Genomic DNA, 71,155 nt, shown 5'->3' with positions numbered 1-71,155 from the left:
GCCATTGCCAATTCTCTTACATAGGAGGAGTGTAGGAGCCATTAGTCACAGGTGTGTATTTTATTGTGGTAATGTGTGTCTTATTGTGATAGTTTAAATACGGGGCACCGGTACGAGCAAGGGTGATTGATGACGCATGGGTGTCGGGGAGATCAAACGGTTTTTACCGCTCGACCAAATACATCGTAAAACAGCTCAGGAAGTTAAATAACAACATGTAACTGCCGTCAGTCATAATAAATGTGCAATAATACCAAGATATAACAACGGCTGGACTCATTTTTATAACCGAAGCAGCGCGTGAAAAACAGGATCTTATCCCGCACCCAGCAGAGTGGCCGACACGTTGATCGGCCACTACAAGGAGTCTCTGCTGGTCCTCGAAATTCTGTCCCCCAGGCCTCTTTTCTGAGAACAACGTCCCCTTCCAAGGTAATCTGAAAAAGGTCCCAAACACAAACAATCAAACATTAGATTGTATGAAATCCTTTAAAGATAGTTGTTATCATAATCAATGAATACAGATGCAGAGGTCTTGTTTACTTCTATAGACTATTATTTAGGTTTTGGAAATGTATACATATAGTACATTGTAAAAAAAAAAAAAAAAAGGTACAAATACTCTACCTTGTTTCCAACAGGAGATGCAGGTGGTTCTCCGGTCTCACATCCAGTTTCTGAAAGTACATAGAGCATAAGGTAAACACGGTTGCAGTTCCTTGCCTAGTTTCAACCACTTTTATCAGGAACTATACTTCTACAATTCCCCTTTTTTTTAGTATGAGATAAAATAAGATAGTCCTTTATTAGTTCCTCAGTGGGGGAATTACGGAATTACAGCATCCCTTATTCACAGAAATTTAAGTAGAGATAACAGAATATGGGCTTACTTAGTTAATTTTTATGACTGAACCTTATGATCAAGCGTTAGATAGATAGATATAAACTTTATTTACCTGCGGAGGGAAAATAGTTTGTACCAATTGGGGTTGATGTGTGGTTCAACTTCTTCAGCAGCTGTTGCTTCAACTCAATATTCAGAGCCCGGAGTGTGTTGTTTTCAGCCTCAACTGCTGCTCTTTTGTTTTTCTCATCCTCTAACCTGTAAGAGAAGGAAATATGGCATGACTAACTGCATTATTAGGAATATTAGAAATATTTTGCAATGCATTTCAGTTCACCTCCCAATATTATTGCTTTGGCATCACTTTTGGGGCCGGCGAAGTCTCCTTCAGCACCAACCCGTGTTACGGTTTAACACGCGATCGTGTTAAACCGTGCTTTTTGTCACGCCAATGGTCTCCTAATGCAAACAAACCGTCCATCTTACCCTCCCAATTCACACACCCGATGTGCAAAATTGAGATGTAATTGATTAGCAGAACACAAACACTTGTCATCAGCTTTGAGGCAGGCCAGGAGTTCGGCATTCTCCAGCTGCAGGAGAGCACTGGAAAGTTTCGCCGTAGTGGCTGCCAGCTCCTTCTGCAGCAGGAGAATCCATTTCTCCATTTCTCTTGAGCTCTGCCTCTGCGCACTTGGCGTGCGAGGATCTGCAGGGTCTCAGAGCTGGAGGATCTGCAGGGTCTCAGAGCTGGAGGATCTGCAGGGTCTCAGAGCTGACCCTGCGGATTTTAAAGTTGATGTCCATTCTGGACACGGCTGGATCCATCACTGTGTACTGCAATTAAAAAACAAAACAAGTGTACATATCAATCATAGATTATGAATGCAGACTTTAGATGAGTTAATACACACATCTAGACAAAACACATCAAGCAACTGATATATTCAGATGAACAGCAACAATACAAGTCCACCACACTTAGCGACTGAAGGGACTGCCTTATGGCCTGCACATCTGGGTCATCCAGAGTTGGAAAGGCCATTGGACTTGTCATCTTGCTATTACACAGTAGACAAGAAAACACACAGCATTCATTATGATACCTTATCAACACTGATCACATGCCACGTCCGGTTATGAACTGCCAAAACTCAAGTGCAGGAGGAGACGGAAGGAGTCCAGCCAAAATATCACTCCCCCGCACATACATAAACTGATCACACCAGACGCACCTTTTCATAAAAAGGCCTTGACAAAAACGCGCCGGGCAAAACATCCCGGTGCGCCTGTGGAACGGGCGCCTGCGCTCACAACCGGGCGATAAATCTTAATTTACAAATTGAAGTCAAGCAGACGTCGCGCTCTTGCCCTTGCTGGGTTGTGGCATGAGGAGGGTGAAGTCCCAAAACACCAAATTTTGATGTATGGAATAGGCGTCAAATTTGCGGTAAAAAAAAAAAGTCTCTCCAGCTCTCTAGCGCCCCCTCAAAGTTGGACCGGCGACGCCCCTCGACCAGATTGTTCGATTGACTTGAAAAAATTCACACATGTCCGGCTCCACCTGCAAAGAAGCCTCTCAGACCCATAAAGTCCGGCGACCGTAATTTTCCGCCATTTTGAATTTTCTGAAAAACAGGTTTTTGCAATTTTACCCTGAACGCTTCGTCTGATTCATACCAAACTCTCTGGAAGTCGTAAATGGGGTTGTATCTTCAAGACTGCGTTGTAAGATTTTGAATATCTCATTGCGTTGAGGAAATTCAGACCAATTTACCTCTTAGGGGCGCGTCCGATTTTTAAATACTCATAACATTAAAACTATATGGGCTAATGACTCCAAACTTTTTTTCCCTTAACTTGCAATAAATAAGTCGTGCGATTTTGGATTTTTTTGGGCATTTTTATCATTTTTTGTCTGTTTTTGCCTTTCTGCAAAATGTATCTCCAACAATTTGTATCCGATCGACTTCATTTCTGTTCAGGGATGATCTAAAGACCTGAGAGAGTATGAACGGTGCTTTGTTCGCGTTTTCACTCAACGGCCGCGACGTGGACTCAAAGACACACCCATTTTGGCAGATCGCTATGTGATAGAAACCTGTTGTAACTCCAATGCACATCATGCAATCAGCCCAAAACTCCTCATGGATGATGCCGGTCCAGGCCTGAGCACATGGACATGAAGAAATGTTGTCATAGCGCCACCTGCAGGCAACATTAAATATTATATGACAAGTCCCCCAAAAAGCAGTCCTATGTGGGGGAAAAAAAAAAAAGAAAGTGGTCGGAAGAAAAAAAATACAGGGTCCTTCGGACTGACTACGTCAGTCGCTCGGACCCTAATAATAATACCCCTTAGAATTACAATCGGGTCTTTGCGGGACTGACTCTGTCAGTCGCTCGGACCCTAATAAATGAAGAAAATGAAAACAATAGGGGGTCAACAATCGCTCTTTGCACTATGTAGGTCCATTCATTTCTGGTCACTTAATCCCTTGAATGTTATCCATTTCTCCCAGCACTGCTCATGGGTCCTTTGGAAAAATTGAGCAAATAGGTTGATTTGCTCAATACGAGTAGATTGTTGCCATGAACACTATAGTATTTTCTCATTATAATTGTAACATTTTTGTGAGCTAAATGACATGGTATGCCCCTGATTACAATATTGAAGTCATGATACTAATGAAAGAAAACATGTTTAAAACATCAGCAAGGCCACCCTAGTGGAACAGCATCATTAATGAGTTCTTGCTGGTGGACCTGCTTTTTTATTTTTATAATTAATACTTTTTTAAATTTGTTTTGGTGGCTCTATGTGGGTGGGGCCAGGCCTCGTGGTCCTCTGTTGACCAGCCACCACTGCAAATATGCGTCCGACTTTATGCTGCGCCGGATGCCGGACAGGGCACGTTTCCTGATGTTTGGGTACTTTTCCTCTGCAAGTAAATTCTAAAACTGTCCATGAGCTCTGGCCTTCAGCTGAATGTCAGCCTGCAGTGTCAACATCTCATCCTCCACTCCAGATGAGTTCAGGTGGAACAGTGATGCAATTTTTGATGCAAGTGACTCAACTTCAATGTCTTCCTGAACTGGGTAGCACATGGATGTAGCGACTGGTTCCAGTAAAGTGAAGTCTTGAAAGCGTCTGTCAAAGTCTGAAAGACACTTGTCCGGCTGCTCTGCGTAGCGCGCATTGTCCAGTTGCGCGCACGCCATCCGTTGCGTCTCCAGCTCTGACACGAGGTTTTGGAAGTTCCCCAAATCATGCCGTTGTAGCTTTGAGGACAGATGTTGTAATTTTTGTTTAAATGCATTAACTAAGCTGATGATATTGACCACGGTTTTATCTTTGCCTTGCAGCTCTAAATTAAGGTCATTCAACTTGTTGGTCAGATTGGTTAGAAATGCCAAGTCTAGCAGCCACTGGTCATCATTGAGTTGGCTGTATTCTACATGTTTAACAGCATGGAAGAACTCCTTTATGTACGGACAGAGCTCTCAAAATCTCTGCAGGAACTTCCCCATAGTAAACCATCTCACATCTTGGGTAGCAAGGACTCTCAGAGGTTGCAGTCAGCCTTCTGCAGATGCGCCAGAACAGCGTCTTTGAAGCGCTCTCACTCAAATAAAACAGCCAAGCTTCATTGAAATATTCATTCATGAGTACCTGAATCATATTTCTGGGCGGTATTGCGTAAATATGAATATTTACAAAATGTAAACATTGTAAACCGCGTTGCGCATTCTAGAAATACTAAATCCAATTGATTTTATAGAGCTTAGAGTTAGATAATATGCATACAAATTATTATTATGCTTAAAATACTCACATGCCTAATAATCATGCACAGTGTACATTCATAATAATACTTTTAAATTTAAATAAACTGTAAACATTTAGAGTAAATAAAAATATAGACTTATAATCTGTGATATATGCTCCACTCATATTCATGAATGCAGAACCAAAAGTTGCTTTTCATATCCGTGACAGCTAGCTTTTAAAGCACATTTAAATTTGCCAGTTGTGACACAACGGACCTTTCTGCATCTGGAGCCCATTTTTCTTTCTCTTAAAATGGTAAATGGACTCGTACAGCGCTTTTCTAGTCTTCCGACCACTCAAAGCGCTTTAACACTAGATGACATCATTCACCCCTTCACGGGAGGAGCCACCATGCAAGGTGCCACATCAGGATTATCAACCATTCATACACATTTATACTCCGTAGGCGCAGCTACGAGAGCAAAGTATCTTGCTCAAGGTCATCTCGACAAGGGCTAGCAGTGCCGGGGATCAAACCGCCGATCCTTTGATTGAAAGACGATCCTGCTCAACACTGAGCTACAATCTCACTGGCTGTGACGGACTCCACACACTGGACTCAGGCCCATGGTTGAATATCACTGGTCTAACGGTCTACCAATGCCAGCATCTGTCTTGCAGCATCATGCATAATACCATAAGTGGAAAACGCAATCAATTTTGCAGCTGCAAAAATTTGAAAAGTAAACCCATGTGTGTAAAAATACAATTTAAACAGTGTTAGCGTGTATCAATATTGGAAGCCTGGTGTAGCCTCCAGAAGAATGCAGTTCAACAACTTCTCTCTTTTGCGTAATTTATCTTCTCAATCACAGGTAAAGTAACAAGTGTTGCAGTTGTGAAAGCAATGAGTTGAACAACCCACTTTCAGGTAGGCAGAAGAACAACTGCCCCACAAATGCCTTTGTATGTTGAGATGCTAGTTCATTTTCTTCAAATCTTCAGCAAAGGGAAGAAGCTGGGGAGCGTTATGTTTTGCCTCAAATTTCTGGGGGCTTGGACTGAGACGCACTCATTCCATTTAGTGTCACAGATTTGTTTGAAGACCTGCACATTGCGAACATCATTCTCATCCAGTGAGATCATTGCTTACTTTCCATTTTCTTGAGCTTGTGGCCAAACTTCAGTGCCAAAGACGGTCTTATGTGCGTGTTCAAGCCAGCCACATTCTGAACTTCTTCAATCACGTGAGGGAAATTAAACGATACAAAAATCTGTCGTCAAAGTGCCATTTTTCTGACCTTGGAGATCTTGTCTCCTTGTCTCACGCATCTTTTGTCTGACACACTGAAGAGTTGTTCCCCAAACTCCCCTCTGAATTCTTTCCGGAAAACATTTGCAACCTCATCTTTATGCACGTCAAGCACCGTCTTTCAGGACTAAATGTGTGGAACTGGCTGAGCATATCAACAAAGAGCCGACACTCTAGTTTTTCCTGGCTTTAAAACTTGGACTTTTTCGGTCTGTGACATCTCTGTGTTACAGGTCCCAGATGACTGAGCCTGATATCAGATTTGATGCCTGAGAAAACAGAAATTAATGACAGGCAACCGATTTGCGTCTTCGTTCTTCAGCGTCTTCTCAAGTTATTTTATTTACATTACAAGTGTAACAACTTATCTTGTAAACCTCCACACGACTATCACATCTCATTCAGCCTAACAAACACAGGTTCTCATCTCAATACACACATGTTCAAATCATACGAGACAAATTACGCTGTCGCTGGAATTTATTAAATTCCCTTTTCTTTGCATTGTCAATAAGTAGAGCCACCTCCGTGGCTTCCGTGAGAAAGACGTTATTTAAAATGGCCGCGCTGCACTGCGTCACAAGATAATCTGTACAGGAGCTAGCTGAAACACGGGAGCTTACGGCGGCTAATGGCCAGCATTAAACCTTTTAAACAGCGTAGCTAACAAACAACACACACAGTAAACTTCCATCTATATCTTAAACGTGAATATACAATTCATTACCGAACTGAGAAAACAGGAATTAATGACAGGCAACCGGTTTGCGTCTTTGTTCTTCAGCGTCTTCTCAAGTTATGAGGCTGCTCGCGCACGTTTATTTTCATCCGTAAAAATAAACGTGCTGTGACCACAATGCTGCACTGCCACCTACTGGGCACATTGGGTATAACACACCATATCAATAAAATAAAATACAATCAAAATAAACAAAATGTGACCATACATTTGTGTGCGTCACATCTGCATGTGCCTCTATAGTGATTTTTCTCTTGAGGTAAGCCTCACAGTTTACACAGGCGACCGCCAACCCCAGTCTGTAGTTGAAGTGCTTGTAGGAGAATTTTTTTGCGAGGTTCAGTGTCTGCATGTGGGTGTTTGTTTCACAACCAGTGCTATATACTCATTAAGAACCTCAAAAGGTGTGTGTTGAAAACCTCCAAGGATGGCTTAGAAAATCTACATCTGTGCAGATGATATGCAGTATGAAATTGGTGCACAATTTATGGAAAAAAAACAAAGAAAACCACAGAATAGGACACAACATTGGGCTCTGCGCCTAAGCCTCCACGTTAGCCGCCTCCTGTCTGCAGACACTTCTGATCTGTAAAAATAAACTGAAACATATTTAATGGAATAGCTTTTTTATGCCAATATCTCCTAATGCAAACAAACCATCCATCTTACCCTCCCAATTCACACACCCAATGTGCAAAACTATTTACAAAATATAAACATGAACTAAGAAACAGCACAATTTACAACTTATTTAGAACATAATAAGAAAACATTGAGTCCTAAGCCTCCATGGTTTCCACCACCTCCTCCGTCTGGGTGGAGACGCTCTGGTGATCTGTAAAAATAAACAAACATTTAATGGAATATTCTTTTTAGATGCCAATAGTCTCATAATGCAAACAAACCATCCATCTTACCCTCCTAATTCACACACCCAATGTGCAAAATTGAGATGTAATTGATTAGCAGAACACAAACACTTTCCATCTGCTTTTCAGCAGGCCAGTGGTTCGTCATTCTCCTGCTTCAGGCGAGCGCTCGGCGGCTTAGCCCATGAGTCTGCCAGCTCCCTCTGCAGCAGGGGAATGCGTGCACGGCACAAGAGGGTGTCGCTGCTGACCTGATCATTTTATTATGCAGCTCCTGCCTCGACACGGCAGGATCCGTCGCTGTGTACTGCAATTACAAAAGAAACAAACGTACATATCAATCATAGAACATGAATGCAGACTTTAGATGATTTAACCTAGAGACAAAACAAGCAACTGATATATTCAGATGAACACCAACGACACAGATCCACCACACGTAATACTCACGGTCAACAACTGAAGGGCCTGCCTGGTCGCCTCGATGTAGGGGTCTATCAACTATCAACACAGATCACCTCACGTCTGGATGTGAACAGCAAAAGCTCAAGTGCAGGAGGAGACGACAGGAGTCCAGATGAGTCAAAAAGCCAAAATGTCCGTTACTTAATAAAGATGACAAAAGAACAACACTAGAAAACTTACAGCTGGTGGTGACCGAACATGCATGGGGTGAGACACGAGTTAGCGAAAGACAATCTGCAACAGGGACGACGCAGACACAGGTGGAAACAATCAGGGCCAGGATTCACAATCACACAGGTGAAAAGCACATGAGGCCTTTGCAGTATGACAAGTCCCCCAAAAAGCAGTCCGATGTTCAAAAGAAGGATCAGAGGAATAATAATAAAAGCACCAGCAGAGACTTCTGAACATTGCTGTTTTATTGCCGTGCTTTGGCTGTTAAAGCACTTTGTAAACTGTTTTTAAAAAGGTACTACATGAATAATGTTCATGCACTCTTGCAGTGAGCTCAACAACCCATTTTTGCATTTGTTTCAACATAACCAGGCGATATCATCTTGCACGAGTGTCAGGAGTTTCGACTAATGCCACGTCGCTCAATGATTTGTCAATAGGCCTTGACATGTTTCTCATGGTTTTCATCATTTCACAATGACTTCAGGATGCTTGCTTGTATGCACTGTGTCATCTGAATCTTATTTTTCTTCTGCGCCAGCTCCTCTTGATATTTGATGGCCACCTTTTTGACCTTTCCTCCTGCTAGACATTTATTTATTATTAACGAGATAACTGGTTAGAGCGATATCTACTACTGGACATCGCTGTAACCAGTTACCTCAGTGAGAGGCTACTGGTGCATCTAGAGAGTGGCTGTCATGAACCGAGCTGCACGGCCATGACAAAAAGTGCGGTTTAACAGAAAAAACATTTATTTTTCAATCAGTAAAAGCAAAGTTCCCAAAACGAGCTCCCAGGTGTCTCGTGGCGGAGAGAGCTGTTAGCGTGAAAATTATTGGAAGCCTGGTGTAGCCTCCAGAAGAATTCAGTTTGACAACTTCTCTCTTTTCCGGTATTTATTTTCTCAATCACAGGTAAAGTAACAAGCGTTGCAGTTGCAAAAGCAATGAGTTGAACAACCAACTTTCAGGTAGGCAGAAGAACAACTGCCCCACAAGCGCAGGTGGGGCCTTTTCATACACAGTTTATGGTCACAGGTTCGTCTCCCCTTGTCCTAACACCTGATTCGCTCTTTCCTGTTAAGAGGAGGAGAATCCCGTGTTCTCATCTTTTCTCACAGAAAGAGACGTGCAACATCCAGTCTGCTTCTCTCTAATGTCAACATACTGATAAACAGGTGTGGGTGTTGAGGAGTGCAGCCGTGTGACTACGGTTCCCTTGAGAAGCAGACATTTCTAGACATAACTACATCTGCATAGCTGTGGTGTACTGACCTTACTAACAGTCTAAACTTCACTACTAGACATGAATATGAAAAGCCTCTACAGGAATTTTAGATTTATATTATCAGAGTGAGAACACTGAACCTCAGGGCCTCTTACCTCGTTGCCCCTAACGAACGCAGGCGTTGATTGTGAATAGATTCCTGATCACATTGGTCTCAGGAGGAAGAGGCTGGACGTCATGATAAAGTTGAACACATATTTATTCTACAAGATACAGCAAAGCAAACTAATACGTGTACACGGGTCAATTTCTTAACTACCGGGTGTAGAAGAGAACAGAGACTACTTCTCGAAGAGGAGTTACAGTATTAGTACGTCTATAAGAGCATTGTGATTGGTCGAGACGAGACGTCGGGGCGGCGCGTGGCTTACGCTTGCGAGCCCATTGATTGGATAGGACTAAGATGGGGGCGTCTCCTGCTTTAGACTTTGAGAGCCTCTTGGTGGAGCCGAGGGTTGGACCTTCCCTCTTGGCCCTCGACTGCTTCCGGAAATGTGTGTGTGTGTGTGTGTGTGCAGGTGGGTCAGTGAGGACAAATTATCGCTTGTGTTGTGTGTCTTGAGTGTTTCAAACTAAGCTAGCTTCAAGGCTATAAGGCAGGAGGAAAAGTAAGGATGCGCCGAGAGTAGACAAGCATGCAGTATGCAGACTTGAACCTTCTATTCCTCCTTTCGGAAGCTAACTAAGTTTTTTGTTGAACTGTTGTTTTGGCCTCTGAATGACCAAAACAACAACAACAAAGAGGGCATCCATTTTATACTTTGTATGGTATCCATTTTGGTTCGTCTAAGGCCTCAATATATTCTTATAATTTTAACAGTGTCCCTACTCTCCTGACGACCTGCAGGACAACGATCCAGTGGCAGATACTGTCGTCACATACGAATCTAAGGACGCTGGTTGCTGCATCAATGTTGTGTTACGCTATGCGCCTCCCGAGTCAAAAAACAACAACACGTTAACGCATGTTGAAATCATTGTCAGCGTTGTTGAATTTCTGTGTTTACACTCACTCAGTCTAAATCGTTAGATTTGTGTCAGGTAACAGGAGTAGAAGCTCGGGCCCTGATAATAATAAACATTTGAATAACAATAGGTCCTCCGCTCTGACTTCGTCAAGGCTCGGGCCCTAATTACATCTCTCGAGTTCTCAATAGTCCGGGGAGGCTTTCCATATTTCATTGTCTGACAGTCCATCTCTCAGCGCCTGCATCTCATACCACCATCCGATCAGAATGGAAGACAATGCTGCTGTCGCTGTCCCGCTCTGTAAAGAGTTGGGAGGAGCTGCTCTCTGCCTGCAGCAGTCCTGCAGAGGCAGACTGACTTCTCAGTGTTCATCACCCAGCTGTACGTGTGCACTCAGACCTCTGTCAATTAATTCAAGTACAGCTCTCCCAAAGCTGTTGCGCCTCATTTACATCTATCATCTCAGTTGCCCGCTCAGACATGCAATCATTTTTTATTTTTCTATGGTCCGTCTCCTCCAGCCCCGTTCTATTTTAGCGGCCGAGATGTTGCGCAGCAGTCACATTGTCAAATTTACTCCCACGGCAGGCAGGCAAGCGAGACAGTGGGTGTAATGAGAAAGATCATTGGGATGATGTACGCTGGACTTTTTCCCCGGCACCAGATTTTGACCTCCAAAGCAATTGAGATCTCTCGATGGGAGCTGGCTTGTGAGGAAAGGTTTACCGAGTGTGAACGTGCACCGTCTATATTACTTTCACTGCAACATCCGTTTATAACAATTTAAGCATGTTGGACAATTTCATGGTTACGTGTCGTGGAACTCGAAGCTCTTGCTTAAAGTTTGGAAAAGTTCCTATTACAACTGGAATTTAAATGTCCCACATCCAGAATTAATCTTTGTATTATTGAACTTTATTACATTTACACCTGGTATTAATGTGTTTCCAGTGGCCACAGTGTCAAACAGCTACTGGTCCGTCTTAAGTCGCGCTGGTTATTCAGACGCTGTTGTGGGACTACGGATAATATTACGAACCCAGACACGATGGAGTTTGATGTTACAACGTATGGAATTACACAAGTATTAACAAAGTATGAAGCACAACTAGTGGTTATTTCCATGGTGGATGGCGGAAACGGCTAAGGCACGCCTAAGACGCGAGTGAAGGCAGCATTACAGCTGTGCACCGCCAGAGAGGTAGAGCAGAATGGTGTGTTCACACCGAATGTAGCATGATAAATCGCGACGCCACAAAAGGGGCGTGGCTTATCTCAGCCGATTGTCTCTGTTAAAAGAGCGGTCTTTTACGTTATAGACTATAAATAAAAAATAACCACTAGATCTACTTTATACTTGTTGTGGAAGTCACAAAAACATCGGAACATGAAACTCCATGGTGTCTGGGTTCATAATATTTTCCGTAGTCCCACAACAGCCTGAATGAAGCCGCCATCAGCTCCTTCCGGGTGACTGGCAGCAGTTTGGTTCAGCACCGGCAGGACGGCGGTGACGAGCGGACCATCTCAACGCTGATTGGCTGACGCAACTATGACTCGCACGTTTTTGCTGCCGGAGTTGGGAAATTTCAACTTGCGCGTCGACCCGAGTTCGCCCCGCGACCGACGGGCTGTTTGTGCTGCTTCTACGCGTCTGATTTCAGTGACTCGACACTCGGCTGGGGGAGAAGATCCTGTTCTCGCTTTTTCAAAGAGATTCTCGGCCAGTTTATCTTTGGGTGAGGTTTCCGTTTAACCACAGTTCACAACTGACACTACAACTTGCTATTAGTTTCCTGGTCTCTCTCTGGAGTGTCTTGTTTGTGGTAAAAACCGTGCGATCTACACAGACATAACTAATGGCTCCCACAGTACTAGTGTAGTGAATTCCCTGCTGCGCCATCGTGAGCCCAACGGGGGAAACATTGTGAACCGGTTATCAAAGTAAGAGCTTATAGTTCTCTTACTTGGGTATAATATGGTGGGCCAGGCGAAGGACAACATTGCAACTTGCTCCTATATCTGCTAGCTCAGGGGGTTGCACAACTCTTCTGGTGTAAATGTAAAAGCTATGGGCTACAAGTTCAGAGCCAAAAAACTGCCTAAAATACTGAAAGGGGGAGAGGATATTATTACAAATTCTATGAGGCCCTGCCATTCTTTACTGGTCAAGATCTCTCGTCTTATGCTGCGGTCGCTTTTGGAAAAGTGGTGCAACGGTCAGGAGTAGTATGTGTTTCCTGAGTTTGGGTGAAGTTGAGGTTTTGGGATATTCGACATCATCACTTTCATGCCTGATGCAGTTGGAAACCATGATGTTGTGGACAGAAATGTGGCAAAGCAAACAAGACTCCATCATTCATTCAACACCTCACCTTCTTCCTGTCAGAAGATCCAGCGATTCCCATTAGTCGGGTGAAGAGAACAGGAACTTTCCTTCCTCTCCTTTTCAATCTGGACATAATCTTTGCAAAGCTTCTGCTCAAGTGGTGTAAGGGCCAAGTGTACATCTTAATGCATTTCTGATGTCTCTTGATAAGTATGAAGACAAGAGCATTCTTGATACCTCTCCTTCCCTCCGACGGTTGAAGAGAATAACTTGCGCCAAGGGTAACGTTCGCAAGGTCTTTCGATTTTGAGGGCGAAACCTCTTCTGTCAAGTCGCAAATTCCTCAGCATCTTGAGCTGCTTCTTTATCTTTCATCTTTAATCCTTTTGTCTTAATGAACATGGCCAAAGAATGCAAGCTGTGTCCAACTTTGCGAGTAAGAGATGGACATGGATATTTTCCAATTTCATCACTGAATCCAGCTTGTTATCTTGCAGAAAGTGACAACATGGCTGTGTGTTTCTGGTTTTATGAGTTAGCTCTCAGCCTCTGTCAAATGTTTTGATGTTGGCTGATTACATTCTCATTCTTCTGAAACTGTCTGTTTACAACCAAGTATGCAAGAGTCTTGCTTCACAGCAAGTGCAGTTGTATCATGATTCATATAATTTAAAAACACCCATCGTGAAATCCAATTGGAGCAGGTTCAGCAAAAGCACAAAGCGCTTGGACTCTTGTTTTAGACTTCTATACAACCAGAGGAGTCTATGCCTCATGTGTTAAAGCTGCATTCTCTCTCCTGACCACCAGGGGGCGACTCCTCTGGTTGTATAGAAGTCTATGCTTCACGTGTTAAAGCTGCATTCTCTCTCCTGACCACCAGGGGGCGACTCCTCTGGTTGTATAGACGTCTATGCTGCATGTGTTAAAGATGCATTCCCTCTCCTGACCACCAGAGGGCGACTCCTCTGGTTGTATAGAAGTCTATGCTTCATGTGTTAAAGCTGCATTCTCTCTCCTGACCACCAGAGGGCGACTCCTCTGGTTGTATAGAAGTCTATAAATGACAAATTCTCTTGATGTATTCCCTCAGTAAACATTGTAAATAAGAGTTTGTCTGGCATGATGCTCACTTAGTAAATGATGGTCCATTTAGAGTCAAACAGACTATAAAGCAGTTTGTTATTGGGCGGGCTTACTATGATCGATAGATCGTAGCCGCTAACAGCCGTATCCGGCCATTACACATGATGGATGGATAGATAGATATATGGATGGATGGATGGATGGCAAACTTTATTAATCCTCAGTGGGGAAACTCCTTTGTCACCACAGACAACAACATACTCATACAAACAACAACAGACAAGAATGCCATATGAAACAAGACACATAACCGACATAGAAAGATGCTAAATTTAAATCTGAAAAAAAAATCTAAACCTACAGAAATGGCTTCATGTGAAACACCGAAACCGCAACAAGGTCTGTTTCTCTCTGGTTTTTAAATTATTATTTTTTTACGTAGAACCGGTCTGGTCACGAGTCACTTTGAAGTGACCTGGTCTGTTCGAGGTCTGCTGTACCAGGCGCTAACGTTAGCTACACGTATCCTGCTGTTGGGAGTCACGCTTAAACATCTACCTCTAAGTTTTACCGATCCAAGCTGGAGCTCCAGCTGTGAGTCACGTCACGTGGGAAAAGTAACGGGACAAAAGGTTTAAGTACACATCGGATTGTATTCTGGAGGACAGCTCCTCTCTCATAGTCAACACTCCAGGGGAACCATTCAGCGAGTTCCCAAAGTGTTTTGCGCCACAGCGGGCCCATTGATAAACCATGAGGTCTGAGAGCGTTTTCCTGCTGAGCTGTTAATCTGCTCCTCTGCCTCCTCGCAATGATTGGAAAAAGCCATTTCACTCAAAGGCCTCCTCGGTGCTTCGCCAGAACAAAAGCAGACAAATAAATACTCGTTTGTGGGGCAAAATGTCAGGAAGAGGGCCAAGTAAAATGTTCCATTTCTCAGGGGAAAGCAGGAAAAGTGTCGGCGGGATGTGATCGCGAATGCAATACGTCTCATGAATAAAGGCTACAGCTTTCAGAGTGGTTTATTCAGCTGAGCTGGTGTAATAATACAGAAAGAACCAAAAGAACTCAGTCGGAGTATTAACTTGTCAATAGGGATGTTTGCATCTTAGGGTTACTGAGGCTTTACTCTACGCCTATTGTACCAGGGTTCTGTATGCAGCTTCTGTCCTGCGTAAACTTGTTCTTCCTTCTCTACTGGCTACGGATGCTTTAGTACAGTGATTTTAAACTGGTGTGGGTCACATGAGTGGGTTGAGGACCCGTTTTCAGCGGGTCTCGGTTCTAAGCCTGGGTAACAACATATTGTAAGAAAAAATACCTGTGCTTTTACTTTGAAGGGGATTTGCGTGCCTCACATCCATGCATTGACTTTGCATGTAATCTACTTAAAAAGTTTGCAACGCTTTCAGTGTGAATGCAGCATAACGCCAGACTTTGAGATTCTCGTCAGGAGCAAAACGGATCCCCAGTTCTCCCAGTATGAATTCCTCCATCTCAGTGTTACTCCTCAGTTTGAGTTGCTGCTTGATGTTCTTCAGTATTTACCTACTGATGAGATAATCAGAAGAACAGTTAATTTAGTAAACTTCAATCTATTTTAATTGCAATTTTTGTTAAATTTATTTTGAGTTTGTGTTCAAAGCTGCTCCTCAAGACACTGAATAGTTTTCATAGTGTGGTTATCATAGATTTAGTGATTCTCTTTGAAACTACTTCTCCGTTTGTGCATGAAAGCTGTTGAGTCTGTGTAAAAAACGTCTGAAGTTACTGAATTGTTATGCATGTTTTATTACCTCGTGTCCTAAGATGGACTTTGGGTTTTTAATAGACTGTAAAGGAGTTCGTGCATACTGTGATATTCTGTACTCTCAGGTTCAAACTGCACCATCTTTTTATTAAATCAGTTTGAGAAGTTTCTTCCTGGATTCGGGTCGTGGCTTGTCATTCACGGGTGATGGAGGGTCCCGCAGCCAGACCGGTTGAGAGCCAAGTTTGTCTTTGTCGTACAGTAAAGAGACTAGCTTTAAACATCAAAGGGTTGATCGATCTAAGCATCGTTTCTTCTTTCCTTACTAAGGAGGTCCCCACACTGTCGTGTTTTCAAGACAACATTTGGAGGAGCGTTATGAGTGTATTTCATCTTGCAGCTGAATCTCTTTGACTGGATGTGAGAGGGAGCACGAGTAACAGGTTGTGTGTGTACTTTAAAGTAAAAGATAAGTGAATGGTAACAGTCAACAAGGAATAAATAGATATGCTGTCAAACAGCTCCATTAATTGAATTTAAATATCAGGTTAGGAGATAAACGGCCTGAGACGATGCTCCCCCCCCACTTGGTCTCCTGCTGCCGCACACTCCAAACCTCATGTGGTGGTTACTACATTCAAGGTTTCCAGGTAAAAATAGTTTAACATGATCCAACTTGGAGACGTGAATAAGAACTTCCTCACCCAAATACTTTTATAAATCACCTTCAATCAGCCTGTTCAGTCCCTCTTTGTTAACCTCAGCTGGATTCACTCCAGCATGCAAAGAGTTAAATACACCTGAAGCACATTAAGATGCAAAGTCGAGGTTGTTAAAAATCACGAGTACCAAACAAGAACGAGCCCCTCTGAGGACCGGAGCGTTTAGAGACAGGGAGGAAAGAAGCCCGAAGCAAATGGATTAACAACAACTCACTTCTTTTACGGCCTTCAGCTGGGACTCGACCCTCCACCTATCTGCTGCTTCATGTATCACCTATCTGCTCCATACATCTCTCCAGGAGTAAAAGGGTATCATGCACTCTTCCTGTTCGACGCGAGTCTCACAAAGCCCCATCAGAACGAAAGATCAGAAACTGCTGCCGCTGTTCATATCTGTCTTCTGATTTATGATGGATGTAAAGGCCGGGAAGGGAAAGCACATTAAGAAGGAACCTTATATTGGCCAGTATGAACGGGAGGAGGGATTATAGCAGGCAGAACATGTTGCACTGTTCATTGCAAGATATCATTTTGAATCCGCCTTAAAAACTGAACCTTGCATATCCCCTTTCAAAGCTGAAGCCCTCCAAAGGGTCAAGAGATACTTCTGAGGGGTCATGACATGATTAATGCGAGAGGTCAGAAGACAAAAACAATGTTTTCACACACAATGTGTATTTATATTTCAGGATTTCACCTGTTGGGGCCTCGCACAATTCGTGAGTTAAAACTATGTGAGAAGTCCAGAAAGTAAATGACAAGGGGCCCCAGACACTGAGCGCTGTGTGGGGGCCGGTCTCTACCAGCATTCATAGCTACACCGACGAAAAATATGACATCGTAGACCACTGTTCATCCCCATGAAGGTCAATGTTGACGCATTTGTCACGTGACCTGCGTACTTCACCTGGAGCGGCCATCGTTCCGTCAACGTAACGAAGGAGTTTTGTTGCTTCACCCGTCTTTGTTGGACACGGATGTTTATGTTTCAAAGTCTGTACGCTACATCTGAGCAGAAATTGACACGTTAGTAGCTTACCATTAGTTTTTTATGGACAATTTGAATATGCTAACTGTCACAGAAAAAGAGTTATTCCCTCTGTGGTGGAGGAGACGTGGAAAGTCATGGAAATACTCTCCACAACTAGAGTACTTTGTTACTTTCCACCTCTGGGTTTCTTCCTTCACCTGCCGTGTGCAGACAATGAAGGAAGTGAGAAAGGTTTTCAGAATAGTGCAATATATTCCTGTCTGTTCTTTTTGCCTGATAGAAACATGTATAGGCTCCACATGTCCTCACCTGAATATACCATGTGCCCAAAACTACCCACTGTCGACAAAGATTTAGGGCCCATCCAATTCAAATATAAACTACACTCTCAATGAAAATAAGTAAAGATAAATATCTCTAAACACGTCTTAAACAACGTATTTATTGTGAGACATCTGCTCAGACTGCAGCACTGCCAAGCGAGTCAGTTGAAACTCTCAGCAAAATCTTTATTCCCCGGTTGTATTTACTGCTCGGATATGGATGAGAACTGCATTTGCGAGTAAAAAATGCTAATTAGGTAACTTGTGAGTGGCTGTCCTTGCTGTCCATGTGTCTTATCAGGAGGCCTCATGCCTCGTGTCTCGCTGAGGCATTCAGGGCCTCAGACTCTTCAGCAGCAGCAGAGGAGGCCTTCAGTGTCTCGTGTGCGCGCCACACTGCCGTGGAGGAAGAACGCAGCGCTCCAAAAGGATCTATTCACTTTGCTCTCATCCTCCCAGAGGGACCAGCAGACCTGCTGCTCCCCAGAGGACGATAGCAGAGCAGCTAATCCCTGATCCCCCTCAGGACTCCTCTCATTATAGGTCGGGCTATTTCCAGAACACAGTCATCATCACCTTGCAGGCGGAGAGACACATGCCCACACAGCAGTGCCAGTCACACAGCACTGACATCAGGAAGAGGTGTGATGATACAGTACATGAGAAATATCTCAAGGGGTGTTTTAAACTCAGCGTGGTTTATATTTGGGGTAAGTTACTACCTTGATGTTTTTTAGAGTCTCTACAGACTCCATACTTTTTGTTGGATCTGCATTTTGGAATTATGTTCTGAGGGAATTTTGCAGTGGATTATGGTTGCTATTAATCTATCACTAATAGGGTTCCAGTGAGTCTGCAGGAGTCCACCTTGGGAGCAGGTCAAGGTGGTGGACGGGTCTGCTGCCTCGCTTCAACCTTGCACTTCAACAAAATTTGAAACCAAACTATGATGTTTTATTTACAAGACTTGACAGAATAGACGTGTATTTTTTTTTTAAAGCAATTTTTCCGAGTCAGCATTATTAGTTTGCTGTTTCTAGTACAAAAGACACTCAACAGAGTCTCGTTTCTTGGATTCCTAACTATGACTCAAAAACTGTTAATATGAAAAAGCTTTAAATATACTTGACTTGTAAAAGGTTGACACAAAAGTGTGTCGGATCAGTATTTCCAAAACCCTTTATTTGTGTCACACAAAGGTAAAATCTTTGTGAAAATAAAATAAATAACCCAAAACCAGACCAATTAGGCCCAGTTTGAATAAAGACTCCAACCACTTACCTCCTCTTTACCTTGGATCAGACTGAATAAGACCTGAAATGTGGTGGATTCATAAGAGCCGGCTTTTAATGTGAATAGTGAATTTGCGGAGACAAAAAGCAGAGCCTGTGTGAATATCTAAAAATACAAGCAATGTTAAACCGAGTCACAGCGCTTCAGCAAAGGTGACTTTAGTTTTAAATGCAGGGAGCGAGAGGCTTGGTGACAGGCTGCCATGAAGGCGGCTGGCTCCCTACACAGACTTCTCCAGTTGTGAAATGTCACAGTATGCAAATGCTTCAGAGTTTAACCGATGCTCTTACACCCCTCATCTGCTTTAACATCCAGCTGGGTCTGCTGTGTTGCATGGGGGAAATATTTCTTATATGCTGTGCGGTTTGGAGGGCCTTCAAATTGAAATCCTCAGCTCTTTAAATAAGTGACAGGTTATATACCCAAGTGTTGTGTTATTAGATTAGCTTCAAGAGGCAGCCGGTCTCTGGGCTTGAGCAGCGTGCACATCCTCAGAGTTTATAATGCAGCAATCAGTGAGTCTGAAAATTAATTTGGCATCCAGTGGGCATGACTTGTTGAAACAATTACAAAATGTAAATGCTGGACACTTGACACTGACTTTGAGCCTGTGTGGTTGAAGACTGGAGCGTCGCTGCCTTTTATCTAAACCTCAGACAACACTGACATCAAGCGGCAGCCGGGTGGAACTTCACCACGCAGGAGCTGAACCGCCTCTTAGGAGCCATTGTTTCAGTCATGATGGTGTCCATTATCGTCCGCTTGTTATCTATCACAGGAAGTGCACTAGTGAACAGCTGTCTAAAGAGTAGAGTCGTTTCTGTCGTCAAATTTCTCATATCGGGGTTTTTATAATTGCAATAATTTCTACAAACTCATTACTTGTTTCTGTTTGTCTGCAATGCCCTCCTCCAGCATAGTTACTACAGTTGTGTCTACTAGAGGTACTAATACCTCAATGTGCCTTTTGACAATGGAGACCGTTTGATTTGTTCTGTGTTGGGGGAATTCAGAGAGGGGAGGGGAAGAAAATGGAAAATGACATGTGCAAAACTTTATATATATATATATATATATATATATATATATATATATATATATATATATATATATATATATATATGTGTGTGTGTGTGTGTGTGTGTGTGTGTGTGTGTGTGTGTGTGTGTGTGTGTGTGTGTGTGTGTGTGTGTGTGTGTGTCAGTTTCTCTGTTGCCAAGCTCAGCACAAACAATCACAGCATTTATTTCATGGAATGCAGAAAGGAAAGTGTTTGATGCCGACTTGTGTCGAGTCATGGTGAGTTGTCCGGACGAGTTCAACAAGTTTGTCAGCTTTTCAGGACCTTTGGCTGAAAGCACTGGAGGTTTTTTTGGCGTGAGTCACCTTTTATGAGACTGAAACAGATGCACAAACACACACTGACCTAGATTTGTGGAAGATAAGAGGTTTTGAAGTCACATGAGTCAACAAGTCAGTCACCTCGTGACTATAACTCACATGAACTGGATATGTAATGAAAGTCTGCCATTACTGGACGGGCCTACGCATGTAGCATGCGGTGTCACAGGAGGATCAGAGAGAGGACCCAAATACAACACTGATGTTGGAGGGGTTGTGTTGTAAGGGCATATTGTCAACGCAACAATGGAGAACACCACAAAACGAGCACTAGCATATCATACAGAGTCAGATTAGACCTTAGCCTTTGCTCTGCTCGATTTGAGTCAAAAACCAGAGAACTAACACTCTGTATTTCCTAACAGCCATGCTACAGGTTATATAACTCTCTCAAAAACACAATAGCCCCACGCTATCAGTCAGATGGATGCAGAACGCAAAGGGCTCAAACAGGTAGTACGACATTCCTCTCCATCAGGGGGATACTGCATAGTAGAGAATGGTGTAGCATGCTAGCATGGTGTAGCATGGTGTAGCATGGTACCGGGCTGGTTGCTGTCTGTATTGCAGTACTGTGACCCAGAGCTCACTTGGACCTTGAAGTGCAGTCTTCTCTCCGCACAGAGGAGACGTTTGCTTTACTTCAACCTAAAACATGATCTCATCCTCCCCCTTATCTTCTTTCATGACTTTGTCACTGCTCATTGTGCAATGTTTTTCTTCGTGAAGTATTTTAGAAATGCGTATCTGACTGCATCCTATGATCGTGGTGTCAGAAATATTTTCCAAACTGATCTGTGTCGTGGACAAAATGTTTTCTTGGACACGACATAAGAAGTAGTTTTGGTTTAATGTCACCCATCAAGGCTTTATAAAGTCGTATTAAAGCTGGTGGTGAAACTGGGAGGCTTCATTAATCATTTCAGATATATGTTCACACACAAATGAAAGTGTTAACAGCGAGACAGAAGTGACCAACATTAAAACATGCGAATGAAGGAAGAGCTTTAAAATGTTGGAAACTATGCTCATCAACTCTCTTGCAGAGTTTGATGTCAGCAGGAGGAGAAAAGATACTGAGCTCAACTCTATTGTCCAAATTGGATGTTTGATTAAGTTTGGAACCAGAAATGACATTTGTGTGAGTGGATGCTTCAGGTTTCCTGAGTGAAAATGAGCTCATTCACTCACAAGACACCTGCACATGAGATGCAAGTATTCACAAGAGACGTTCCACAAGCTCCGTGGATGCATTTACACAAACATGCAGCACTTCCTCGTGCCTGGAAATACCAGTCTAGCGGCTAGAAAGGGAACACCCAGTGAGAGTCAGTGAGAGAAAGAGACATAGGACACAACAACAAGACCTTCTCAGCTTCTCAACATGAGCGGGACACAATATTACGGTAAGAGCGAGGTGTGTTTCTGTGAATGTGACAGTTCAGTGGAATTATTCTAATTTCCTTTGGGAGTAATTTATATGAATGACCTTTATTCAGTGGATATTGCATACACTTTATTGATATGTCTCTATGGCTATACTTCTTCAGTCGAGTTTAATTTCTGTTTCAAAGTGAAGGATTTATAGTATTATGGGATGATAACTATGAATATAACACAGTAATGCACAGAGGTGCTTTAATAATATTGTGAGCAGTATTATTTTGGAAGCATTAAAGTGTCTCCAGACAGTCCTTTACTGCTGCTACATAACCAGCATGACCCCATTATCATCATCTCTATTGTTATTATCATCTATTGAACAGAGATAATTATGGAAATTGATTAATGAAAAAATTGTTTAACAAATGCAGACCTTGTCTTATTTTACCTTTTTGGCATTTTAAAAAGTAAAAATTCAAATGCACTAATATTATTCATTTGATGTAATAATTGATATATTATTTCATTTTTGTATACATAGTAAATACATTTTTGGCGGTAGTTTGAATGGTCGTGTACACACTACTGTCCACAGATACATTTTCCATTTCTTCTCAAATTCTCTAGTGGAAAATCCGTAATTTCTAAGAACAACAATGTACTGGCGAGTTTCACACGAAAGTTATTTTTTTCTGGCCATTTTGAGAGTATAATGAACCCACGAATGTGATGCTCCAGGTACTCAACCCGCTCAAAGGAAGGAAGGTTTTATAGCTTCTCTCACCAGCAGAACTGTTCTCAACTGTGCTAACATCACTGCAGAGGGGTTTTCAAGGGTTTTCTACTCATCCATTAGTCTTCTAAGGCGATGATCAAACACAATGTACCACTAGAACACTGGAGTGATAGCTGCTGGAAATGGGCCTCTATACATCTATGTAGATATTTCATTAAAAACCAGACATTTCCAACTAGAATATTCTTTTATCACATTACCAATACAGTGTATTTCTGATTCATTTACTGTTATCTACATTGAAAAAACAGTGCTTTTTTTAAAAAATAAATAAGGACATTTCTAAGTGACCCCCAACTTTTAAACGTTAGTGTACCTTTCAGTCTGCATTGTACCTGTGTGTAGAAGGGGATATGGAAGCAGACATGGATCATTGTTATGCAGACGGTTAAGCAGGCATGAGCCACCGGCTGCCTCTGGTGGGCGAGGGTTAAAGTTCAGTGTTAGTGTGAGGGTTAAGGTTATGATGTTAGTGCGAGGGTTAAGGTTATGATGTTAGTGCGAGGGTTAAGGTTATGATGTTAGTGCGAGGGTTAAGGTTATGATGTTAGTGTGAGGGTTAGGATGTTAGTGTGAGGGTTAGGATGTTAGTGTGAGGGTTACGGTTACGATGTTAGTGTGAGGATTATGTTGTGTTCACACCGAACGCAACGAAATTTGGTCGCGCGACCAGATTACATGCAAAGTCAATGCACAGCTGCGTAGGAGCTGCGTAGACGCGACTTTTCTGGGGATTGACGCGACAGACGCGTTTGAGGCGACACGAACAGCGAGTTTGCTGCAGGGCGAACAGAGCGTTGGACGTGACAGGTTGTCGCACGAGTTGAAATTTCCCAACTCCAGCGACAAAAACGCCTGAGTCATAGTTGCGTCAGCCAATCGGCGTTGAGATGTTCCGCTCGTCACCGCCGTGCTGTTGTTGAATCAAACTTCTGCCGGTGATAGCGATGATAGCGGCCGTCATTCAGACGCTGTTGTGGGACTCCGGATAATATTATGAACCAGACACGATGGAGTTTGATGTTCTGACGTATGTGTAATTTACACAACAAGTATAAAGCATCACTAGTGGTATTTCCTGGAGTCGGTGAAATTCACAGAGTTGTGTGCGGCTACAGATGGTTTTTATGAACCCAAACAGGGGGCCTTTGATATTCCCACGTTTTTGTGACTTCCACAACAAGTATAAAGCAGAACTAGTGGTTATTTCTTCCATAGTTTATAGCGCGTGTTCTCGTTATTTTTCCAGGGAGAAGCTATGGAGATAAGCCACGCCCCCTTTGTGGCGGCTCGATTAGTCATGTTGCGTTTGGTGTAAACACCCTTTTTTTGTCGCGCGACACAACTGATGCGGTAGACGCAACACAAATTTTTCTGTTTCGTTCGGTGTGAACGCAGCATTAGAGTCACGATGTTAGTGTAAGTCAACACGAGGTGGAGAAAGAAAAGCAGACTTTGCATGTTTGGTTGTGAAAAAATATTTCTTAAATTCCTTTTGTAATTGTACTTTCAGAAATGATTTTAATATTACTTTGAAGGCATTCAAAAAGATGATTTCTTTTAGCTTCAGAATTGGGCTTCCATATATCAAATCAAGGACTAAGAAAGAATGAAGAATAAAAGACCAATGTCAGTCAGACCGCTGGCCAAAACCTAAGACAGATGTGTGTTTTATGGCATTGAAACATAATTACTGTAAGATATTTGTTTTGGGGTCACATCAGCGGGTGACTATTGTCCCATACAAGCACTGAGTGAGTGATTGGATGTGCCGAAATCCAAACAGAAATGATTGTCTGTGGGAACCAACGAAGAAGAATTAGAAGTCAGCTTCAGTCGCTAACGTTAAAGACCACTAATAAATCTTGGTTTGGTCATGAACATGAATAAACTATCACCTTAAGAATACATCAAGAGGTGAAGGACTTGTCTCTCAGCGGAGCTGAGAAAAGTAGACACACCTCTGTTTAAATCCCTCTGGTGTCTTTTTATATCTTCATGACACCTTCAGGCTCACTTTTGAAGAGTGCTATACAAACAAACTTGTCTTGATGTCCTTTGCCGTAACACGACGCTCTGAGTTGAGGACATTTTTTGATCTAGTTGGACCTGTTTGATCACATGAACAACATGTTGTCATCCAGATAAACACAGGCCGTTCATGCGGCTTGTAACCTAAGTGCTGAAGGACAAGTGCACTCTGTGATTGTCTCCTGAGAGGTGACGAAAAGGAAAGCAGCTAACGTTACCAAACAGCTTCTCGGTTTGACGCGACAGCCCTGTATGACGAACCGTGTTTTGCTTGTCCGGCAGGGTTCGGAGAGGACGGAATTCCCAACGAACGGAGAATTGTACTAGTCGGGAAGACCGGAGTGGGAAAGAGCGCCGCGGGGAACACCATCCTGGGGAGGGAAGCGTTTGAGTCCGAGCTGTCTCCGTCCTCCTTGACGTCCGAATGCCAGAAGGCTAAGGGGGTCGTCGGAGGTCGTAAGGTCGCCGTCATCGACACTCCGGGTTTGTTTGACACCAATTTCACCCAAGAAGTGGTGTTGAAGAGGATCAAGATGTGCATCTCTCTGGCTGCTCCAGGTCCTCACGCCTTCCTGGTGGTCCTGCAGCTGGACAGGTTCACCCAGGAGGAGCAGGACACCGTCAACATGATTCAGACCACTTTTGGGAACGATGCAGCCAAATACACAATGTTGTTGTTCACACACGGGGACCAGCTGAAGAACCTAACCATCGAGGACTTCATCTCAGAGAGTCCCGAGTTGCTAGCCTTGATTCAGAAGTGCAACCATCGGTACCACGTCTTCAACAACGAAATCAAAGACCCGGTGCAAACCGGTCAGCTCCTGGACAAAATTGATAACATGACCAAGAGTAATGGAGGAAGCTACTACACAAACGAAATGTTCCTGAAAGCGGAGGCAGCCATAGATAAGGAGAAACAGCGACTGCTCAAGGAGATGGAAGACAATAAGCGGAAAGAGCTGGAAGGACTGAGATCTCAATTCCAGGAAAGGGCTTACCGCAGGGAGATGAAGCGGGTGAATAAAAGATACGATCGTGAAGCCAGATCTCTGGCGGAGAAATCCAATGACTTTGTCTCCGCTCCGGTAATAGCTGTGGCAGCGGGCTGCGGCGCTGCTGTCGGGTGCGTGATTGGGATCGCAGGGGGTCCGGTCGGTATGGCAATTGGCCTCGCAGCTGGAGCAGCTGTTGGCGCTGCCATCGGTGTCGTTTCAGTGAAAGTTTCAGATCGCTGCCATGTGCAATAAGGACCGTAGAGCCCCGTCCTCTGTTTACTGAGACACTTGGGATTGCTTTTCTGTAAACTCTTTGCACATATAATTTATACTTAAGATGAGTCTCAACCACCTGATTTGTATTCTATTTATTATACTGCATCTTACTGTGTCCTAACCGTATATTGTGAAATATAAGTAAAATCATTCATGTAATTATGTTGATGGGTTGTGGCTGGATGATCACATGTGTACCAACCGTCTCAATAAAAAGTGTTAAACTGCAGATGTGGATCCTGTGCATTCATTCCTTGTATTGTTCAGATTCATGATGGTGTTTTTGCAGCCAGAGAATCACTGAACATGACCACAATGACTGCCTCCAAACCTAAAACAACAGCACATGCTCAGGCAGGAACCCAGGTCAAAGGTTTCTGGTAAGTACTGCTAGTGTCCTGCATGTCTGTGGCTGTCTGGCTACGCTCACACATCACACGTGTCGTTTCTACCAGACCTCTTGGATGCAATCAGTCGGACCACATTGAGTTGGGATTTCAGGGAGGGGTGGACACAATCTGGACAATTTACACACACACACACACACACACACACACACACACAATGTGCTCTTCTCTCAATACTTTCTGGCTTCCTGTCTGTGGCCGTTGGTTCCCACTGACGATGTAATCATCTTGAATAAAAGCTCACAAGTGAAAAGGATTTCCTAAAACAGCAACTCAGTTTTTATTAAACATTTCTCACTCAGGAGGAAATGGGGCGCTTGTTTAGGGACAATTGTAATACATTTTCCCCTAGGGAATGAATAAATCCATCCATCCATCCAACGATGAACCATTAGTCACTTGTTGCAAATTTGTGGTTTGTTTTCATTTTTCTTGCAAAAATGACTTAAACATTATACTTGTTTTTTGAATGGTTTCTCTTGAATGTGAAGACTTGTCGCTTTTCCTTTCGTCTGCAATGGCAGTGAACTGAATAATTATGGGGTTTAGAGACTTAAGTACGTTTGGCTTATAATACTTGTGTACATTTAGTCCAGTAATATGTTCATAGCAGGTCTTTTAGTTGTATTGGAGTACTGTCAGTGGCTACATTTACCTCTGTAACGGCTCTAAATATTCAGATCTGGCACAGAGCAAAGTCATGAGAATGTGCCCACAGCTTAAGGCTGCTCAACGTGTAGCATGCCGTAAACTACATGACACCACCTTTTACTAGCTTTTGTATTTCAGTGTGTTTTCTGCTGTGTGTATGCTGTGTGTATGCTGTGTGACGAAGGTGATGATATAGCACAGATGTGTATTTGCGTCAGCTGGTTTCTACAGGGCCAGCAGCAGAAGAGCAAAGAGCTAAGACACTGCGCTGTGCTTTGTCTCCACAGCGTCACAGAAACAGAAGCAAAGTGATGAACTACGAATCGTTCTGCTGGGGAAGACGGGAGCGGGGAAGAGCGCAGCGGGGAACGTCATCTTGGGGAGGGACGCCTTCCAGTCTGAACGCTCTTCCTCCTCCTGGACATTTCGATGCGAGAAAGCTGAAGGAGAGGTCGGAGGTCGCAAGGTCATCGTCATCGACACCCCGGGGCTGTTTGACACCAAGTTATCCCAAGAGGAAGTGCTGAAGAGGATCGAGGCGTGCATCGCTCTCTCTGCTCCGGGGCCCCACGTCTTCCTGATGGTGCTGAAGCTGGGCAGGTTCACCCAGGAGGAGCGGGACACCGTCAAGATGATTCAGACCACGTTTGGCGAGGAGGTGGTGAAGTACTCGCTTGTGCTGTTCACGCACGGAGACTATCTGAAGACGCAGACCATCGAAAGCTTCCTATCAAAGAGCGAGGAACTCAAGGAGCTGGTCCGGGCGTGCAACGGGAGGTACCACGTCTTCAACAACCAAGGGCAGGACCGGGGGCAGTGCCATCTGCTCCTGGAGAAAATTGTCAGAATGAAACTGGAGAACGACAGACCGCACTACACCAAGGAGGTCTTCTCCCAAGCAAAGCAGGCCTTAACCTCGGAGCAGCAAAGACTTTCAATGCAGCTGATGGAAGAAGAGCAGCAGAGGAGGAAGACCCTGGATGATGGCTTTGAGAGAGAGTACAGACGAAGGTTCAAGAAGCAAAAAAAATGTCTTCTGCAGTAGATATTCAGAGGCAGCTGGGCTTTGTGAATAGATCTGGCTGCACTGTTTTATCCACTTAATTAAAGTAATGTTCCACAAAACTGTTTGCAGCCGAGGAAGCTTTGGTCTAACACGTCTTTGTAGTCGATTTAGTGAAGCTGCATCCACATTTATGTTGAGTCATGTGTTCACAGTGTGTTTAGGAGCGTCTGACTGTCTTTATATACTACGGAATGCCATTAAGCCAATATTAAATATATAAATACATATGCAGAAAAAAACAATACTACTGTATCGACCGCAATATTAATAATGACAAAGCATTTTCAATGCATGTAATGAAATTATATTTAAGTAATTCTTAATACTACATAATAAAGAAATATGTACTCCTGTATATCTTGCAGAGCTGTGTTTTGATGAGTGAGTTCCTGTTTAAAGTATTATTTCATTTTATTTCAAAGTGAAATTCTGATTAATATGCAGTGCTGAACATGTACACTGCTCTGATGCTCTCATAGTGATGCATTGCATGATGTGTGGAACATCCCCATTCAAATAATTGCAGCAGGATGTTCAATAAGATGGAGTCTGTAGCTCTCCTACAGAATGTTTATGGCATATTCTGGAAACTTTGTTGACTAAAACTTTGATGCAATGTGAATAAAGTGTGCTCTGTGTCCTGCACAGTGCATGCTGGGATACATCCCTATCCCTTCAGGCCCTCAGCAGGGTGGGCGGGGACATAGAGGGGACTGGTGCGTGACTTGAGTGTGGAATATTGGACAAAATGCATACCTTCTGGGATTTTATGTTTGGCATGGTATTATTTTGTAGAACGAGCACATGTATTTCCAAAACAACTCTTAAATTTCCCTCTAAAAAAATGATCTTGTATTAATATAATCGTGAAAGTAGTCAGTGAAGTGAAGCGTAGTGATTACATACTGTTGCTGACACTTCACACCCTAAGATTGTACATTTAGACAGTTCATCTGTGAATTCAGCTCCTCATAAAGTTCAGTGAACCAATCCAACTGTAGACAGGAGCAGCTTCAAACCTCTCCTGAACAACTTTACCTCTCGTCCTGCTCCAGGAGGTGAGCCATGTGCAAGCCAACGAGAACAGTGACCCCTGCTGGCCGTGTTCTTTATTGCACCTCATGTGAACATGCGCCCAGTACAGACTGGATCAAAGCAACCACTCGGAAGTCTGGTTAAGGTTTGTGAGGTTTTTGTATCAATGTTAATCATGAATATATATTTCCTATTGTGAATTATATGTCAATTACTGATTGTGTTTTGTCCACATCTAATATAATAGGTCGCCACAAACTTTCCACAAAAAGATGAATATGACAATTCACATTATATGTAATCCCCTCTGAAATATTTTAAAAGCCAAATATTCGGTTTGCCGTTTCTTAAATATATAATATGTTCCTGGAAAGTGACCTGTTTGCGAATGTGTTAATCACGTCATATCTTTAGTATCTAAAGTGTCTGAAGATCTTTCCACTGGTTGAAACAGTCCAATTCAATCCTGATGCTTCTGTATGAACTCAGCGAACTCATGAGACCATCAAAGAGAAGATTGGATATTTGTATATTTTAAATCTGGTTCTTCTAAAAGGCAACCAACCCTTCATGAACCCGTCCCGCTGCTGGAGACACAAGACATGCTGCCGGGTTGCTGGAGGGAAGGGAGGCAGTAAAATGAGGACCAGGGACCTCGAACATCAACACCAAATGAAAGTTCCTTGTGGCTTAAAAGATTATGTTTTCAAAGTCAAAGTCAAGGGAGGCACCGAGGATCCTTGCAGCTTCATTCACGGTGCGCTGCAGAGCTCTCCTGCTGTAGTGTTTGCAGCTTCCGCCCCACACAGTGATGCTGCTGGTCAGGATGGTGAGTGATGGGTGTGGCCTTTCCAGAGGTCATCAACAATCTCCTTGGTCTTGCTGTTGTTAAGCAGGAGGATGTTGTCTCTGCACCACATGGTCAAAAGGTTGACTTTCTTTTTTGGAGACATCTTTAAAGAAACTTGAGATTACTTTTTTTACTATTTTTATTTTCAAAAAGTGTTTTTAATATTTGTCACAAGATTGAAGAAAAGGAAGAAAAATTAAAAACGTGTTCATTTTCATTGGCATCTGAAAAGCTGGACGTTAAATCGATTTATCTGCAAGATACACAAGAGACTCATTTAATTTTTTAATATACATTTTTAAATCCAATAAAAAAAAAACGATGGATTATCATATTGTGTTATCTATTTAGAAAAAAATGAAAATGGAATAGTAAAAAAAACCCGGTGATGGCATTTGAGATCACGTGAGTGCTCAGCAGCGCGGTCACGTGACGCGGTGACGCGGTCACGTGACGTACAGAAGCGCACACACATGTGAAGCGGCCGCGCGCAGCGCCCACTGCAGCAGTGTAGCAGGATGAGGCGCAGAGAGATGTCCGCGCTGCAGCCGCCGGGGCCCTGCGGGGTCCGGGGCTCCTCTCACACGTACGTCCTCACCCTGCTGGGGCTCTGCGCGGCCCTGGGCTCCTCTCACGCCTACGTCCTCACCGACCATGACGGCCTGGGCAGAACCTTTGACGGAATCGGAGGTTTGAGCGGCGGAGGGGTGAGTTCAGTCCGCTTAAAGGGGACGCCGGCTGCCTGAATACTTCTGCGCCGACATCACCAATATGTGTCTCGTGTAACGCTGGTATTGCTTTTTAGGCGACGTCCCGGTTACTGGTCAACTATGCAGAGCCCTACCGCAGCCAGATACTAGACTACTTGTTTAAGGTAGGACCCTTCGTTCACCTCGTTCACTTCTTCACTTCTTCTTCTCCCGGAAGTAACCTCCATGAAAACTGTTTCTGTTTCAGCCGAACTTCGGAGCCTCTCTGCACATACTGAAGGTGGAGATAGGAGGAGACGCTCAGACTACTGGTGAGCGATCTTAATAATAATACTTAATAATGCATTTCATTTATATAGTGCTTTTCTTGGTACTCAGTCACTTTACATAACAGTTAAAATATCCTAAAAGCTAAGCAATAAGCAAAATGCAATGAAGTAAATAAAAACAGTAAGTACAACTTAAAAACACAAAGATTTGTCAATTGCAAAACTATTTGTTTAAATATTAAAAACAGAACAATAATACTATAATTACAAGGAGCAAATGTAGCATTATTTAAAGATGAATAAAGTATAGTATTAAAGGGCGTGGCGTTGTGCTCCTGCATGCCGTGTGGACAGACTTCTACTTCTTCTACTAGTGCAGAGCGGTGAGAGCCTGAGCGTACACCTGACATGACAGGCTGCGAGCAAATTACCCAGCATGCCATGCAGGTGTTCACTAAATAGGGGGACCCCTTTCAATGCAGGACCCAGTGTGTACATTAGTCACTACTGAAACACATGTTGAGCTGGAGAGCTTGTGATGGGCTCTGCACGGATGAGGACCGACTTGCAGACAGGCTTCTATTTCAGTGACGTGGCAGTGAACTGGTTATATGTATATGCAACATGGTATATTGCAGCTGCTTTGGTGTTCTGACAGAGGGATTATAAAAAGGGCCATGGATAAAGCCTGCATCCTTGGACGACAATGAGAAACGGGTTTGTTCTGTGTTTTGTTATCTCATGACCATCTCTCTGCTCTCTGTGAAGATGGAACGGAGCCGTCACACATGCACTACGAGAACGATGAGAACTACTTCCGAGGGTACGAGTGGTGGCTGATGAAAGAGGCCAAGAAGAGGAATCCAAATATCACACTCATGTGTAAGCACACACAACAGGAAGCTCTCACACACCTCTGGCTAAAGGGAGATCAATTATTGATCCCAATTTGACTTCACGACCTCTGTGAATGATTTCAAGACCACCTGTTTGGCTGTATGATCACTTGTTTAATTACCTGTTTACAACTTGCAGTGTTCATTCATTAACACTACACAGGGCTCATCTTGGTTAAGAATCCCTGTATTGCTGAGGCCGTTGGTCTGGCATTGCGGGTTCACACTAACATCGGCGTACCATTGATGGTACGCCGTGCATCTCATCCTGCACGTGTCTGTTGGTGCCTTCTCGTAGGTTTGCCCTGGGCGTTTCCTGGCTGGGTGGGCCGGGGTAAGAACTGGCCCTACGACTTCCCAGACATCACTGCAGCATACGTGGTGAACTGGATCCTCGGCGCCAAGCAGTACCATGACCTGGACATTCAGTATGTGGGGGTGCGTACTCACTCGCCGTGACTCTCATCCCCGTTCTCGCTCCACGCTGTTCAAAGTAGAGTTACCTTTCACATTAGATCAGCCAGAACCTCCAACAGAGAACACATTGTTCATATTCATCCATATTTCACTTTTTCCTATAAGGTTAATGCAATTAAAACACACTTTTATATCATGGTCTAAGCCGGTACAAGGTACTTCCTAAAGCTTGTGAATCTTTCACACCATACGGATGCTTTACTCGTCACAATAAGGTATTTTAATAAGTTGAAGCAGGGGTCAGTAACCTTTACCATCCAAAGAGACATTTGATATTATTTTTCACCAATTAAAATGGGTTTGGAGCCACAAAATGTATTTGCTATAGAGCAAAAGAGTTTTATACACTGTTCTAATACACTGTCAAGAATGTCTTGACAATTCTTGTTCTACTTTTTCATACATGCATCAAACTAGTTTTTGTATATAATGACCATATAGATAGATAGATATGTACTTTATTAATCCCCACGGGGAAATTGTTTTGTCAGAGTAGCACCCACACGTACAGACATCAATCAATGGAATAAACTAAACACACAAGATAAGAAATAAAAGAAGAGCAGGGATGGCAGATATATACAGAATAAGAAATAGAAATAGAAAATATGTATATATATATAAACAAATAAAATATACATATACCTATAGTCCACATATATATACATACATACATACATACATACATACACACATACATACACACACACACACACACAGACAGACAAATGAAATATGTATATATACAGAGTGTATTCAGATATGAAATAAGATGTAACGGAAATTAAATACAAATTCAGTGCATTCAGGAGATTAAATTAAATGTGAACGGAAATTAAGTAAAATGTAAACGAGTGCAAAGTGCAAATACGTCAAATATAGTCGCAAATATATTGTGTAAAATATATATATATCTATATCTCTTTTATAAGCTGTGATATCAAATAGCTTTCGTATAGGAAAGGTTGCTGACCCCTGGTCTCACCATGAGGACTTATAGACATCACTATGACAGTACGACACAAGTAGTTGTAATCAAATGTAATAACTTTACGTCTAACTTGGTGACAAAGCTTCAGGGAGTGTAGGAAACGCCGAACATGGAACGCTGCTTTCATAGATTTCATGTTCGTTGTGTAACTCAATTCCCTTTCATCTTTTTTTAGATTTGGAATGAGCGAAGCTACGACAGCAAGTACATCAAGGTAACGCTTCCCTCCTATCGTTCAATGCCCCTCATTGCTTTGACTGATACATGTGCATTGTGGGTAAATGAAAGGAGAAAAACAGCCACCAACATTGAGTCGTGTCCCCCATGAGAGATACATTTGAACTCTCAGTGGGGCAGATATTTCAGCGCTGCAGCTGGGTTCCTCTGAGAGCATGTCTTTGTTGCCAAGGTGCTCCGGAACACGCTGGATAAAGTTGGTCTCGCCGGCGTTGGCATCGTCGTGGCAGACGGCGATTGGAGCGTCGCTAACTCTATGCTCGTTGACCCCCAGCTTAATGAGTCTGTTGAGGCCATCGGGTGAGTACATTTGGCTTCGACGTCACACTCGCGAGCGGCATCGTAACGACGTCCTGTCGCAGAATCACTCGCTTGACCCGGTGCAGTCACCATGTAAAAGTCTGGGGAGTTCAGCGAAGGGCAATCTGGTGCATGAGGACTGATTGACTAAACATGTGATGCACAGATAGTGCAACGGTCTTCTCTTATCAGTCGACGTGCTGCTTCAAAGCTGATTGTTTGTGGCTGTTTTTCTGTTTGGACTTGAGGAGTTAAGAGGGCGTTGTAGCGGCTTGGTACGCTGCATGTGTGCATGCTCTATAGAGCACATCCATATGCATGGGAGAGGGTTCTCTATACCGCATGGTTTCTACCATTAGGTTTTACACTGTACACTATACTGCTGCCATATTGTTGCACGTGCTTTTAAAGCTGCACTCGTCAATATGTTGAGGATGGGGTTGGTCATCATCTTCAGCAAGCAATGAATCAAATATTTCTTTCTTTCTCACTAAAAAGGAAAACGATCTGGTATCTGTTGTGAGACTAACAAGCTCGTCCAATCATTTGGCCCCAATGTAAGGACTGTATGGTCGACCTGCCCGTCACCAGAGTCTTAACGGCTGTGAGTACTAACAAAAGCCTTGGTGGTGGTTTACGTGTATAAAGGCTTCAGTCAGACGTTTCCACAGAAGTCAAGGAAAAGTGCTTAGACGTTAGGAGGCAACTATTTGACTGTTGCACTGCAGCCAGTGATCAATCTGGGGGAGTGCCTGAAGGACTTCCCGTCAGTGTTGCTGACTCGGTGACATTCTTGCTCGATTCCTCAGCGTTTGGTCCTCGTGCTGCCAGCTGCTGTCTTGGAGAAGAGTTGAAACACTGGGCTGGATAGTTTTTATTATCGAGCGTACTCTTTCACATTTTCCAAGATTACCAGCTGTAGCCGTCACAGCGGATGAAATGACTTTGAGGAACGTGAAAGGAGTCGCTCACAGTGACAAACCCACAGCCTCTGGGCAGGTTACTGGTTCTTGAATGGGATCTCCCTCTTTACATTAAACAGGGAAGTGCTTTGTGCAACACTGGTGTATCTATTGTTATTGGATCATCATGACTGGATATGAACCAAAAGTGAAACTAGAAGTTAAGTTAAACTTTTGTGCAAAACGCTCTGATAAACCAATAGTGCCCAAATAGCCCCAAAAAGAGTAAAAGCAGCTTTAAAGTCCCTTCTCTTTATTCCCAAAGTTCCAGTTTCACATAAAGTCTGTGTTCCTGTGCTCTCTGTCTTCCTGTGTGACGGCCACCGGCTGCACCAGCTGCTGCGCTACACTCTGGATAAGAGCGGTCTGGAGACGGTCCGGATCATAGCCAGTGACAACCTGTGGGAGCCCATTGTCCGGTCTCTGCTGCTCGATCCCGAGCTCAGCAGAGCCGTAGACGTGATAGGGTAGGACCATCCTCTGAGTCTCTGTTCCTGTAACACTGAGCTGTTAACAGGAGACTGTGTGCCATCTTTAAAGACTTGGGACGGTAGTGTTAACCTGAATGGTGTGATGTACAGTACTAACAGGAATGTCTGTGCTCACAACCCTCCTGCTTTGAGTGCATGAGCATCTTCTTCCATTTCTGTTTGTTTTGAAGCAACTAAAGAACCACCAATCATATTTTCTACATCTGTACAGACATATTAAGGACATGTCTGACTATTTTGAGCCTTTACATACTTTTAAACAGTGTACCAGTGTATAACTGTCTTGCTCTCTACATGTTTGACCCAAAAGGCATCCCTACCATGAACGCAGAGACAAATGGCAGCAGATGGTCAGGTTTTTTTTTTCAGAGGCCTGTCTTCATCTAACAAAATCAGCACTTTAAATCTAATAAAGTACGAAATGTAAAACTCTTCTCAAAAATAGACCACACATCTCAAAAAGCATTTAGTGGCAACTTTCAGTACTTTTGCTTCCTCGTGTTAGTCTAAACTCTAAAGGAAGGGGACGTACTCCTCTCTAGAATGAGTCACAGTATGTTGAAGCTTCATACATTACAGTTTGTTCCAGATTGTTCTGGAGGCCGTGTGACACGGCTGCACTTCCCCATAGGTTTCATCTGATAACAAGTCAGCATGAGCTGAGTCGCTGAGGTGCTAACTCTACTGAATATTGTCATGTTCCTCTTCCTTTGTATTAAACAGGCTGTAAGTTATGAGTGTAAACTGTGAGATCAAACACAATGACAACCACGCGCTGTTTTCTGGAACATGAATTGTAATCCTTAATATATTGTATTGTTCTTTGACTGGCTGTTGGCTAGCTGTTTGGTGCCGTGTCACTACATAGTTGATCAAAGTTGACCTTGGACCTGACCTTGTGGGTTGTGAGTGTGACATTTAGGGACCTTCTGCGTAGAAGGTGTGACATTTCAGGGACCGTGTGCGTTGTCTTTGTGACATTCAAGGCCCTTGTGTGTATTAGGTGTGACGTTCAGGGACCTTGACCGTGTGCGTTGTTGGTGTGACATTAAGGGACCTTGTGTGTATTAGGTGTAACATTCAGGGACCTTGACCATGTGCGTTGTTGGTGTGACATTCAGGGCCCACTACCCCGGCACCACCTCGGTGAAGGAGGCCCTGAAGACTCAGAAGAAGCTGTGGTCGTCAGAGGACTACAGCACCTTCAACGACGAGGTGGGCGGAGGCTGCTGGGCTCGCATCCTGAACCAGAACTACGTCAACGGACTCATGACGGCGTGAGTAACTACACAAGCAGCGCTGTGTGGTGGAGCGGTGAGCATCGCTGACCAAATGTGTTCATTTCATTGGGATTGTAGAAGTTCATCAAATGCTTTACTTGAATAGTCTGAATGTGTGTAGGGCTTCACCTAACAGCCATTGTGTGTTTATTAACCTATAGGAGGACGTTAGAGCAGTACTCTGTTAGATATTCATTCATTTAAAGTACACATAAGGGGCCAATCACACCAGAGGCGACTCTCAAAAACGCATCGCTAGTAAAACCATTGTTTTACACCTTTAAACGCCTTGTTAAAGGTGCGCCTTTCATGTGCACCTTTTTTAAATGCGCACTTGATGTTTTCCTCATGGCTTTTAGGCGCGCATAAAAGTTAAAATATTCTCAACTTTTTATCACAGCTCATCAATGTCACCCGATTGCGCACGCAGGCCGCTCCACAGGCGCACCCGCCTTGTTTTACCCGACCTGTTTTTGCCACTGCGATTTTGAAGCGGCTGTGCTTTTAAAAGTCATGTTTGGTGTGATCAGAGAATATATTCCATGTTTTTGAAGGGGAAGAACCAGTCCCCAGTCAGGTTAGGAGGGACTAAGGTTAGCGGTCTGGGGGCACCGGTCTGGGTGATGATGGTCTGGGGGGGGTAGCGTTTGTGGGGGTAGTGGGGGTAGAGGTCTGGGGGCCAGCGGTCGTGAGGGTAGAGGTCTGGGGGCCAGCGGTCTGGGGGCCAGCGGTCGTGGGGGTAGAGGTCTGGGGGCCAGCGGTCTGGGGGCCAGCGGTCGTGGGGGTAGAGGTCTGGGGGCCAGCGGTCGTGGGGGTAGAGGTCTGGGGGCCAGTGGTCTGGGGGCCAGCGGTCTGGGTGGTGACGGTGATTCTCCCTCCAGCACCATCTCCTGGAACCTGGTGGCCAGCTACTACGAGGATCTGCCGTTCAGCAGAGACGGGCTGATGACGGCTGAGGAGCCCTGGAGCGGCAACTACGTGGTGGAGTCCCCGATCTGGATCACAGGTGAAGCATTCATTTCAAATGCATTCATTTTCATACATGAAGAAGACGAGCAGCAGCGTGAGAACTGTCCCCATTCCACAGTTCCCACACTGCTACTGTTGCATTTTTATGAGGTGAACTGGGTCACGGGCGGAGTGAGGTTGTGTCACAAGGTCGAGTTAGCTATTAATATTGGGATTATCAAGGTCACACCCAGTGCTGAGGTCCAAATGTGTTTTTAGACATGTTTCATGTGTGTTTGGTGAGTGTGGAAAGTGTCAAATGTTTTACATTTAAATGATGCATGAACCAAAAGGAAAGGGTGTGATTAGTCACATTTTGGAGTTTGAAGGTGGACTCTTAAAGAAAGAAGCTTTATTAAAATGTACTTTGTCCTCTGACACAGTTTAGTACGTACGTGATGGTTTGTTTCCCTCGCAGCCCACACCACACAGTTCACCAAGCCAGGATGGACCTACCTGCAGACTGTCGGACATCTGGCTCGAGGTGGAAGTTATGTCGCGCTCACTGACGGGAAAGGAAACCTCACCGTTGTTGTAGAGACCATGGCAAGTTGGGCTGTCCTATTTGGATCAAAGTGTTCCTCCTCTGGTTGTGTAATAACACATTAAAGAGATTATTCAGGTTTTAGGAGCGTAGCTGTACACAAGCCTCTTCAACGTGTTCTCATGATGATCTCTACAGACTCACAATCATTCGGTGTGCATCAGACCCCCGCTGCTACCCTTCAACGTGACTTCCCAGAAGGCAACATTCCAGCTGAAGGGATCCTTTGTGAGTTTCCGGAGGCGGTCTTCATCACACTGTTTATGAGCGACTGATTCTCACTCTGGGTTCTTTCTTTTCCTTAGGGCTCCATTAAGGAGCTCCAAGTGTGGCGGTCACAGTTTAACTTCAAGAGCAAGAAGTCCTCCTTCTTTGAGAAGCTGACGCCACAGAAGGTAAAGGATTCTTTAGGTGTTTGAACACACCTTGGCGTCGAGTAACACCTTCAACCTGTTGAGAACTGTGGAACCAATTTTGTCTCTCGACCTCTTTTTTCCCTGTGTTTGAGTTGTCGTAGGAACCCCAAATTTATTCAAATTCTTGTAATTATTGTATGTATTTGTTCAACAAAGTCTTGGGAAAGAAATGTATATCTGCAAAAAAAAAGTTTCGCGCACAATTTCCAAAAGGTTAACGTGCTTTTTATGCGTATGTTTATGACGTGATTTCAGCTCGTAGATGGATCGTTCACGTTGGCCCTGGATGAAGACGAGGTCTACACGCTCACCACACTTCCAACGGGGCAGAAGGGCAGCTTCCCCGCCCCCCCGCCCTCCGCTCGCTTCCCTCAAGTCTACAAGGACGACTTTAACGTCCGTAAGTACAGCGCGCAGAGCGTCTACACTGCTTATTGAATTCTTCACGTCGTACAACTGTCCTCTGTTGCTCTCCTGGAGGTTTCTTCCTTTTACCCTGAAAGGGTTTTACAGGATGTGAGGTCCTGGGACAGGATATTATGTGTACAGATTGTAAAGCCCTCAGAGGCAAACCTTGTATTTGTGATTTTGGGCTATACAAAATAAACGGAATTGAACTGAAAAACTGAATGTGTATCGTACAAGGAAATAATTTTGCAGGACCAAACTACAACCGAAGTTATGCTACATATTAAGAGCAATAGATGATTTTATTTTTTCACCATTTGGAAGTTTCAGTTCAAAAAGGATTTATTTACAATAAGTCATTTAATGTTAGACGGAGCCAGATTGGAAACTGAGCTTTCCTAAAATATGACTTGTATCGGTATAGTTGTATTTCCTCGTTTTACTTCTCAACGGTCTCCGTCTGTGCCCCGCCTCCTGTAGGAAACCCCGCCTTCTCGGAGGCTCCGGACTTCGCTGACCAGACGGGGGTGTTTGAGTACTACATCAACATGACCGACCCCGGACCTCACGTCTTCACCTTACGGCAGGTTGTGACCCAGAGGCCCGTCACATGGGTGGCTGACGCCGACCAGACCATCAGCGTCATAGGAGACCATCAGTGGTGAGGGGACGGCACCTTGAGGTGCCCCATAGTGTTGGTGTCCCAGTGAGAATACGTAGCATTACTTCACATTACTGTCAGGAACAGGTTGCTTGTGCTAACTTGTGTGACATCCAGGAGCCTGCCAGAGTCTTCCCGTCCAGCATAACGACACTCTGTGACGTTACAGGGCCAACCTGACCATCACGTGCGACGTCTTCATGGAGAGCGTGAAGGAGGGGGGCGTGTTCATAGCGGCCCGGGTGGATAAAGGAGGCCAGGCCGTCCGCAGCGCTAAAGGAGTCTTCTTCTGGGTGTTTGCAGACGGCACTTACAAAGTGACCAATGACCTCGGTCAGTAGAGTCCTCTCTGCTTTCATACACACGCATACATATTCATACATGAGGAAATATGTTTCAACGGGAAAATGTTCTCACACATTTAAAGATCAAGGCAGGCAATATTCTGTGATTTCTTATTGTCAACCAATCCCATGAGAGGAGCAACTCCAACCACGTGTTGGTCCTGCTGATACCTTGTGACTTCCTGTTTGTGGCTCTCTGCCCTAAACTTATTGTTTCTTTAAAACAAAAAGCTTTAGTAAATTTTCATGGAATGTGTTGACATTAGGAAGAGTCCAGGTTGCCACCTGACAGAAATGAAAGAAGTCCTCTCCAGTTCTCTAATTGTGACCTCAGAACACGTGTCATTCTCGACTCTAACAGCTGGACAGACGGTGCTGGCGGAGGGGAAGTCTGGAACCCGAGCGTATGGTTGGCACACTTTATCCCTCACTGTGGAGGTAAGTGCACACTTCAGGGTCTGAGTGTTTGAAGCTTTTACGCTGACGCTCCTTTGTGTCCGACTCAAACCGTGCGCTTTATAGTGGACCGGACATCCAGATTAATGTAACGCTGAAGACCAAAGCCTGGAGAGTGACATAAAGACTTTGAGATTAGAAAATAATCATTAGTTATCGTGGTAATGCTGTATATTGAAATGTCTTAAGCGAGCTGATGGCTTTCAATGATTCATCAGGTAACTCTCTAATAATAAACTGTTCCAGCTGGTTTTGGAGCAACCTGGCTTAAACTCCATTGGGACTCAGGTAGAGCTGGATGCTCCGCTCACGGACTGGACCTGCAGCCTGTTGTTGATGTCCATGTGTCTGAGGAGGCTTCTCTCTCTGTCTCTGGGTGTGGGTGTGGTCTGTGTGTGTGTGTTGCTTCCTGTAACCTGTCACTGATCCCCCTGTAGGGTCAGTATGCGTCGGGCCTGCTGAACGGATACCCGCTGTGGAGGAACGCCGTGGTCCTGACTCCAAAGAGCGGCTGGGCCGCCATCGGGACGCGCTCCTTTGAGCTGGCTCAGTTTGATAACTTTGCTGTGGTGGCAGAATCCTGATTTCACCCTGAAAACAGTATTTATGAGGATGTGAATATTTTTGATCAATTTAATTTATTAACACCTCAGTGTGGGGCTGTAAATGAATAGTTTGAAGCGTCATTCGTAACTGACATTTACATCAGTAATATAATGAATAATTTGCTGATCCATTGTGGACACACACACACAGCCACACACAGCATTTATCCCTCGTCTCTGTAATTACCTCGGTCCAAATGTAATTGTAAATCATCATGCTCTGTTTTTGAACAAGATTTTTAAAAATATTTTTTTATGGTTTGCTTTTTTAATGATTTAAAAATGGCTGAAATAAAATGTGCACAATAAAAAGTGTTTTATTATAATAGTTTCAAGTGGTTATTTTTTTTATTCATTTCATTTTGTATAACCCAATATCACAAATTACAAATTTGTCTCAGAGAGCTTTACAATCTGTACACATAGACATCTTGTCCCGGGACTTCACATCGGATCAGGAAAAGCTCCCCAAAAAGAAAAGGAAACAATCACTGAGGGTGAAAACGGATGGCCAGAAGCAATAGATGTCATGTGTACAGAACAATGTTCCCAAATGCTGTCCCAGGGCAGATGAACGTGAGAGGTTCAGGGGTCTAAAAGTTTTCTTTTGGAGATGATTTGGGCCGCAGGTCTGCATCATCGACATGTGTGGACCCTCACTAATAATACTTGGGCCCAATCTCAATCTCCACCCTGACGGACTCAGACTTTGAGGCGCTCCTGCGAAGTTCTTGGGGGTTTAGGGGTGTCCCCTTGTCAAATTGTGGAGTGCCTGAGGGCTCTGGTGGACATTTTGAGCCCTTTATGAACCCTTTCCGTAAGTCAACATTAGATGCTGACTTTGCCTAAGGGAATTACCCACAATGCACTGCAATGTGAGGTTAAACAAGCAGTTCCCAATGGAAGAATGGAGGTGTAAGAACAAAAAAAGGTAAACAAAGGCACGTGGGGATTTAGCCCGATAAAATACCTTTACAACGTTATGGAACATAAAAACACATGAATTAGAGGAATGCAAGCAGAATATATATATATATATATATATATATATATATATATATATATATATATATATATATATATATATATATATATATATATATATAGTACACTCAAACTTTTCATTTTAAGAAAAACAAGTAAATACATAATTAAAAATGACTTCTCATCTTGTGAGGAAGACGTTTAAACCAGTGAATAAAAAGAATAAAATAAATCCATAATTGTACACAATATTCTTTTAAGTAGTCACGTGATGTTGCAGCAAAGCGCTGTCCCTCCATGTTTACACCATCAAGCCCTCACAGACTCTCACCCTCAACCAGTTAGCAGCTGACGTCAGTGAGTCCCTGAGGGTTAGGGGTTTGATGGTTTAGGGTGGGGATTGGGATTAGGGCCCATGTTGTAGGGGTCTACTCTGACCTTTGACCCCGTAGAAACTCTCTGCTCTAACTCTACCGTTGAGGCGCGGCTCGTTTCGCGTGAACGCGCTCTCGTCACCGACGCGGGAGGGCCATCTCCATGGCAACGGCCCACCAACAGCACGAGACGGGCAGCTATGGCGGAGCCGGAGATGGAGAGACCCGAAGCGTCCCCTCGCGTCACCACAGTTTTTATCAACAACGTGGACTTGTACTCGTCCAGGTGTCTCGCTAAGGTAATGAGTTTCAGTGTGGAAGGTCCGGGTTGAGTTGGTTACGTTACTAGTTAGTTAAATTCATTTTACCGTGACGTGCTGTGTCGACACAGCGGAAGTTAAACTCACTACCAGCGCGTCTGTGGACGAGCAGCGACCCGCAGTCAACGTGTGTCTCCCCCGCAGCATCTGTGTGAACCTGCGGTCGTACAGACGCAGGCCGCGGAGGAGGAGGAGAACAAACTGCGCAGCCGCAACGCAGCGCGAACGTTTCACCTGGTGGGAACAGTTTCTGGCCAAAGTCACGTGGACATTCCACCTGCCGTGGAGCAGTTTGTAGTAAGTGACAGCCCAACCAGCTTCCTCAGCACATGTGTTTAACTTTGCAACAGGAGGAATGATGAAACAATTACGATCATGTAGAATGTCTGCTTTCTGACCGTGAGCTTAGACTTGACTTTAATCTCTTGTTTGCAAGCAACCAGACAGGGAAGCGCTGCTCTCAAAGCTGATGGACTGTGAAGTGGTCATCTACAACGTTACCCAGCATGCCGAGCAGGTGGACGAGGCCCTCTGGGCTGTTACAGGCAAGCAGCTCAGTCTCTGTTGGGGGGTTGATGCAGGTCTAAGATCTGTTGGGGGTTGATGCAGGTCTAAGTCTCCGTTGGGGGGTTGACATAGGTCTAAGTCTCTGTTGGGGGGTTGATACAGGTCTAAGTCTCTGTTGGGGGGTTGACATAGGTCTAAGTCTCTGTTGGGGGGTTGATACAGGTCTAAGTCTCTGTTGGGGGGTTGATACAGGTCTAAGTCTCTGTTGGGGGGTTGACATAGGTCTAAGTCTCTGTTGATGGGTTTCCAGGATGTTCTTGGTTCATTAGCGTATGGCTGTTCACACTTTGTCTTTTGGGTTTCTACAACTGCATCTCCAGGTCTCTGGGTTTGGTATTTAATATTCAATAAAAAACAAGATTATCTTTCCTGTCATGATTCATTGAGGTACTACATGGTACTATATGGTTCTACATGCTTCTACATAGTACATCATAAGAGTAACCTTCACTCTGTGCTTTCTTTTCATGACTATTGTGTCATGGCTGATGCCTTTTAACATCTCTTATCTGTATGTTTGAAAACCCTTTAAGAAGTGACCGCTTCACCTACAATGACCTTGAAAGAAAGGAAGCATCCCAGTAAAATGTGCATATCTGCATGTTGTCGTGATATAATCAGACCACAAGGTATTATTTCCTGAGTGAGCTCTTTGCTTTATTTGTAGCTCTCCACAAGGAAATGGAACATTTTTCTGGACCAAAGATGTTCATCCTCATCTCCACGGTGATGACCTGGGCGTGCAGCCGGCCGGTCGATCCTGTAAGTGGACACACACAGCAGCTCTTATCTGTCTGTGTAATATGAACCTTTTCCTCTTCACATATAGTAGAGATATTTGTGTTGCATTTATTACAGTAATCCTCATGACTGCATCCCGGTTCCCTCGTACAATGTCCCAGCTCCGTTCTCTCACCAGCTGGTCCACTCAGATGTATGGTGAGTTATTCTGTTTGCCGTCTGCAGGAAGTCCCTTTCACGGAGGAGGTGTTCTGGGGAAGAAGAGCACATCCCAACTTCAAACCGCACATTGACCTGGAGAAGAAGGTGGTCAAGATGGGAAAGACGGTGAGCTTCAGCTTCCTCTGCAGCGTGTGAGGAGACGCATGTGGTGGCAGCACGGCTCTGACCGGCCCCTGTGTGGCTGTTGCTTTCAGAAGAGGACGCTGTTCTCCACATACGTCGTGGCGTCGGGACTCCAGTACGGGATGGGCGAGCAGATCTTCCACTACTTTTTCAAGGTGAGACTCGAAGACAAATGTAGACTGTTGCTCACAGCTATTGACAAGATCCGTTTGCTCTCCTCGTTATTCACACGCGTCTCTATTTATCACTCAAGGTAGAGGTCTGAATTAGAGATCCTCACAATCAGGAGTCGAGTCTGTTCAGAACCAAATCATACTTAGTCTTAATGGGTCAAGCGCTAACCCTCACAATGGATTTAGTTCTCGTCTTCCGATGAAATTGTACTTTTCTTCACATTTTAGTTCTTTATTTTCTGTTGGTTTTAGTCATCAAACAGCGTGTGTCACTTTTAAAATGTCCTTATTTTATGTCCTGCAACCATCCATGTAAACAGAACTCCTGTGGTCTGTGTGTCCGTTTGTGAGCAGAACCTAATATTATGTCTAATATGGACAACAGCTCTATGGAGCGAGCTGGCTCTGATGGATCCGTTCCTTTTTGTTCTTTTTTTTCCCGTCATATTGCTTAAAGGGGCAACAATCTCTCCATTTTCTCAATGCAGACAAATATAACCGATAATAAGACTTTACATTTCGGTAAGCTTGTGGCATGGATGATTTCTGGCTACCGTCTTTGTTGGGATTAGAATTAGAGTCACAACATTTCCTTCTGGTGAGTCTCCTGAGTCAGACGGTGAGAAGAGCCTTTGAAATAACTTCAGAACAGCAGCACACTGCTGGCTATTTATTTTCATAAAAGCAGAGGCTTAAGCTGTGTGACTCAAATGTAATGACAGTGGATGAGAGACACAAACTGGGGCTAATACCTGAATAGATCTGAGCGACTGAGATTACACGGACGTCGTCATCGCGGCAGAAAGCTTGTGTTTGTGCGTGTTGTGCTGCTTCTTTGATGTCGCTGCCAGGCCGTCTCCGTCTGCGTTTTGGATCGGGATCTAATGAGGTCGTCTCATTGTGGATGTGGCAAATGGACACGTTTCAGACTTCCTGACAATAAAGTATCACCTTCATTATCATTTTTGAAAGACACCGAACATGTCTCCCATATATTTGTCTATCATGACTCGAGAGAGGAGGGCTACCCACTTACTGAAAACAACGCACATCCTCCCCCAGCATTAACCTGACTGCCACATGATTCATTGCACAAATCAGTCTGAGCGTTACCCTCTTAGTGTTGGATCAAAGCGGCTCCAGGAAAATGAACAATCAGAAGCTGGTGTGTATGAATGTATGTGTCTTGTTAGACATCCTGGCAGGGACAAGAACAAGAAATACCGGTCTTTGGAGACGGCACAAACATCGTCCCCACGATTCACATCAGTGACCTGGCCAGGTTGGACCTTCACCTGTTCTTTTTCTTCTTGATACATTGAGCTTGTAGATTTCACCGAGCCCTGCTCTGCAAAAGGCTTTGATCCTTATTGATGTACATATTTATACAATGAGCTTTCTTTCTGTTCAAGTGTGATTCAGAATGTGATTGAACGTCAGCCCAAGCCGTATTACTTTCTCGCTGTGGACTCATCCAACAATACCCTGGAGAACATAGTGAAGGTGTGTATGGCAACTCATTAGACGAATCAGAAGCCGGTTATGTAAGAAGAGAATTAGTGAGTGTTTTGTAACTTTATTGTATGTGTATCATGTGTATTTCATCTGTGACAGTGGTAGAGTGAACTCCTATGCTTGACCCGACTTGATGACCTCATGATATGTGACTTCTTTCTCCACCAGGTACTGGCCACTGTACTTGGCCCGGGGGCGATCCAGAAGAGGCCGTCTGAGGAGGCCTTTCACACACAAGACATGAGTGTACGTCAAACCAGTTTAAAATGCACGTTCCTGCCATGCTCAGGAGGTGCAGTTTGTATGTGATGTTTGATTGCCGTCGACCTGGAAATGACAGCTGACTTCTTTCCAGCTCAACATTCAAGATACACATATTTGCTTTCCTTCTGAGAGCCATATGAGAAAATGTATATCTCATGTTTGCATGTTATGGACGTGAGGTCAGGGTTTGGTTAGCTTAGCTTAGCATTAAGACTTGAAGCAAGGGTCACAAGAAACCTGACTCCAAAGCTAGGAATTACACATTATATACGGTTTGTCGAATCTATGCACAAACTATTGAACTATTTCCTGCTGTTTGCAGTGACTGTGTGCAGCTTCCTGTCTTGACAGTCACAGGTAGACCAAAACCAGAACCTGTGCTCTCTGATCAGGTCTGGCTCACCGCCCTGTAGCAGGAGGAGCTGCACAGGAATGTTTGGCGGATGGATACACTGTTGTTTGTCATGAAGTAGTTTCAACCTGCGTGCGTACAGATTCAACTAAATCAATGGATTATGTTCTTTATTGTGCTTTAGAGGTGTTACTCTGTGTAAATGTGATATTCTGGACAAAGCCCGGCTGCTTGTTTCAGTCTTTATGCTAAGCTAGGCCTCGTCCTGACTCCGGACTGAACACACAGACGTGAGGTAGATATACATCTTGAAATCTCGCGCTTGGAAATAAATAGTGAACAAGCTTATTTCCCAAAATGTTGAATTATTTCCTAAAGGACTCTTGACGAACGTCTTCCCCTGACAGACGATGGAAATTGATTCCTTGCTCGTCAACCTGCGCTTGGAGAGCGTCCATCTCAAGGAACTGTTCTCCATCAACTGGTTGTGTGAGAACGGTCTGGTGGACAACATACAGCTGGTGGTGGATGAATACCAGAAAGCCAGGGGACTACTGGTAAAGCAGACACATGAAATGGATACACTCCATCAGAACTTCATAGCTCTAGAGTTTCAACTCGAGGTAACACACATAAGTGTGTCCTCTCCAGCCCATCCGCCTGTGTGTGTTGGGGCCTCCTGCGGTGGGGAAGAGCTCGCTGTCCAGACGGATCAGTGACCACTACAAGCTGCACCTCGTCAACCTGAAGGAGACCATCTCTGACACCATCGCACAGCTGGTGATGCTCGCACACACGCACACATGCACACACGCACGCACACAAAATATGTACATTACCTTTCGGTAAATAACTGAAACTGTCTGCTCAGTAGTGATGGGCGGTTCAGTCACACCCACCTGGCTGTTATGAGAGCCAATCAGCAACGCCAACATGCTAAACAGACTCTGAAAGAAAAAGAAAAGAAACATACACTTTTATTAATCCCCTGGGGGAAATTCTTCTCTGCATTTGACCATCCTTGATTAAGGAGCAGTGGGCTGCCCTGTGAGACGCCCGGGGAGCAACGAGGGGTTGTGTGTGTGTGTGTGTGTGTGTGTGTGTGTGTGTGTGTGTGTGTGTGTGTGTGTGTGTGTGTGTGTGTGTTGGTGTGTGTGTGTGTGTGTGTGTGTGTTGGTGTGTGTGTGTGTGTGTTGGTGTGTGTGTGATTGTGAGAGAGAGAGAGAGAGAGAGAGACAGAGAGGGGATAAGAAGTTGGAAGATCACGAAAATAAAGAGACATCATAGAGAGATCTAGATATTTAATTTTTTCTTCAACAGTATTGCATGTTGAAATCATATTTTCAAAGTTGACACTGGCTATTGTTAACAAAACACCAATGGGCGTACATTTCCTGTCCCCGTCTTTCAATACCCTGACAATGCCATCTCTAGGAAGATACTGTGCGGGATGCTGATCCAGATGTTGAGGATGACTCTGCAGCCGAGGCCAAGGAGCTTCTGGCCAGCATAAAGGACAGTATGGAGCAGTCTGGAGGTAACACTGGGACAACAGGGTTTAACTGTCTTCAACAGGTCCATCTGTGTGAGTGCAACACTTACTCACTGGAAGGCCCCTTTAAGACTCAACTTGTTTGTCCGTGAGGTGTTTTGGATGACCAGCTGTTGGTGAAGGTGGTGGGGAAGAAGCTGAGGTCTAATCCCTGCAAAAACCAGGGTTTTGTTTTGGACGGCTTCCCTAAGACATACGAACAAGCTAAAGATCTGTTCTCAGGTGAGACGGCCACACACAGCTGCCACTGCACGACGGCATGCGCTCACTACCACACGGACATAAACACCTGGCTGTGTTCTTTTTTTAGCTGACGATCAGGAATCAGAAGAAGCCGAGATGCCTTCGTACAACAAGAAGATTATGCCAGGTGTGTGTGCTGCTGTTTTCCATGTGGAATGTGAGATTTAAGCTCCAAAGAAAAGACCATGGTGCTCCTTGGGATATTGGTAGACTGTGTCCAGACTTGAAGGTGTTGAGCCGGTTTCCTTGTGTCACAGAGTTTGTGTTGTGTCTGGATGCGTCGGACGACTTCCTGAAGGAGCGGGTGATGATGCTGCCTGAGAGGCTGGTATGGGAGCACAACTACGAGCAGGAGCACTTCCTGCACCGCCTGAGCCGATTCAGAGGGAACAACGTGGAGGACGAAACTGTTGTAAACTTCTTTGATGAGCAGGGCATCGCCATTTTGCACCTGGGTAATGCGTGACGCACACGTCTTGTGTCACAGATGGGTGAAATGACCCGCCAATGTTCTGTCCCAACTGGTTCTCAAACTAACTGGTTTCAGTGAGCTGCATCTCATGTCGGCTGCCAATGTGGTTGTTAAAGAGATGACTTCATCATACACACCGACAGAAAATGTGTTTATTAGCAAGATCAATGTCACCAGAGCAAAACAGCACACCTGAACTTTCATATTAGATCAATTCAGTTTATTTTGTATAGCCCAAAATCACAAATTACCGATTTGCCTCGGAGGGCTTTACATCAGCTTACATGCACGTGTTGATGAATTAAGTGAATGAATAAATAAAGCATAATTAAGTTATATATTCGATTTTTTAAATATTTGAATAATAATTTCACTTAAACAATGACAGGAGAACCTCAGAAAGTTCCTCAGACAATATCAGGAAAGTATGATGTCATACACATGCTGCGTTCCTTCTTTTTTTTAAAAACTTTTTATTGCACAAACAAAATAAAAAATAAATGATGTCATCAAACCTCACTGTTTCCCCTGTCGCCTCTCCAGAGATCACCAGTAACGCTGAGCCCGACTGCCTGGTGCTGATGCAGAAGGTCGTGGAGGAGGTGGGAAAGCCCAGGAACTACGGCCCCCCACGCCATGAGGTGGAGGAAGAGGAGAGGAGGGTGGCTGAGGAGTCCATACAGAGACAGGCCCAGGAGAACGCTGAGGAGGAGAGGAAGGAGGCAGAGGAGGCCCAACAGAGGGCTGCACACTGGGAGGAGTGGGTAGGCACTGGGAGCAGAGCTGTGGGTTGTACACGACTCAGGTCCAGATGTGCCGAGGCGCTTCTTTAGGTGCAGATGTGACACATTGGAACCCAAACACATGAGCTGTATTCGTCAGATGAGCTCTGGCTCTTAACAGATCCTGTTAACAGAGGAGTGTGAGGGATTCTGGAACTGTCGAGGTCACGCAGGTGTTAGCTCAGTCAGAACATGCTAACACGGCGCAGATGTTATCTTAGTCAGACCCGGCTAATATGACGGCGAATTATACTCCTGGCACTGCGGCTGGCCACGCAGTTGCATCGACCAACTCGTTTTGGTTTATGGTTCTCGTGTCTTTTCCATACGCCAGAACAGCAGGTGGCGCAACGACCATTTAGAGTCGACCTGCACACCAACGTTCACCGATGTCTCCCTCCAGGAATTCACCGCCATCTTTGTGTCCTGATACTCCGTCAGACAGGTTTTATAAATGCTCATATTTGTGGACCTCTTCAGCCAAACGTTCTTCAACAGGATCCATTGTTCATGTTTCTGCTGTGGCTTTTTAAAACAGCGGTATTATGCTATGAAACCGGAAATGAGAGACTCAGAAGAGATGTGGTTAGCGGACCAATCACAGACTTGCGGGCTTGCGTAGCTTTGACGGATAGTCAGAAATTTGGGGTGACACACGCAAGCACGCAAAATGGCCAATTTGACCACGCAAGGGCGGCCATGCGTGTCTTGCGTGCTTGCGTCTCTGCGTAAAACCCGAGTATAAATCAGCCTTAACAACGACAAGTACGCCGGACGGCTCCAGTCCCGCCTGTCATTACATCTTACCCGGATACAAAAGATATGTTTTTCTGATTGGCTGTAGCCCATTTCTTTTTTTTGATTGGCTGATGAGTGACTTCACACTTGAGAGCCCTGGACCAGGCTAACACACTGCCTTATTATTATTATTTCAGTTGCACTCACTTTCATATGAACCTCTAAATACGCTTGTGTAGAGACTCGGGCTGAACTGTCTCAATGTCAGCTGTTACTTTGGTCACTACAACGTTATTATTTCCAAACAAAGCTGCAGACTTCGGACTAAACCAGCATATCACTCACCATGTTGCATGTGTTTGAATCAGATTACCTATGTTAATGATGCATTCATACGTGTGTCAGACTAAGAGATTGGAGGAGGTGAGGCAGGAGCAGGAGGGGGTGCTGGAGACCGAGTCGGGCCCCATGAGGAACTACCTGATGGAGCACGTCATGCCCATTCTGACCCAGGGCCTGATGGAGTGCTGCACCGCCCGCCCAGAGGACCCCGTGGACTTCCTGGTATTCCCCTCAGCACTGTTGTGAGCTCCCTCTGATCTCCTGCCTCCTGGGTTCTGACCGCGATCCTCTTGTCTGGTTTGTCTCGTTCCAGGCAGAGTTCCTGATGAAGAACAATCCCTTCAACTACTGAAAGTGGAGGTCACTTCCTCTCCTGCTACCTGATGCAAAGACAAAACCAACAAAATAAACTAGGGAGAGAGAAAAAACAGCTTTGTTCTGCTAATTTTGCTGAGCCCTTTGGTATATTAGAGATTGAAGTCAATTACAAGCAGCATTTGTGTTGGACCCTCCTGGAGTCCCGTCCCTGTATTGTGTCCCCGGGTTCATGCTGGGATTTTGATTAGATGTGATTTGTAAGTGGCCCATTCTGCTGCCCCCGTTGTATTTACACACAGCTTTGTTTGGGCTCTTGTGTGCCGGCCATTACTTAAAAGCCTCCTAAAAAAGCGGATGAAAGTGTGCATGAAGCCAGAAGCTAATTAGGAAGTTAATTTGTGTAATGAACTTGGTAAACTCCAAAGTAGACGCGCTCGGGTCATAATTGCTTTGATTTGGCTTCAGATATCCAGGAAGGATAAATGTTACAAATGGCTGCTAATTTGCGTCTCTCTCATGTTGCCACTCGCGACTCCAAAGTGTGCATAATTGGTTGCGACAGAACAGCAAATTATTTCATTGTACATACTTAATCACCACATGGGGAAATTAGTCTGGTTTATTTGGGAAACACTGGGACTCGAGCCGGCGATTGGGACCGTCAGCGAGTCCCCGGTACAAACAGGACATGGAGAGTTTCTGAAGGTAAAATATGGTGATACAATATTCTCATAGTCTCATGAGCTCTGCAATGTGGGGAAGATGTTTGGTTTCCTACCGGAGTGAGCAGAGGATACATGTCACAACATACGCAGGTGCACACAGCAGCCCCGCTACGGACAATAATTATTATTATTATATGGCCATCATATATGAACATGTCATGATATTATTATCATCATGATTATCATTTTTAGGATATTGCTGTTGAAGCATTTAGTTATTTATTTCCAAAACAATACCACCTTATTGTTTGTTCTTCTGCCACACATCTCACAGACTACACAGACACACAAACACATATAAACACACACATAAACACACATAGACACACACGAACACACATGTACACACACACACAAACGCACACACAAAAAAGAATACAAACAAACACACATTTATACACAAACACCCGCATACACGCTGTCTTCCATGTTTATACCACGATATGCTATATGTGTTATTTTGTCACATAAATAAATAATAAAAAGCGAAATGGCCCCATTCATATTTATTATAAATCATTTGAATATTATTAATATTAGCAGCAATATCAACAAGTTCATTTAACTATTTTACTGTTGAGCAGCCTAATCTATAACAATGCATATTCATGAACAGACTTCTGAAATATTGATAGTGATTAGAGGGCAGCTATTAATCTCAATGTTCCACCAGCTGGTCTAGAACCCTGGTTCTCTGGGTTCTCTTGTTCTCTGGGTTCCCTGTGGGAGCAGGGCGTGTCCATCACAGACGACCATGCTGCTGCTGGAACGCTGGTTTGGGATGAACATAAAAAAAGTCTGCTTGTATCCTCCTCCATCCTATTTTCTATTTAATTATCCTTCATCATTCTGAAACCAGAACACAACAATTGTTTACGACGACTCACTTCCACTCCTGACCCCTCAAGAGCTCTGCTGTTAAGTTACATAACATATCATCAGTGTATTTTGCTCAAGGATCCCTTGCAAGTAACTGTGGTTTCGATACTTATAGAATTTTAGGCCGCCAGAAAACATTTAATGAATTGTATTTGACCTTTGACCTTTAGACTCGACCTCAGCAAAGCTTCTGCGATTGGATTGGATTTCTCTCACTGAACCCTGGCTCCTCCTCCTCCTCTTTCACTGGCAGTGTGGTGCCACTAGGTGGCAGTCTTACACCATCTATGAGCTATCAGGAGCCGGTCGCTCCACCTAAAAGGTGACGCTGACGGGATCCGCCTGTGTTCTCATTCCCCAGATGATCCGTGATGAGATGTCGATATTGCTTTTTATTGAATGCAGTATGCAAGATGCAGGATGCAGGATGGAGGATGCAGGATGCAGGATGGAGGATGCAGGATGCAGGATGGAGGATGCAGGACAGCTCCTCCGCACTGAGCTTTGGCCCAAAGAAGCTTCAGCTCATCTGAGTCTGAAGCTGAAGCTGCTGTTGGTTCTGCTGCAGTCATGAGGGGATCAGTGTGAGTGGTGACAGCAGTGTGTTTATTCCTGACACGATGCATTGGTACATCGTTCCTGCATCAGACCTGCAGGCCTTTTACAGCCTTGTGCTTCTCCTAAAAACAAGTATTAATAACAATAGAATAATGGACATTTGAAAAGAAAGGTAAACAAATAAATAATTGTTGCACTACATTAATATATAATCTACATACACACAACCTCTTACTTTTCATGTTTTAATGATGTCATCATAGAACCTTTTACAAGCAATTATTTTCTTTTATTTACACCTTTAATATTAAGTCCATTTATTTATTATATTAGGTATGTATGATGATTACATGATTTTATAATATGTAGGTATGTAGGTTTGATTTTTGTAGTGATTTGTTGCGTAAGTCGTGATCAATTCAAATGATACATATTTTCCCTTTGAAAAATATATAATTTATTTGTTATGCCATGCATCTGAATTTAGTGACTTTCAAATATAGTGCAGTAAAAAGTACAACATTTGCGTAGGGATGGAAAGTACTCAAGTACCGTACTCACGTCTGTTTACCTTCCACCACTGTCTGTTTGACTCTGAGAAGAGCTCAAATGTAATCAGTCAAACATACTTCAGCTTTTATAGTTTCCTTTTTGCTCTTTTGCTTCCATTAGCTTTACAAGATCAACTCGTAGGTAACAGGAGAGCTTCAGTGGAGGATGAGCTGTTATTTAAAATGAACTGACCATAGTAGGCCCACTGCCACAGCCCCAATACTATATATATATATATATATATATATATATATATATATATATATATATATATATATATATATATATATATATATATATATATCCTCCATAATAACTAATACTAGCCATCAGCTGCAGTAAGCCTTGTGTGTCTGAGAGTGTGGCAGCATCTGGACTGAATCCACTGTCACTGATGCTGGTCACTGTTCCCTAACACCCCTTAATCCATGGAGGGATGACACACACACACACACACACACACACACACACACACACACACACACACACACACACACAGAGAAAATCAAGCAGCAGACACATGCATGCTCACACATACTGTACTGAACCGACAGACAATGTCCACCTAGCTGATGGACAAATACACACAGACTGAAACTGAAATACACACAAAGACACACTTTTCAGAGACACCAGCAGGATGACCAACACATCCGGCTGCCGGTTTAAGTTTTCAGTGCCCTTAAACACACACACACACACACACACACTCGAACACTCCTCCCAAAAAGCCCTGCCACCAGCCTCGTTTTGAGCGCTCGGAGAGGGAAAATGTGTTTTGTTGCTTAGGAACAGTTTGCCTTGCATCTCAGCGGGGGGTCTCCTTTTGAATATCATTATGTCCCCCTCGATTGGGGAGGACGACACATTTTTCTTTTCTGCCAATATTTATCTTGGGCTCCGCTCGCTCTCCGGAGGCCCGCGAAAACGTTTCCATTGATTAAAGGCGGTGGAAAGCAGATTCCTCCAGCAGACGCCTCACCTCTGTTAATGTAAACGTATCACAACGCCGCCGTGGCAGGTGTCAAGGTTAGGCAGCGTTTTGCTCTGCTTTGGGTAGAAGACGGAGGAGGGGAGAGGATGGTTATTAGGATAAAAAGAATGAAAGCCTTCACCTGGAAATACACTGCTGCTAGAACACAGAGCTGGACAGAATCAAAAGCTCAAACTCATATCTCCCCAGTATTTCTGCCATTATATCGGGAAAAAGATGATAACTAAAACAACTCCCCAGTATGAACCCTTTCTTTACACCTTTAGGTCTTAAAAGTTACATATTAATATAGAAAAATACACTGTGTGTAGTATATAAAGTCATAAGTACTGAAGATGTATTTTTAACTGATGGCTCTTCTTTAACCTTTTGGAAACCGTGCGTGAACATCCTCCCACGCCCATTTTAAGTCCCAGCATGCCCCTTTCCGACAATCTTTTGGCGTCAAGTACGTAAGTCTTTGCTTTATTGTGATTTTTTTGCTGATTCTGATTCTTTAGGTCCTAATCTTTCCAAAAAGGTGTCTTATTGACGCTCCAGGAGGCTTTTTTGGGAATGTGGTTTATATCATGCTGGATGTTCATAATTATGATCAAAATATCATTTAAAAGTGATTTTTTTGCAGATATAAAAAAATGTTCCTAAGCCTTTGCTGAACAAATACATACAATAAACACAAATATTGTAATTAATGTGGCGTTCCTACCACGACTCAAACACAGGGAAAAGGAGGTCTCGAGCTAAAATTGGTTCCACAGTTTACAGGATTTCACCTTTCGCGGGGAGAAAAAGGGCTCTGGAGAGCAACAAGATGGCCAGAAGCAACAACGTAACAGACTACACATTTAAAGCATAGCCTCATGTCCACTCCCACAGTTTGCCATAAATGGATGTAGCAACACTTTGAACACTCAATATTAGTGTCCGCTCCAGCATCAGAACTCTCAGCGACAAATCCCATGAAGTGCCATCCCACCAACTGTGCCGCATCATCAAGCTTCTCCAACGGTCCCAAAGCAGCTGCCATCCCGCACGGCTGTGGCTATTTGTAGCCCCCCTAATACGTGCTCAAACAACACAATGGTGGTCAAATGATCTCTATTTTAATTAAACAGCAGAAAGAAAATCATGATTGTGTCACAGCCTCGTGGTGAAGCTGAAAGGGCTTCAAATGCAGGATGAACTAAACGCCTGGCAGACTCAGGGGCCGACCACACCAGACGTGACCCTTAAAAGCGCATCGCTAGCAAAACCGTTGTTTTCCTCTGGTACGGCCTTTTATGTGTGCGTCGCGTTTTTCTAACGTTTTTTAGGTGCATTCAAAAGTTAAAATATTCTCAACTTTTAAGCGCAAGGCACGGAGTCATGCAGATCATCTCTGTCACGCTCGGCCAAGGCAGCCAATCAGATCAAGCGAGAGGCGGGCTTTATTCCTGTCTTTGTGTGGTGTGAACAGCGGGGAATTCAAAATAAAATGGCAACCTCTGACAAGGTGCTAACGTTAGCGGTATTTAAATATGTAGAGCTTTACAATTCTAGATGGAAACAGGACTCTGCTGCTGAGAAGACGCTCCAGCTGACTGCTGCTCAGCCCAAAGTACAACTCAAAGCACTCGTCATCCAGACACAATTTGGGACTTTTTCCTCCTCATCCCACAACACAGCAAGGGCAAGAGCGCCACGTCTGCTTGAATCCATTGTGTATATTAGGTTTTATCGCCCAGTTGCGCTCACAGCCCGCTCCACAGGCGCACCGGACTGTTTTGCCCGGCGTGTTTTGTCAAGGCGTTTTTTAAGCGGCTGCGCTTTTAAAAGTGGCGTCTGGTGTGATCGGCCCCTGATGCTTCGTCTCCACTCAGCAGTAAGACTCTTAACTTATACATATCCTCCCCCTTATCGTATCGCTCTCAGCGAGCTCAGCTCAAACTGTCACATCCTCACCTTCTTCCCCTGTAAATACCCGTTGATGTGTTTATACATCTGGCCCCTGGAGTCTCATTGAGGGCGCTGACATTTCCCCACACCTCCGCATCCAGCGGCAGTCGGACAGCCTTTGTGAACAAGCCAAACACACGGATGCCTGCTCCCACTTCCACTCCTGTCGTCTGCTTCCCCAAAAAGTTGGCACGGCCACAAGAGCCCTGCAGAAGCCATCCCCTCCTCCTCTTCACTCCCGATTTCCCCACTAATGAATGGGCATGTGTCATTCCAACAAGCAGGCCAACTCGAGAGAGAGGAAGAGGAGCAGTCGGCTTCCTCTTCTCCAATAATGAGAACCAGCAGCTTCTTGGCTTTTATCAGAGGGGAGTGACTTCAGCCAGTAGGCACAGCGCTGTGATACATCCATCTCTGTCTCTTCCACATGATGTACATACTGTATGCCCTTGAGATTGAAGAGTTCATCATTCTTATATTTATGTTCCCCAAAGGATGTTCCCAAATTATACGACTTAAGACAGGTAGCTAAGAGTAAATCCAGAATCTTTAATCCATACAAAAGTGTAAAGGTCAGATCAAGACAGGAAACCATAACTCAGCCAGGATTCAGGTGAGGATTCAGAGTTTCAGGCCGGCAGGTAAACAGGAAGCAGATGCTCAGCGTAGTTGTTGGAAGTAAACATATTCACTCTTAATCAGTTACTGTTTCACTGTTATATTCAGACTCCTCATCAAACTGTCTCTGTTTAATATCACACACATGCTCAGCATGTCTCCTGATAGCAATGAGACGGAGGAATCTGTATGTTTCTGTCTGAAAGAACGTGCCGTTCCTTTGTTATCATATGATCATTTCTTGAAACCCACCCTTTGGGATGACGGGGGGAAAGGATTGGGCTATTAGTGCTTTTAAGTGTTTGTACTGAGAAGCAGATTTTCCGAAACAAAAGGACGTCTCTTTCCCTCATGTATGTCTACGGGCAACTGTCTTCATATGCCCAATGACATGTGACCCAGTGACAGACCCGGACGTTGTAATTCAAAGCCCGGCGCTCTGCTATGAGTGCTGCTGCGGTAGTGAGGGGAACAGGAAGTACTTGGGCTGGTGGGAGGAGCAGGCCAACGGGGGAAAATGATGGGAAATGGGTCACTAGACAGAGAGAAGAGAGGACGTGTTCAGGAAGGATTTGTGACGAGTGTCACATTTAGATGGAATGAGCTCGGTCGGTGCTGTTGGTGAGGACGGGAAGCTGTCAATCAAACCCTGGTGGGGCCGAACGGAGGAGGGCCTCGGCCCTTCAGAGAGGCCTCTGGTGCCGTTAGTCTGTGGTGTAAATGAACCAATCACAAGATCTTATGAGATCAGATGTGATTTAAGCTAAACAACTTGTCTGTTCTTTGTTAGAAACACACATAGATATAAACTTCTCTTTTCAAGGTAACAAAAACACAACAATTCTTATTTACAGGTAATTATTCATGAAAGAAAACCTCCCTATGAATATTGTATACCATTTGGTCCCATAAATCCCACTAATGCTGTTCCTTTAAGAAGCAGATAGCCATGAAATGTGCTTTGCATATTCATGCTGCTGAGGGGAGAACACTTGTGATTTCCCCTGACCTTTCCTCCACCGGCACCTCCAGGACCAACGTTTATGACTGCTGCTGGTGGAGCTGCAGCAGCTCGTGTGCACGGGCTGAGAGAACCTCACAGTGAACACACACACACACACACACACACACACACACACACACACACACACACACACAACCCGTTTGGTTCCATGCTTTGGTAAAACAAACCATTCTGGAGTAAAGTCCATGTGGGATCTGGTATTGTCGCTGGTGATGACAGCTGATGGATCAGATGTGAAGTGTATTCGTCTCTGACAGGCAAAACATGTATATACACTTTTGTACATTTAAAATATACTTACATTTTTCAATAGTATATTTCAAATATACTACAAAAGAAGTGTACTATCTGCAAATATATAACAAGTATACTGTAGTATACTTAAGAAAATACTTTAAGTGAAGGTTCTGTGCAATTACTCAAATGTACTTCTTTGAACTTTAATTTCAAATATATTTTTGGTATATTTCATAATGTATGCTCTAAATTAGCATCGACATTTATTTAATTTAATGCACACTTGATAAATAGAGATTTTAAATATACCACATCTTTTTATATTTGAAGTACTATTTGAGAAGTGTACTTTCTGAAAGTATATAAAGTATGCAAATGTCACGCTTTCACCTATTTTTATAATTGCACTTTTAACACATGTTAAAATAATTGTACTGTAGAATACTTTGAATCAATTAAAAAAACATTTTTTTTAAATATCTAAAGTAAACGTATTGCTTACATTTCAGTACGTTATGTGTACATTTCTTGATGAAAATGTGAATGATTAGTGCTGATGTGTCTCAGGAGCCTGAACGTCTGCAGACACAGAGCTGCAGTCATCGGCTTCTGCATCGACACTTGAGTTGAGGTTCTTCAGGTCTTGACGGAGAGGAAACTCGTCGAGTCGTCAGTACGTGAGACGAACAGCTGTGTGAGAACATATCTGGTTCCTTATGAAAAGTCAGAGCTTATCATTTGGTTGCATTTCGTGTCGGTCTTAACGACGTTCAGTGACGAGCATGAAGACAATGATCTTGTTGGGTTTCAGCGTCCTCCTGTATGAAAGTCCTGTAGTGGACTTCCTTTCCTGTTTGACACGTTAATGTAAATATATACATATGATATATATATATAATATAAACATCCCTGGCTCTATAAGCCACAGGTTACTCTGTTTCTTGCTCTTACCGAATGCCAGAAACGTCGACATTCAGCGTGTCATCATCACGAACGCTGAAGCAAGATTTGAGTAAATTTACTAGATTTGATACTTATAAGAGCAAAGATAGAACTATTTAACAGAGGGCGGGGTTAAAAGAACCGAGGCAATAAATCATAGAACCTCACTGGTGTCCAACAACAAAAGTATGTGTGTGTGTGTGTGTGTGTGTGTGTGTGTGTGTGTAGTGGAAGGAGGACCAGAGGAGAAGCAGAACGCACCCAGAGGACGCTGCGAGGGGTGGATTGGCCCCCGCCGGGCCCGGGCCTCAGGACGGATGGATGGAGGGATTGTGTTGACAAGGGGGAAAGACGAAGAGGAGGAGGAGGAGGAGAGGCAGCCACACGTTCAGCGGGGAGGCTGAGAGCATCGGCCAGAAACTCATCAAAGCGGTGGAAACACCTCCAACAACCCAACAACAGCAGGGCCCGTGAGTACGTGTGAGTGTGTGTGTGTGTGTGTTTGTGTGTGTGTGTTTGTGTGTGTGTGTGTGTGTGTGCATGTGTGCATGTGGTGGTGGATGCTCATGCTTTAGGAAGCCAGCGGTGTGTGTGTGTGTGTGTGTGGATGTTTTTGGGTGATGGATGGGAGCGTTGAGGGAGGCTTCGTTCAACCATTGTTCATTAGTAAAGTACACAGTGGTCCTGCCTAATTGCTCAGCCATCATGTCAGCCTGCGATGAATGATTACAAGCAGCTGACCTCCTCCTTCCATCAGCGTTGAGCAAAGCTTCACCTCATCCTCTCCCTGAGGGACGACGTGCTGCGTGCATACTTCAACAGTCTAGTCTGTGTCACCAGAAGTCCTGGAAACACTTTGCGAAATGGGAACGATTGCGTTTTCTACTGGATCTACACACATGATGTCACACGATGCATTCATGACATGAAGGAGATGTGTTGCTTCTTGTTTGCCTCTCCATCCAATCTTGGTACATGTACACAGTGTCTTCTGGCCTCTCGGATAACTGTCTAAATGTTTCCAGTCTTACATCTCCTCACACAACAGGAGCCGACGTGTTTGACTTCTGTCTCATTTCAGGGGAAACGTTCAGTAAAATGACATTTTATGAGCCCTCACAGAATACTTTCACTACATTGCAGACTGTGCGGTGACTGTTCCGCCGTAATCTTATCATTCACTCTGATGTTAGCATTCACTTAGTGGGAATTATTCAACATTTGCTGCTTACACAGAGGATTGATCAGGACTGTCACTCACTGAAAAGCACGTTTACGGGTTCAAAAGCACAGAGCAGTTAGAAAGACTAAGACTGCAGTATATCTGAGGGTGCAGATTACTTTATTCTGCACATTGCATGTGTGTGTGTGTGTGTGTGTGTGTGTGTGCTGATATTCATGCCTTGCCCTCGCTCCTTCCTAACTATGATAAAGTAGGCCTGGTCCCGTCATGGACGCTGCCCTACTCCCACTGCCCAGGCATCTGCCTCCTCTGCCTCTGCCATCAGGACTGGATCAGGTTCAGATCGCCCGGGCTTCAGGGAGGGCTGGAAGAGAGGAGGAGGGAGAGAGGAAGGGATGGGGGGTTCGGCTCGAATGCAGTCCCGGGGCCACTTTGGCTGGAGGAGAGGGAGGTTGGGAGGCCGCCATGCCCACATGGGTTATGATGGAGGAGGCGGATGGAGGCGAGGAGCTGAGCCATCAGGTGAAGTCGGGGGTGAGGCGGTTGCGTCACGTTGGCGGCCGCATGCCTGCTTCCATCACATCCACAGTGTCGTCTGGGAGGGTGTGTGTGTGTGTGTGAGATCTCCCCGGCTAAATCCACCCGTCTGATCTTATCTGTCAATCACCGGATGTTTCACAAGTGATGTGTAGGTGGGAGCTGCTGTGCATGTGTTCGTCATGAGAGTGATGAAGCTGATATCGTCTCCTCTGTTGCTCTCCTGAAGATTTCTTACCTTTTTTTCCTCATTAAAAGTTTTTTGGGGGAGTTTTTCCTGTTCCAATGTGAGGTCCCGGGACGGGGATGTTGTATATGTTCAGACTGTAAAGCCCCTGAGGATAATTTATGATTTTGTGCTTTACAAAATAAACTGAATTGAAATGAACAAAGAGCTGTCCTCTCCGCCTCACAGGTGACAATTGTTTCTAGGTTACTTATACAAACATTTTCTTGAGGATTGCACCAAGTCACTGGCTCCCTGCAGGCCTTAGAGAAGTGGTGCCCAACCACCGGGCCGCGGCCCTGTACCGGTCCGTGGGTCCCTTGGTACCGAGCCACACAGAGAGAATGAATGCTACAAATGTTGAATGATTATCAAGGTTGGAAAAATGTTTTATTTTGAAAAATGACCGGATACATCCGTCGGTGTGTCTGAGCTTCTTGACGCATGCAAACATTTCCCCAAAAATAAAACTTAAAAATGCTTTTCAACTCTGTTGAATATCCTGAGATCACCAAAAAATAAAACTCTGCTTCTATTTCCAACATCCTGTCTTTGTGAAGCGGGTTTTCTGCAGCCACAGCGACCAAAGCTAAGTTACGGAGTTGCAGTCTGACGTCACATCTAACTCCTTCGACAAGACATTTAGAAGACATGACAAATGAGCTTGTCTATCTGAAGCTACAACATGTACGTGTGTCTCACACAATAATCACAGAGGCGTTGTAGAGTTTGATATGAGCTTTAATGTCTTCATAAACACAAGATAACAGGCGCTCAGGTGTGTTGAAGCGTACTCTCTCCGAGTCTGACGGAGGGAGGCGGTGTCCAAGTTTAAACTGAAAACGCTGAGTGTGGTGTTGAGGAAAGGCCTCAAGATCCACTTGATTCAAACCACTGATAATAACTGGAAACAGCCCATAATGCATCCTGCGTGTGAACAGCCCTCCTGACAGACAGAGCTCTGTGTGCGCCCAGCTCGATTGTTTCACTTTGTGTTGCTGCTGAACGTCTCCCTGACACGGCTTCTCAGCTGATTAATGCAGATGGAACTTGGCTGAGTTCATGGCTGCTACCTCTGTCAGAGTAATGACGCTACATTGTGACACACACACACACACACACACACCTCTGAGGAGTGTCCCGCAATGCATCACTGTGAACATTAAGTGATGATGGAACACAAGCAAACAGGGATTTGCGGCGCAGACATATACACACACACACACACACACACACACACACACACACACACACACACACACACACACACACAGAGTTCTCTTCATTTCTAGGTGATTCACGATTGAAGTGGGCTCGCAAAATTGCTTTATGGAAAGTGGCGAGCGGCTCGGCGGGAACATTAGGCGGGAAGCAGCGGGGAGGCCGGCGTTTCATTAGGGAGCTCCACTCCGCCTTTATTACCCGGATTTGGAGTTTTATGGTTATCATTATTTGCGATAGAATTATTATTCGCATATATTTGCTAGTCAGCTGTTTGGGTTTGGGACACTGGGACCTGGCATCTGTGTGACTGATTCCAAGAGAGCTTTTCTGAGGTGATCTGTACAAGGCAAGCCATTTCTCCTCCTGTGTGTGTGTGTGTGTGTGTGTGTGTGTGTGTGTGTGTGTGTGTGTGTGTGCGTGCGTGTGTGTGTGCGTGTGTGTGTGTGAGAGCTCAGGTCGTAGTCCCCTGTCAGCTCATAAAGTCTCAGAGAGGTCGGCGGCGAGGAGGCAGCGGCCGGCGTTGGCCAGGCAGCGCCGCGTGATCTCTGACTGGAGCGATCTCTGAGTCTCCATCAGAAACTCGTCCTGTTGATCACACACAAAAATATAAATCACCAAAATTTGCCATCAGGACAGCATTAATATTCCTTTATTTGACATTCATCTGGTGTTAAAAAACACCTTTTCTTCTTTGTTTTGAATACACGTTATGAAAACAAATTGTAGTTTACAATAAAACAAATGAGCAGTTTAGTATACAGATTTCATATTTTGGAAAAAGAAGGGCGATGGTTCTTGACCAGTAGCCTCCCGTGTGGTGTCACAATAGGTACTGGGAGAGTAAAAACATCATCTGACTGTTTCTTGATGATGTCACTTTCAAGGGGCCGTGCCATGTGGCGTGTTGGGAACACATGCGCACCGAGGCGCTTCGCTAGCGCTCCTGAGCCCGCCGTCCACAAACCTAAGCAGCCCTGATACCATTTCTTTATTCAAGTACTTACATTTGGGTACTTATACCGATACCGATTATCAATATGAGTATCTAATCATTACAGTTCAAACATTTTGAAACTTTGAAAACATGTTTAAGTTTCCAACTAAGGCGGAGCGGTCGCTAACTCCATGGCTAACTCTAGCGCAAACTCCAGTGCAAACTACAGGGTTAACTCCAGTGCTAACTCCAGGGCTAACTTCAGGGCTAACTCCAAGGCTAACTCTAGTGCTAACTCTGGTGCAGACTCCAGTGCTAACTCCAGCGTCAACCTCACGCTGCTATCAGTGGTCTTAGTGCATTCGGAGTAGTTTTACGAGTATGAGTACACGAGCAGAATACCCGATACTGTATCGGTGTTATTATTACCAAAAATGATATGATGGCAGAAACTGTGAAAATAAGACCTAAGTGAAAGGTCATTGTGTCATTAAAATCCAAAGGTTCATCCCACTGGGAGCATGGATGTGCTCAACAACTTTTTATCACATTATAGATCCTCTTGACATTTTGTCCAGAAGTTGGCACTTGGGAAAAGCTCATCAAATGTCTTAAAAGTAAAGGGCTCATCCTTTAGGGAGAATAGAAATGCTTTAATTCCACGCTGACCTGCTCATTATCATATCTCTGAGTCCGTTTCTTTGGACATTTTCACTAAAGGGTACAAAATCTTCCATCCAGCAAATCTCCTAATGTCCAAGTTGGGTCCTATCGCCAACCCCAACCAAATAAAATCAACAATTCACATTTCCACATGGTTTCAGCAACATTTATTGTCAAAAGACACTTTCAACAGACCCATAGAACTTGGATGGAACTTGATTGGGAAACCAGAAAGCTGTCTTTACTATAACTTGAATTAGTCCTACCACACAACTAAGCTACTTCCTGTGACTGGCCTGCCAGTGTTGGCTTCATGGGAGTTCGTACCACTCTAAAGCACACGCTCACTGTGGAGCCTGGAACTGTATTTGGGTTTTAACAATGTTCACAGCAGAGGAAGTCCCACAAACTCACAGAGATCAGTGGATTCAAACATGGTTAGTCACATGTAGTGCTGCTTTGGGTAAATAGTCTCTGACAGAATGAGACTGTGGCCCATCCACCATTGTGGTCTAGAGGAAAGGTCATGAAATCATTAAAACCATTAGAAGTCATCCTCTGGGGAGCATGAATGTCAAGCGTCCTGACTGACGCATGCGTGGCTGCTCACAGGGTGAAACCCTGAGACCTCCACCTGCGGCCTCATTAATGTGCCGTGCCCATTTCATTTCAAAAGTTCCCATGTGACTGTGTGTTGAAATATACTTTTATGGGTCCCTCTTCACCTCTACCTGCTTTATCTGCTCATCTTCAGTTAATGATTTTATACATTTGGAAAAGTTTGGCAGAATGTCCCTCCTCGTAAAACTTAGGCGTGAGCTCGCAGTCACTGAATACCCACCTCCACATGACATAGAAAAGACTGTGGCATCATTTGGAAACTAAATATGCATGTGAGGACAAGAGGGTCAGTGCACGCGTACAAGAAAAGAGGAGAAGTGACAGAAGGCACAAATGAAAGGTGGAGAATGAAAGGACAGAGCAGAGGACAGACAGTGTGCTGACTCCTGGCTCGCTGCTGGTCGCCAGAATCACTGATGCACTTTCCCGCCTCATAAATTATCGCCACCGTGACGGGTGTGACGCTGTCAGGAAAGCCCAGCGTCCCAAAAAGCAGCAGCCAGCCAGCCAGCCAGCCTCTGTTACTCCTGTCATCACTCTCTGCTTTATCTTTTCAAACACATGGAAATAGATTCTGACGCCAAGACCAACATTTAAAAAAAATAAATCCCTTTATGATCGTCAAAAAATGCTGTCTTAGCAAAAGGAGAGGAGTGAAAAACAAGTGCCACCGTCACCGAGACACCTGTCAATCAAGACAACGCCGAACACTGAAACGTATTTCCTATATCCGTATCTTCTATATATGAACATCCTTTATCATGTGTTCTGTGGTAATAAATAGAAAAATAACTAAAGAATGTGAAACGAGGTCACAAGCTTTGTAAAAATAAAAAAACGGGGACATCATTTTAGCAGTAGCTAATAATGTGTTTATGTTGGCGCTGAAGCCCTCTCAGACAATAGAGGCATCAGACGCAGAGGGCCGTGACCAAACGTCGCTTTCTGACGGCCTGAGCATGAGGACGGCTGTGACTGCACGTGCCAGAGCCAGAAGAAGAAAATAACGACGACTGTGGAATCAATGTCGCCGCAAAGATTGTTGACTTCAAGAAATCACAACACTTACATCTGAATATGTTCTAATGTTGAGAAAATGTGATATAAATGTGATAAAAAAAGGGGACCCTTTTATATCAAGTCATAAGGTACAAATAAAAAACAAACATTGTATAAATTCCCCCAAAAAACATGCTAGGTATCAAAGAAAACAAACAAATCAGGGCTACAACAGTATCCTCATGTCCGACCTGTAAACAGCTCAAACAGTAAACAGTAAACAGGGCGAGGTGAAGACTTACAGGGCTACAAAAAAAAAACTATGAGAAAAAATACATACAGTGACCCCTTAGGTTTATTCTGAGACCTCGGTGGGGTCCAGACCCACAAGTTGGGAAACCTGTCACATTCCCTTTGCGTCATTAATAATAATTTACTATTTCTCAGCAGTTATAAAACCGCTGCAGCTACTTCAAAATGAACCTTTTCCTTTACAAGAAACAAACTCAACTTTGAAGCTGCAGCACCATCTTCTCTGCTCTCTCTCTCTCTCTCTCTCTCTCTCTCTCTCTCTCTCTCTCTCTCTCTCTCTCTCTCTCTCCATTCAGTTCTCCCCCCTCCTCCCTCCTTTCTGCAGCAGAGCAGTTAATAAAGAGATTGATTATCGGCCTGTCAGGAAGTGACAGTTGGACAGGGCTGCTCTGCGTGAATGACAGAGGGCACGCTCACCACGCAGCAGCCCGCCTGACACACACACACACACACACACACACACACACACACACACACACACACACACACACACCTTTGCCAACACCGGGGGTAGATGAGGTGGTGGAGGAGGAGGATGTGGTGAGAGGCAGGCATGTGGAGAGCAGCAATGCAACCTTCTGCTGGTGAAAGTTGTGAGTTTTGTGTGTGTGTGTGTGTGTGTGTGTGTGTGTGTGTGTGTGTGTGTGTGTGTGTGTGTGTGTGCGTAGGAGTGTTTGTGGTGCTGGTGGGGGAGGTCAGAGTTCACAGCCACTGCCTTCTGGAGAGAGAGGAAGAGGGATGCCAATGCCGCCACACACATGAGCCAAAGAGGTCAGAAGAGTATACAGTCACACACACACACACACACACACACACGCACACACACACACACACACACACACACACACACTGCTAACATCCTACACCAGCACACCCTCAGGTACTCTGGTAAATGGCAGTGGGTAACCACGGCAATCAAGTGGGAGGAGCTAAGTGTCACGCGAAGACCTTTTTAGTCGACCAAAAATGTTACAATCGTGAAAACACAGTGTGAAGAGGTGCGGTTGTCAGAAGAAAACACAAACAACAACGGACAACACTGCAGTAGCAACCTGTCAATCACCTTGTAGCCCCGCCTTAAAGGGTCCCCTGCTTTATGGTCTGTTTGACTCTAAATGAGCATAACTTACTAAATGAACATCATGCTGTATAGAAGAAGACTTGAAACTAGAGATCGAGACATAAACTCATGTTTACAATGTTTACTGAGGGAATACATCAAGAGAGAAGTAGAGTCACTTATATAGACTTCTATACAACCAGAGGAGTCGCCCCCTGGTGGTCAGGAGAGAGAATGCAGCTTTAAGACATGAAATATAGACTTCTATACAACCACAGAATTTTGATCTGGTACAAAACAAAACTAGTGAGCGGACCTTGAGTTAAGGTTCTTTTGCCAAACTACTGTTCATGTAATAAATGTGTTTTTTAATAACTCTGGCATTATCTACAGCAGAACTGGTTGGAATGAGTCGCAGGGCTCTGAGCTGGGAATATACATATTTATTGAGTTCTTTCATTTTAGTTTTTTATTTATAATTTCAAATGTTCACTTTATTTTTTTAAATTATGTTGTGTTCACAAAGAAATGTAATTTAATCAATAATAATATTATATATATATATATATATATTATTAATAATAATAATCAATTTCTGTTATAACATTCATCTAATGGCTTTGCTGCTGAATCCAACTGAACTCTTTGGCCTTTTAAAGCAACGTCCGATATTTTGACAGCGGCTGTTTATTGTTTATGTGTTCTCCATTCTTTCACTTTCTTAAAAAGTTTGATTTCTATTAATAATATGCTGGTGTGTGATTGCTTCTTGTACATTTTGATATGTAACATTACTCCACATCTCATGGGAATGTCCTGCTGCAATATGGTACGACAGCAAAGCAAAACTCCCCCACTGATGCCTAAACACACACACACCCACACACACACACACACACACACACACACGCACACACACACACACACACACACACACACACACACACACACACACACGCTGCAGCGCCGAACACACACTACTTTCTTTTTGCTGCACTTGATCAGCGAGTGGAACAATCAATACCTCTAGACGGAGGAGGTGGACTGCTGAGCCTCCTATCAAGATGCTTTTTTCCCTCCCCATCTTTCACAGCCAGAGAGAGAGGGAATGAGCGTAGAGGAGGAGGAGGAAGAGGAGGAGGAGGAGGAGACGCAGATGGACAAGTGCTTTTACAGCTGAGTCTTCCTCTGGCTCGGTGCCACGGCCACAGACTCTCTTTGTTTGCCCGGCGACTAAACTAATAGAGATAAAGGCAGGTTCCTGCTGGCCCTGAATTAGAAAATCATTAAGGAGTATAAACACACACACACACACACACACACACACACACACACACACACTGAAATTCCAAACAAACTCTTTCCCGATGCCAGGGGAACTCCTATTTTTTTGTAACCAAACAATGACTTCTTCATCCACGTTCTGCTCCATTTTCTGCCGTGTCAAACCGCTCATGTGTGGGACGAGGGTTCGGTGGGACTGCTTGGTCTGTGAGGACGTGTGTTGCCGTTTTCTTTCATTAAATAAGTGCACAGCAACCTGTCCCCTCATTCCCACATCGTCACATCGTCGCTTGGTCAGGACGTCTTGGTGTCTCTGATGTTCAGGCAACAACATGTTGAGAAAGTCGCTCTCCTTTATGTGACGTCCTGGCACAAGATCAAAAGGTCAACGTGGACTTTTGGTTCCAAAAGGGACAGAAACAGCGATCTTCTGGGCGAAAGAGGGTGTGGTTCTGTCGTGGATGGGTTCAGTCAAGTCGTCAGTATCAGACCTCGGGCTGTGACATCACAGGTTGTTGTGTGAAGCCCGGGTCTTTTCAAAGAGGTGTGAGTCATTGTTTTACTGAAAGTCTTAAAAGTTTAATACCTCTTTTGTGACCAATCATTTCTTCTTCTTCTTCTTCTTCTTCTTCTTCTTCTTCTTCTTCTTCTTCTTCTTCTTCTTCTTCTTCTTCTTTGCGGTCAGGGCCTGCGCTTGGTTTGATGCTTGGTGGTTCTGTAACACTGAAGTCTGAACTCAGAACTACTCACTCATCATATGAAAAGGAAAAGTACTTGTTGAGCAGAATGACCCCGTTCAGAGCATCATTACGGGTGGTTGTGGTTGCCAATAGCTCTGGAGAGAGGTTTCACACCCGAGTCTCTCTGTCAGGACCCTCCAGGGTCTGGATGGCGGCGCTGGAGGCTCCTGCTGTGTGGACCCTTCAAAAGCTCACAACCTTTATGTTGATGTTCTTCTTTCCTTCGAGAAGGAAAGAAGAACATCAACATAAAGGGTGTGAGCTTTTATTCAGACGTGTGAGGTACCTTTGTTCCCATGACCTGAGAACACTGCTGAACTTGGATGTTGAATCTCTTTTCTCTGTTCTATATTATTATTTTATAATATTAAATTATCACTATTATGAGCACTTATTCTGAAACAGGAAGTTGCTCCTGTTTCAAGCCAAGCTTCCTGTCTCTTTTTTTTTCTTTCCAGTGACTGATTTCTTCTCTTCTTATTCAACTCTTCTGTCACCTCATCAAGCTTTGTGACAGCACGTTGCTGCAGCAAGGGTATTGTGCATAGTACATGATAACAGGAATAGAACTATGAATAATAGTCATAACTAGATGGATAGATAGATAGATAATTACTTTATTGATATATTGTTCTGTTGTAATAATAATATGAGTTATTATTATCATTATTATCATTACTAATGTATTGTCATTAATGCATTATTGTAATGTTGTAGCTGGTGGTGGCTTCTTTATATACGTAGTTAACTACACAATCAGAAGTTGATCTCAAGTGTTTTTACGGTGTGTAAATGTTAAATGTAATTCAAAATCCTTCCACCGCATCACACTTGGTCGTACTTTTGTTGTCAGAAGAAGGAACGAGCGAGCGGGGAAAAGCACCAGCAGAGGACTGCTGCTGACACACAACAAGATGGCAGCTCCCCGTGTCCTCACGCTGCCGCTGTGAGGCTTCTTCTCGACAACCACGTTCACCTCCAGCACATCTGGGTCCTGATTCCTCTCTCTCTCTCTCTCTCCCTCTCCTTCTCCCTCTCTCTCGTCCCCACATTAGTTAAGATGGCTGCACAGTGGCTGCCGGGAGCGAGCGTTTTAAAGCTCTCCGAGGTGCAGGCGGCTTAAACTGCTCATTTGTTAGCTCTGCATTCTAGAAGACAACCCGACAACGCAGCAACCATCCAATTATTATTAGCGGGGAGGGGAAGAAACAACGGCCCAATCTGTTGGCCCGGGCTCAGGACGGGCCGGAACACACACACACACACACACACACACACACACACACACTGTCAGAGTCAACACGGTCAGACTGAGGCTGGTACATGAGGAGGCGTGTGTTGAGTGAAGTCTTATTTAAAAAATCAGCCAAAGGAGAGGGAGGGAGATGGTCTTTGTTGAACGGGAAAACGTGTTTTTACACACACACACACACACACACACACACACACACACACACACACACACACACACACACACACGCATGAAGCTAAACAATACCTGAGCCTAAACCCGGGCTCGCCGAGCATTAAAATGTGTTCAGGAAAAGAAAAAAAAAGCAGGAAAACAGCATATGGAAGCCCCAGCAGAGGCATTCTTATTTCTATCTGTGAAAATTCATTACGCATTCTCACAATGAGTGTGTGTGAGAATTCTCCGTTTGTTCCGTCTCGGGCTAAACAAAGGCACATGTGCTCATTTTCAGAGCGGGACGCGAGCGGCCCGATTTCAAAGGCACAACTTGAAAGACGACAGACAGCTATTTACAATATTTATACATTTAGGATGCTGATACTATGCATATTACATGTCTGTCTTCCACTCTGTGTGTGTGTGTGTGCGTGTGTGTGTGTGTGTGTGAGAGAGAGAGAGGGGCGACAACAGTGGGGAAGCGAGTCGCTGATGAAAAAAGGTTACTTTGGAAATTCTCTGATAATTGGTGCCTTAAAAG

General features: G+C 44.2%; 4 protein-coding genes across 6 annotated transcripts in view; 3 read left to right on the top strand and 1 right to left on the bottom strand.

The window, feature by feature from the left end:
• Positions 1–21,681: 21,681 nt before the first annotated feature.
• On the top strand, positions 21,682–28,129 carry LOC137798589 (GTPase IMAP family member 8-like). Its single transcript, XM_068595455.1, has 4 exons — positions 21,682–21,735; positions 24,822–25,780; positions 26,081–26,186; positions 27,159–28,129. Exons 1-4 carry the CDS (start codon positions 21,714–21,716, stop codon positions 27,914–27,916), a joined length of 1,845 nt encoding a protein of 614 aa, XP_068451556.1. The 5' UTR covers positions 21,682–21,713; the 3' UTR covers positions 27,917–28,129.
• A 2,151-nt stretch (positions 28,130–30,280) lies between these two features.
• On the top strand, positions 30,281–41,173 carry galcb (galactosylceramidase b). Of its 3 annotated transcripts, none has more exons than XM_068595477.1 (17): positions 30,281–30,529; positions 30,628–30,696; positions 30,780–30,843; positions 31,570–31,683; positions 31,996–32,135; positions 33,341–33,379; positions 33,575–33,702; positions 36,277–36,432; positions 37,317–37,441; positions 37,862–37,989; positions 38,126–38,215; positions 38,293–38,382; positions 38,659–38,803; positions 39,292–39,472; positions 39,642–39,805; positions 40,178–40,254; positions 40,710–41,173. In XM_068595477.1, exons 1-17 carry the CDS (start codon positions 30,341–30,343, stop codon positions 40,854–40,856), a joined length of 2,046 nt encoding a protein of 681 aa, XP_068451578.1. In that variant the 5' UTR covers positions 30,281–30,340; the 3' UTR covers positions 40,857–41,173. The 3 variants fall into 3 exon arrangements, with proteins under 3 accessions (XP_068451578.1, XP_068451577.1, XP_068451579.1); XM_068595476.1 differs by lacking the exon at positions 33,575–33,702 and adding an exon at positions 35,001–35,131 and having other exon boundaries at positions 30,282–30,529; XM_068595478.1 differs by lacking the exons at positions 30,281–30,529; positions 30,628–30,696; positions 30,780–30,843; ... (1 more) ...; positions 31,996–32,135; positions 33,575–33,702 and adding exons at positions 34,201–34,306; positions 35,001–35,131 and having other exon boundaries at positions 33,352–33,379.
• A 1,216-nt stretch (positions 41,174–42,389) lies between these two features.
• On the top strand, positions 42,390–51,069 carry ak7b (adenylate kinase 7b). The gene is made up of 18 exons (XM_068595509.1): positions 42,390–42,534; positions 42,700–42,852; positions 42,992–43,100; positions 43,790–43,884; positions 44,089–44,190; positions 44,280–44,363; positions 45,575–45,663; positions 45,794–45,884; positions 46,065–46,142; positions 46,920–47,069; positions 47,164–47,292; positions 47,947–48,049; positions 48,158–48,286; positions 48,375–48,434; positions 48,565–48,762; positions 49,323–49,543; positions 50,705–50,863; positions 50,955–51,069. Exons 1-18 carry the CDS (start codon positions 42,436–42,438, stop codon positions 50,991–50,993), a joined length of 2,088 nt encoding a protein of 695 aa, XP_068451610.1. The 5' UTR covers positions 42,390–42,435; the 3' UTR covers positions 50,994–51,069.
• Positions 51,070–63,047: 11,978 nt separating this feature from the next.
• si:dkey-288a3.2 (protein phosphatase 1 regulatory subunit 37) overlaps positions 63,048–71,155 on the bottom strand; it is a 58,718-nt gene continuing 50,610 nt past the window's right edge. Inside the window, exon 11 of the mRNA XM_068595449.1 lies at positions 63,048–63,178. Coding sequence (XP_068451550.1) covers positions 63,068–63,178 — 111 coding nt within the window. The 3' untranslated portion in view covers positions 63,048–63,067. The remainder of the gene's footprint in view (positions 63,179–71,155) is intronic.

The sequence above is a fragment of the Clinocottus analis genome, unplaced genomic scaffold (assembly GCF_023055335.1).
Source record: "Clinocottus analis isolate CAN_PGR_092001 unplaced genomic scaffold, fCliAna1.0.p SCAF_30, whole genome shotgun sequence".
NCBI classification, from domain to species: Eukaryota; Metazoa; Chordata; class Actinopteri; order Perciformes; family Cottidae; genus Clinocottus; species Clinocottus analis.
The sequence above is the reverse complement of the archived record's forward strand: the minus strand, read 5'-3'. Positions and strand labels throughout refer to the sequence as shown.

What these genes read in the sequence shown, in the direction of transcription:
- ak7b (XM_068595509.1), top strand. Translation starts at nt 42,436, where the DNA reads ATGGCGGAGCCGGAGATGGAGAGACCCGAAGCGTCCCCTCGCGTCACC. An exon ending in TTCACACACAAGACATGAGT is followed by an intron (nt 46,143 to 46,919) that starts GTACGTCAAACC and finishes TTCCCCTGACAG; the next exon opens with ACGATGGAAATTGATTCCTT. An exon ending in CAGTATGGAGCAGTCTGGAG is followed by an intron (nt 48,050 to 48,157) that starts GTAACACTGGGA and finishes TTTGTCCGTGAG; the next exon opens with GTGTTTTGGATGACCAGCTG.
- LOC137798589 (XM_068595455.1), top strand. Translation starts at nt 21,714, where the DNA reads ATGAGCGGGACACAATATTACG. An exon ending in AAGTTTCAGATCGCTGCCAT is followed by an intron (nt 25,781 to 26,080) that starts GTGCAATAAGGA and finishes TGTATTGTTCAG; the next exon opens with ATTCATGATGGTGTTTTTGC. An exon ending in GGCAGGAACCCAGGTCAAAG is followed by an intron (nt 26,187 to 27,158) that starts GTTTCTGGTAAG and finishes TTGTCTCCACAG; the next exon opens with CGTCACAGAAACAGAAGCAA.
- galcb (XM_068595476.1), top strand. Translation starts at nt 30,341, where the DNA reads ATGAGGCGCAGAGAGATGTCCGCGCTGCAGCCGCCGGGGCCCTGCGGG. An exon ending in AGAAGCTGACGCCACAGAAG is followed by an intron (nt 38,383 to 38,658) that starts GTAAAGGATTCT and finishes ACGTGATTTCAG; the next exon opens with CTCGTAGATGGATCGTTCAC. An exon ending in CAAGGACGACTTTAACGTCC is followed by an intron (nt 38,804 to 39,291) that starts GTAAGTACAGCG and finishes CGCCTCCTGTAG; the next exon opens with GAAACCCCGCCTTCTCGGAG.